Source organism: Solanum verrucosum, unplaced genomic scaffold (assembly GCF_900185275.1).
Source record: "Solanum verrucosum unplaced genomic scaffold, falcon-dt-bn FXZP01000136.1, whole genome shotgun sequence".
Classification (NCBI taxonomy): Eukaryota; Viridiplantae; Streptophyta; class Magnoliopsida; order Solanales; family Solanaceae; genus Solanum; species Solanum verrucosum.
Genome location: NW_026020145.1, coordinates 1,240,246 through 1,312,334, shown reverse-complemented (window position 1 = coordinate 1,312,334; position 72,089 = coordinate 1,240,246). Strand labels below are relative to the sequence as shown.

The 72,089-nt window shown below is 33.8% G+C and overlaps 3 protein-coding genes and 1 pseudogene across 3 annotated transcripts; 2 read left to right on the top strand and 2 right to left on the bottom strand.

Annotated features, from left to right (window-relative positions):
• Nucleotides 1-13,083: 13,083 nt before the first annotated feature.
• LOC125828020 (uncharacterized) lies at nucleotides 13,084-16,074 on the top strand (annotated as a pseudogene).
• Nucleotides 16,075-21,795: 5,721 nt separating this feature from the next.
• Nucleotides 21,796-42,279, top strand: LOC125828000 (uncharacterized). The gene is made up of 7 exons (XM_049507310.1): nucleotides 21,796-21,991; nucleotides 22,083-22,144; nucleotides 22,221-22,304; nucleotides 26,102-26,156; nucleotides 32,176-32,311; nucleotides 41,910-41,960; nucleotides 42,038-42,279. Exons 1-7 carry the CDS (start codon nucleotides 21,880-21,882, stop codon nucleotides 42,135-42,137), a joined length of 600 nt encoding a protein of 199 aa, XP_049363267.1. The 5' UTR covers nucleotides 21,796-21,879; the 3' UTR covers nucleotides 42,138-42,279.
• Nucleotides 42,280-46,334: 4,055 nt separating this feature from the next.
• LOC125828001 (uncharacterized) lies at nucleotides 46,335-47,806 on the bottom strand. Its single transcript, XM_049507311.1, has one exon. It carries the CDS (start codon nucleotides 47,795-47,797, stop codon nucleotides 46,595-46,597), a length of 1,203 nt encoding a protein of 400 aa, XP_049363268.1. The 5' UTR covers nucleotides 47,798-47,806; the 3' UTR covers nucleotides 46,335-46,594.
• A 14,797-nt stretch (nucleotides 47,807-62,603) lies between these two features.
• On the bottom strand, nucleotides 62,604-69,512 carry LOC125828002 (uncharacterized). Its single transcript, XM_049507312.1, has 9 exons — nucleotides 69,388-69,512; nucleotides 69,128-69,312; nucleotides 67,625-67,806; nucleotides 67,139-67,423; nucleotides 66,000-66,058; nucleotides 65,879-65,915; nucleotides 65,700-65,771; nucleotides 63,333-63,657; nucleotides 62,604-63,177 (listed from the first exon to the last, which is right to left on the bottom strand). The coding sequence occupies exons 1-9, from the start codon at nucleotides 69,509-69,511 to the stop codon at nucleotides 62,821-62,823; spliced, it is 1,626 nt and encodes a 541-aa protein (XP_049363269.1). The 5' UTR covers nucleotide 69,512; the 3' UTR covers nucleotides 62,604-62,820.
• Nucleotides 69,513-72,089: the final 2,577 nt, after the last annotated feature.

Below are 72,089 nucleotides of genomic sequence, written 5' to 3'. Positions count from 1 at the left end.
TAGGATATGGGACTAGGGCTCACCCTCTCGGGGTGAACCTCATGTCAACCTACTCCTTAGGCCATTAGTCTAGCGGTCTTGGTTTCGCGACCTCCCTCTCCGGCAAGCTGAAAACACATGGGTGGTTTTGTATTTGCAACTACAAACCATTAAATTAAACCACAACCACTAGGTGAAATCATCTTTAAAATACATCTATCCTATCAGCAAGCAAGACCCAACAACAATATCAGCACATACTTGCTAAATCACACCCCAAGAATGGGCGGTTTTAGCCACACATCAAGAAATAACAAAATACACCTAAAATGATACTAAAATCAAATGGGTATAAGGAATTAAACCTTGATTTAAGCAAAGGAATAAGAATGGAGAAGACCCACTTCCAACTTGGGGAAGATGAAATACTTATTTCTTCAAGTCTCCCAAAAACCCTCTCCAAACTTGAGAGAAAATATCCAAAAAGTACTATTCTATTCTGGAAATTAAAATAAATGTTCGACTCCCACAAATTAATAACAAGTTTAGTATTTATAGACTTCAAAAAATAGTACTGGCGGATCTTTCGGTGAGGTTAGTCGAAATCGCCGATTAACTCAGTGATTCGCCCTTTGGTGTAGTTCGTCGCCGTCTTGCACTAGCCTTCAGCATCGTCGTGCTCTGTGTCATTGCGCGACCTAGTACTGCTTTGCAGAATTATTTGGCAAAACGTCTACTGCTCCTTTCATCGCCTTTTTAATCCTGCTCATTCAAGGCTTCACATACTGGAACAAAGGGCGGAGTGCGTCCCTTAGGTGAATCGCCAAGCGTGCTTGGCGATGCGCAGGCTTCAGCATCTTCATTCTTTTCAGTCTTTTTGTTCCTTTTTACGCCTAAGTGTCCATGCTTCCACTAAAACCTCAAATACCTGAAACTTAAGAGTTTTCATCAGATATTGAGACAAAATAAACATTTGAGGACACTATTCCTATCAAGATAAAGCCCTAAATGAGTCCAATTTGTGGACTCATCATTCATCCAATGACGAGATAATACCAAAAAATAAACCTAATTAATTCAAATAGTTTTTTTCCAAAATAAGTCCTACTTGAAGTAGGACTGACTTATCGGGGGACTTCACGGGAGCCACAACGGTCCGTCAAGAGCCAGACAGCTCGTGAAGCAGTCGTGATCCCACACTTAGACAGTGCGGGACTTCCATTCTAGGTATCATTCACGGGCAATGAGACGACTCGTTGACACCACTACGTCCCATCTAGGGTCCCGTGGTCTTCAATGTAGATATTGTTCCTCGAGGCTTCATCATTTTTTCACCTTCACGAGCTGCAAGACGGTCCGTCAGGGGGACCACGGCCCGTCTGGACCTCCATGGTCCTTACTTGGCCATACCCAGACTTAGCTCCTCAAAGCCTTCACACCAGACCCTTCTCACGGGCTGCAGGACGGACCGTTAGGAGAACCACAACCCGTCTGGGTCTCTGTGGTCGTTACTTGGCCAATTTTCCGTTTGACCTTCCTTCAGTGCTTACTGTCTCATCTCCACGAGCCTCATGACGGCTCGTTATAAAGACCACGGCCCGTCTGGGGCTCTGTGATGTTCCTTCAATGCATTTCTTTCACGATTCTTTTCTAACTTTCCCACGCAAGTGTAAACCTGTCTAAACATCAACAAACACATCAAATATACATAAATACACTCGAGTTCTCATAATATTCCTTAGTTTTGAGTGTCAAATGTGCAAAGATTTCACGGCACATCAATAATAGTTATATCAATTCTTTTTAGGTATACGAATGTAGTCTAATAATATTTGTATTCACTTTTTCTAATGCAATCTTCCCCTGATACATAGATACAATTGGTTGTATATCAATATGAGTCAATTAAAATAAATACAATTTGATAATACGTGTATCAATTTGTCAAATATACAAATATAATTTTTTCCTGATACAAATATTCAATCGGATATATCAATCTAAGAAGATTCAAAAGTGAAGAAGAATATGATACATATTTTCACCCTCGTTATGCAGACATTGAACAATAAATTAAGAAACCCAAATGATAGATGTAAATAAAATAATCTACTATAAAACCTCACTAAATTAATACTCGATAAATTAATAATCTCTTTAAGATAGTATTTTCTTTCAGTCCCGACTTGGGCCAATGGAAAAAATCATGCATTTCGATAAGATAATAGATAATATATTTTCAGAAGACCCCTATATAAATATATGGTCCCATTAATATTATAAATTAATATATTTATATCTCGCTATCTATCTATTCTATACTACCTTAAAAACACAAATTCCCTAACTTGAATGTTAAATTACTATAATACCTACAACTTAAAACACCCAATTTAGTATTTATTATATATTTTATATTATATTTATTTATTTATTTGTATTATAGTAAAAACTGACACCTTTTCACATTGATGGGTGGTAACTTTTCTGAAGGGTTGTGAATTTTTTATAGAGTTGTGAATTTTTCGATGAGTTATGACATTTTCGAAAAGTTGTGATTTTCCTAAAGGGTTGTGACTTATCAAATAAGGCACGATAAGCACTTTTTCATACTATCTTTTGTTGTCTATAAATAGAGAGGTTTTACACACTTTTAAACTATATTTTTTTTTAAGTTTTATATTCTTCTTCTTAAAATAAGGAAGATTGTGAGAGTTGTTCAATTATACAATTACAATATTTTTGTGGGTAAACTAGACAGACCAACAAAAATAGATGCAATAAGGAGAATGGAATAACTTAACTTCAAACGATGAGACTATCTAGATAATTGATATGTACTCATTTTCATAGCCACAAATACACTTATGCAACAACTTCTACTTGACAAGAAGCTGAATGATTTTTTGTTACACAAACTACAACTTGGTGTTCAAGCTATATAAGTCTCAAACTGTTGGAGAAAGAGGATTTAATCAAAAATTTGTTTCAAAATTCCAAACTAGATTTAATAGGTACTCCACCCTTTTCAATTTATTTGTTGTTCTTTATATTTTTATTCAGTTTAATATAAAATGTTCTTTTTTCTTGGGAGTAGGGGGATTCTTTAAGACCACAAAGTTAAAAGACATTTTTATATATTCTACATATTCCTGAATTAAAAGTCTTCTTTATTTTTTGAATTTCATGTCAAATTAACATTAGACAAATCTCTGTCCCTTTGTTGTCTATAAATAGAGAGGTTTTCTCACACTTTTAAACTACGAATTTGGTAAGTTTTTTATTGTTCTTCTTAAATCAAGAAAGATTGTGATAGTTGTTCAATTATGCAATTACGATATTTTTTGTGGGTAAACTTGGCAGATCAACAAAAATAGATGCAACAAGGAGAATGTGATAACTCAAATTTAAACGAGAAGACAATCTAGATAATTAATATGTACTCATTTCATAGCCATTAATATACTTTTGTAGCAACTTCTACTTGATAAGAAGTCTAATGATTTTCTACTGCACAAACTACAACTTGGTGTTCAAGCTGTGTAAGTCTCAAAGTGTTGGAGAAAAGGGATTTGATCAAAAACTTGTTTGAAGAGTCCAGACTAGATTTAATAGGTACTCCTTCATTTCCAATTTATTTGTTGTACTTTAATTTTTATCAGTTTAATATAGAATGTTCTTTTTTCTTGGAGGTGGGGACGCTTCTTTATGACCAAAAAGTTAAAGACAATTTTATATATTCTACATATCCTTAAATTAAAAGACTTCTTTATTTTTTTAAATTCTCATGTCAAATTAAAATCAGACAAATCTATATCTATCTTTCTTTATCTTCTATACTACCTTTAAGGAATGAACTACCTAACTTAAATGTCAAATTATTATAATACCACCAACATAAAGTACCAAATTGAGTATATCTTCTATATTTTGTATTGTACTATAATTATTTATATTATATTATATTATATTATATTAAAAGAAAATACATTTTCACATTGACGGGTTGACATTTCCAAAGAGTTATAACTTTTTCGATGAGTTGAGATCTTTTCGAAGGGTTGTGAGTTTTCTACAGGATTTCTACTTTTTCAAAAAGTTGTGACTTTTCCGAAGGGTTATAACTTTTCCAAAGAGTTTTGACTTTTTCTATTAGTTGTGACCTTTTTGAAGGGTTGTGACTTTTTTTTTGATAAGGCACAATATGCATTTTTTCATTCACTACCCTTTGTTGGCCATAAAAAGAGGGGTTTCCTCAAATTTTTTAACTACAACTTTTTAAAGTTTTTCATTGTTCTTCTTCTTGTTAAAACATCCAATTTAGTATATCTTCTATATTTTATATTTATAATATAATATATTGTATTGTATTGTATTGTATTGTATTATATTATATTATATTATATTATATTATATTATATTATATTATATTAAAAGAAGATACCATTTCACATTGAATGGTTACGATTCTTCAAAGAGTTGTGACTTTTTCGATGTGCATAAGAACCAATATGCACATGCTCATACTACCATTCGTTAACTATAAATGGAGGAGTTTCCTCACATTTTAAAAGTAAGATTTTTTTTTTGTTTTCTATTCTCCTCAAGTTCAGTGAAATTTGAAAACTCCCTAACATGAATGTTAAATTAATATAATACTCCAACTAAAAACATCCAATTTAGTATATCTTATATATTTTATATAATTGTTTATTTTAATCATTATATTATATTAAAAGTAAGAACTCCAACAATGCACTAATAACTAAGTAATGCACTATGGGGCAAGGAGGAGAAAGTAAATTTAAGGGGTGTAACTAAGCGATTTTAAGAGTGATTAATTTTCAGTAGTAATCATAAGAAACTTTCATCCACTATTCGTAGGAACTTATACTTTAACATTTATTTTAGAATTGCTTACTTATTTTTTTTATTTAATAATATTCACATTATTTTTTAAAATAGTGTAGTACATGGTTTGATATTAACGTGTAACTCACGTGCGTTAAAACTAGTAATTCTTTAAAAGTACAAATATATCTACGATAATTTAGTGAAATATGATTCTATTGTATTTTGTTTTTTGTTAAATTTTAGATCTAGTTGAAGCTCATCTTTAATTTTTCTTATTGCATCCAAAACTTCGGTGGTCTTTTTGAACTACACCATAAAATTGTAAAGAGTTCTAGATGTGATAAGTGTTTCCTTCGCATAACTAGTTCCAAAGGTATTGTATCATTTTCAACTATCATCAACATTGTTTTTTCCAATGGTATAACAATTTCTTCTAAGCTTTGGACCTCTAAACATGTTATATCCAACAAGTTGTTGACACCCATTGTATTGTGGTAACTGAGATCGTTAATCATGATCTCAAGTTCATGAATGAATTTATTTTTTATGTGAATTAAATAAATATGATACATAATTTATTAAAATACAATGATTTTAATGTATTCATTATACTGGTGTATAATAAATTCATTTTTTTTATCTGAATTCAATACACATGACACATAAATTAGTAAGATACAATGATTCTGATGTAATTAAAATTAACCTTTATTACATCTCAAAATACTCTTTAAATTAATAAATATTAATGTATCGATTACATAATATTTCTAAAAAGTAATAATATTTCATGATCTCACCTATATTAATTTAGTGAGGTTTTACTGTAGGTAAATTTTAATGGAGTTTTGTATTAATATAAAAAGCAGAGAGAACTGAGAAGAATAAAGATTCATACAATAAATTGTAGAGAAGAAGGAAACAAATATCTCTTATTGACTTAGTCTTGCGAGTTGAAGGCACGCGTTAGAGAGATGGTGAGAAGAAAATGTGTGAGGAGAGAAGAAAGCGAGAGAGGAAGGAGAGTGACTAATGAGAGAGAAAAAAAGAGAAGATATTTGTTATAAAACCTTTTAAGTAGAAAAATGTCAAAGAAATATGCTAGATTATGAACATATACTTGGTTATATTTGCTTAATTACGTAATTTTGTTGTAAAACTTAAGAACAAAAGAACAATATAAAGTTGAAGACAAGAAGAATATAAGACAAGAGGAACAATATGAGATAACTTTCTTTCTTTCAAGTGCTCACCAAATCTTCAAGTCTCTACAATATGAAATTTTATGCCTCTATTTATAGTGTAACATAGAGGCATACAAAAGGTTAGTCATAAACATGACATTAACATGAATATAATGGAGGAGATTATGGAGGTGAAATGTTACAAGAATAATGGTCATAAAGGTGGAGGTTATCTTCATAATGGAGGGAGGTAATGGAGATAATTAGTCATAGTAACTTCTTGGTGTAGAGGACATCCATACCATAATATTTTATAACACTCTCCCTTGGATGTCCAAAGATAATATGTCTCGTTAAAACCTTACTAGGAAAAAACCCTGTGGGAAAAATCCTAATGAAGGAAAAAAAGTACACATATCTTTTAATACGCCTTGAATGTTGCCTCATTAAAACCTTATAAAAAACCCCAATAATTGGGATAAAACCATGGTTAAGAAAAAGAGTACAACACATATTTTTCTCCCCCTGATAAAAATTGTACTTGATATCTCGGAGATGATGCATTTCAATCTTATATCAAAACTTCTCAAATATTTATGGTGGCAATCCTTAGTGAATAAGTTTACAAGATTATCACTTGAACGGGTATTTGAACATCAATCTCACCATTTTGTTGAAGATCACGTATGAAAAAGAATTTTGGTGAAATATTTTATGTGCGATCTCCTTTGATTGTACCATCCCTTCAATTGAGCTATATATTATTTTCGTATATGGTGGCTGGAATATCCTTTTCCAAAGGAAAATCACATATTTTCTGAATATGATAGATCATGATTCCAACCAAACACATTTTCGACTACTTCATAGATCAATATTATTTTTGTATGATTTAAAGAAGTGTTTACTAATGTTTCATAATATTGTTGTGCCTCCATATGTAAGCAAATAGACCATTTGCGATCGAGCTTTATGCAGATCAAATAAATATTATGCATCTACATAATCAAACTATTTCTGACTCGGAGATTAATCATTTCAATTTTATTGAAGCTCGTCTTTTCTTCTCAAATAAAATCACACATCTTCTATGTGTTGAGTCACTTGCTTTGTTTGTTTCTTGGCATAACTTGAATGATAATATGACAATCCCTTCACATAACTTTCGTTGTGTATATCAAATAATATTCGAGTATTTGCATAACCAACAATATGTAAGTGCATCAATTGCACTAATACATGACATTTTAAATCATTTCATGAGGTCGAATAGATTCTTTCTTTGTGTTAAGCAATCTCAGAACCATTGGGTACTCAATGGAATTGTTTTAAGACATTTTAAATCCTTCAAGAATTTTCATATAATCTTCATAGTCTAGTTAGATATGATAATAATTCATTATACATATTCAAGTGTTTCATCTATTGCCAGACTGAAATAAGTCTCATTGCATCCACCACTGGAGAACATATCTCCATTTAATAATGTCAAAACTTTGTGAAAATCCTTTATGCACCGAGGCACAAACTCCACTGACATATATTTTGATCAATGAACTATAAGTTCAAAAACATCACTTTTCTAACTGAAACAAAATATACTGAAATAGTGAATTTTGTTTGGTCAATCATTTATCTGTCCATATTATACAACAGATTTGAATTCAAGATCCTCGTAATCATTTATAGCATTCAGTACTACTTCATATCAAAGATACCGTTGATGTTCATTTTGATATTAATTCCAATACGACATAACTTATTGAGATCTCTTCATTTTTCATCATTTTCAGGTACCTGAACCTCTGCGAAGGTTTTATGAAATGTTATGACATGGTGCTCTTTTAAAGCACTTGCCTCATTATCATGATCATTTTGATAATTTTCTCCTTTCTTTCCTAATGGAGTTTTATGTTTGGAACCGATTGGTCTATCACGCTTTTGATGTACCATAGACTATGTCCTTCAAGGATCATTTATTGGAGCATTTGCAGCTTAATTAAATATTAGGTCAACAAATACATTTGGTAAATTATTTGCAAATGAATTATCTCTTGAACTTCGAGTTCATATATTTTTAACGAGGATCTAGATAATTCACCCACACGTAATTTTCAGCTGCTAATCATATCTCCCCCTAATGTTAGAAAATCTAACATTTACCCCCAACCTCACTTGGGGATCCATCTCTGTGTGTGGTGGAGCAATAAAATCATATGTGCACACATCAAATTTTTAGATGGAAAATTTTTGGTTCGTGACCCTGAACCAATTGTGATGGGAGAACTTTGTTGGCTTGAGCGTACATGTTAAATAAACTCATCTCATACCAAATTTCATTTGGGAGTTCTCATAATGAATGGTCTAGCTATAATTGGAGGCATACAATTTCTGTTAAATGAACCAACATTATCAACATAATTTTATAGTTTGAAACTGTGCTCTTAATTTAACAATTTGAGCAAACAACCTAACAAAAATCAATTTGTAAGTTGATACAAATGCACATGTGACCATACCATAGATGCACCTAGTAAATCATAATAGTAAGTGTTCCACATGGCAGGTGAACGGGCCCATATTCACCTTTTTATATGTTCCAAATAATTTTAGGGGATACAATCCCAACCTTAGTTGGTACAATGATTATTTTATCATGAGAACAAGAAACACAAGAGAATTCTTGAAGAATCTTTTATTTCTTCATACATATAGTCACGTGAATTCTCAATTTCTTTTGCATCACATTTGAACCGGAATAACCAACCGGTTATGCCAACTGATATTTATTCTAGTAAACTTTTGGTTTACTTTTGCATGTGATTCCTTCATCATGCCCATATTTTTATGCAACAAACAAGAGAAAGACGGGCAACCTTTTACGTAAATATTCATAACCGGCTTTGATTGTAGTAATATGAAGATATTTAATCTTTCAATAATTTACAGTCTCAATATAATTTTTTTTTTCTTTTCAATTCCTCCAAGCTTAAAAAGTTTCTTTTGAGACTTACTACAACCCCAATATTATGACCTATTTCATTTTGTGGATAGTAACAAATTAGTCCTTCTGAAACTCTCAGTTAATTTTGTGTACTGCCACAAATTTCATAACATCATTCTTATGACGACCATCTCCTTCAAGGTATAATTATTATTATTGTCATGATTAAAATTATTACATGCAAGACTTATTTCTTGACGGCCAATGACAAATTTGTGTTACCACACAATAATATTTAATTTATGTCATGACCACAACCTTTAAAGGAAAGAATTATTTCTTTCTTTTGTCCTTTAATAGTTCATAATAAAACATACCACAATATTTTTGTAGTTTTCAAAGTATATGATCAAATGATCATTTATATTAAAATATTTCTTTTCAATCTCTCAAACCTCCCGTAGAGGTGAGATGCGACATTTATCCAACCATACATAACATGTCCTTATCCATACGAACACACGACACATTTTCTTCGAGAAATAGACTATAACCATTTATACATGCTTCATAAGTTTTGATTAGAAACTCATTGTCATACTTTATTTAACATATTTATATGAACCACCTCAACATCACCTTGAAAGGTCAAGTGAACTACCACTTTGTATTTCTTTATTTTGATGAAGGGTTTACAAAAGTTTTCAAATTTGGTTGCACCAAAAACAAGCTGCCCAATAATTTTTCATACCACTTTGATGGACAAAAATTATCTTCACATTTGAAGGACCATCTTAAGAAACAATGTGCCCAAAAACCTTTCATACCACTTTGATGGACAAAAAATACCTTCACATTTGAAGGACCATCTTAAGAACCCATAATGTTCTTCCTTTTAATTACCACAATGATGACCATTAACATTTTACCACACCCATATTTCATATTCAACCACTTGTCATTCTCATACATAGCATGCCCCTGCTACCACATTCACATAAGAGAATGGAGAAAATCAATTGGGCGGATTTCATGACTTTTATCAAGAGCGTATCAATTTGCTCAGTCATCATTACATCATCATTATATTATGTTGGGACTTGAACCCAACATCTTACCCATAAGAAGGCATTTTAGGTCATTATTTGTTGAGACCCAACCCAACATTTTATTATCATGATGCACCAGAACTCTCACCCGATGCATTGTACTCTTGATGTTATAGGACTTGAATCCTTCGTCTTACCCTCAATCAATGACATAATAAACCAAATATAATAGGACTCACCATTGAGCCTTAAAAAAAATGTTTCCCTTTGTGATTAACATGCACAAATAAATATAGGACAAAAGAAACACAATAAAAATATTCTCAACAAAGTATGTACTAATATCTTAAACTTGTCAAAACAGAGAGTTACATATAGTATTAATTATATTATGTTTGGTGTAAAATAATTAAGCTAGTGAATTACATTTATAAAATTGCACACTAAGAAAATAATAATTCCAATCACACTAAAATAAAATTGCTTAATACCATCAACCTTTTTCAATTTCCATGTGAACCCAAAATATTTCACACACAAAATAATATAAATTAAAAGCTTATGTTATAACCAGAATAGTGAGCATAATCATAAATAAAATATTACACAGATTTTAATTTACCTTAGCTTGTTCCCAAAAGAAAGATAAACACAATTATTTTTACCTTCGATTCTTTATATTTACTTTGCTTCAATCCTTCAATGGTGGAACAATTGTGCTGATAACGTGTTGTAAAACTTAAGAACAAAAGAGCAATATAAAGATGAAGACAAGAAGAATATAAGACAAGAGGAACAATATGAGATAACTTTCTTTTTTTCAAGTGTTCACCAATTCTTCAAGTCTCTACAATATGAACATTTATGCCTCTATTTACAGTGTAACATAGAGGCATACAAAAGGTTAGTCATAAACATGACATTAACATGAATATAATGGAGGGGGTTATGGAGGTGAAAGGTTACAAGAATAATGGTCGTAAAGGTGGAGGTTATCTTCATAATGGAGGGGGAGGTAATGGAAATAATTAGTCATAGTAACTTCTTGGTGAAGTAGACATTCATACCACAATATTTTATAGAGAAAAGACATAGATTCCACCTTGAACTTGTATCAAAAAGTCACTTACAAGCTTAAACTATCATGATGATCTATTACACACATTTACTATTCAAAAGTGAATTTATTTACCCCTTTAAACTGACGTGACAAAGAAATAAAATGAAAATAAAAACTAAACGCGTTAGTTAGAAATAAAAATAAAAATAAAAATAATAATTAGAATCAACTTTTAACCCCCCACCCTCCTCCACCCCACCCCTACCCCCACACCTCTTCTTCTTCACACCTATTCTTCTTTTTCACATCTTTTTTTTCTTCATTGTTTATACATCACAATCTCAAAGCACAACTTTTATTTTTGATTAGCAATTAGGTTAATTCTCATAGATTTGTTAGTGAATAATTGTATTTCATGATAATTTTTACTAAAGGAAGAATCTAAAAAGAATTCCGGATAAACCTAAATAAATAAATCCTTAAGTTATGTTTAGGTGATTTTGGTTGATTGTTTCTATCTTTTCTATTTTTTGACTTTGTTAAAGAAATTTTGGTTGTTAATCAATTTTTGGGTTTGGTTCAAAATTGTAGCTTTATGGGTATGATGGTTCTAGGGAATGGGTGGAAAAAAAAAGAGGAAAACGAAAGTGGTGAAGAAGATTAATCAATTTTTGAATTTGGTGTAGATGACAACTTTATGAGTGTGGTGGTGCTGGGTAACGATTTGAAAAAAAAGAGTGCAAATTGAAGATGGTGAAGAAGAAAAAACTTATATTAGGAATGGTGATGTGATATTTAGTGGTGGATGGCGAAGAAGAAGAATAATTGAAGGTGATATGACAGTGGTGAAAGACAAAGAATCAATAGTGCCGAATATGATTTCTCCATGAGATAAGAGATGGAGTGGGTGAGATTTTGTGATGAAGAAGGTATACTTATTAGAGAATTTTAATAATTAATTAGTGTAAAATATTGTTAACAAAAGAAAAGTAATTAATAAAGAAAACAAAACAAAACAATTTTTTTTATAAAAAATCATAATTTCTGACATGGCGCCGACGTAGCACTGATGTGGCGGCGAGTATATTACACCACACCTTGTGAGAGTGGTGTTACACGTGTGAGAGTGATATTAAATTCACTTTTGAATAGTAAACTTGTGTTATAGGTCATCATGATAATTTAAGCGTGTAAGTCACTTTTTGGGAGGAGGTGATTAGACAAGAGTTGGCTATGCTTCACATTACCGAGGACATGACTCTAGATAGGAAGGAGTGGAGGTCACGTATTAAGGTTGAAGGTTATTAGGGTTAGCGTGTTGTCTTCCCTTGCAAGGGTATGGGTTGTTAGCGTTTGGAGTAGACCTAGCCTTATGTTGTTTACTGCGTTGCACACATCGCATTACTTTCTTGTTATTATTGTCTCATTTGTTGATTATACGCTATCTTTTGTATTGGCTGTTATGTTTTATAAATATCTCTCCTGTCACTTAGATTTGTTGTTCTTGAGCTGAGGGTCTCCCTGAAACAACCTCTCTACCTCCACGAGGTAGTGGCAAGGTCTGCGTACACTTTACCCTCCCCAGACCCCACCTAGTGAGATTTCACTGGGCATGTTGTTGTTGTTGTTGTAAGTCACTTTTTGATATAAGTTCTGGAGGGAATTTATGTTTTTTCCCTATTTTATAACAAATTTTACTTTTAAATTAATTATTAAATTAAACTAAGTAATATCGATAGTTTTAAGGAAAAATTACATAATTGAAGGTTTTTTATTTAATAATTACCGTTTTTAAGTATACTTTTAATTTATTACCATTTTTGTCAACTTTTAGCAATAGTTACTTAAAACAATTTTAAAGCAAATTTGTTCCTTTTCATGTAATTTTTAAACTAAGCAAAAAAAGCGTTGCCCATTCGCTCATATCCTCTCTCTCTTTTCTTTCTACTCTTCTGTCCGAAAATTTTAGGGTTTTGTTGTTCTTTCTTCCCCATTTTTCAGCACAGAATTCTAATGGAAGAAGAAGGAGGAGCACGAAAATCGCCTAAAAGAAGTCCGCGGATACTTAGTAATGTTGGTACTTCGAATCAGAAAGTTTATAGAAGGAGTCGAATGAGGGGTCAAGTTTCATCTCCTACTGATGAAGTTAATGACTGTCCCAATTTTAGTTTGGGAATCTCACAAGTATCGGGTGAGCAAAACAAGGGTGAGCAGAACAAGGAGCAGAACAAGGAGGAGCAGAACAAGAAGTAGAACAAAGGTAAAAAACGAGTTAAAGAGGTGAACAATGTGAAGAAATCGAAAAAAAGATGCGTTGATTTAGCATCTACATCGAAGAAAATGGTGGACTGTGAAGACGATTTTGAGGTTTTTACCTCCTCAATTTCAGTCAAAAAATTTGAAAAATAAAGATGGGCCGGAGAAGAAGAAGCCAGTGAAGGATCCAAAAACACGAAATCGATTTCCCAACAATGTCATTCTACCAGAGAGTAGATATCCGGTATGTGATAGTATTTTTCCTAGTTAGTTGTTGTTTTAGGAATGATTGTATACTGATTACTGCCTTGATTTTGAGATGTAGTATGTGAAATTCATCTTTAATTCAACTTTAGTATGTAGTACTATAAATTTTTTTTAAACACTCAAATATGAATGTGAGATATAAAGTTAGGATGCATAGTGTTGCAATGCTAGCTAGTTTGAGATTGAGTCCTGCTGTCTTGAATCTATTAGTAGCTTTATATCTCAGGTTTAAGGGATTGTCATATGAAGAAATGGCAGGAAGTGAATAGAGCAGGTTTTGCATTTGTTTGATTAATAGTTTCACCTAAATAAAGGGGAGGGATAAATAGGATTCTGAATGCTGACCCTAACTAGTTTGAGATTGAGTGTCCTAGTGTCTTGAATATATTAGGAGGTTATATATCGGGCTCATAATGTTCTTCTTAAAAAGTGGCAGGAAGCCATATGAGCAAATGTTTCATCATATATTTGAAGGAGGCAGGGTGTGTGGGAATCATGTACATGACTATTTCAATACTCTTCCAATGAAGAGCAGTGTTATAGCAGGAAGCTAGCAGTCACTTTCAATTTGACATTTATGTTTTACTTAATTGCAAAATATCTCCTCTTTGTCCATTGTTTTGTCTAGAATTAGTGGGAGCTTGTCAAATAGCTGGTAACACTTGTTCGTGTTAATTTGGAAAACAGATGGAAAAGATGTGTAAATGAGAGGACACATCATATATTTTGGAGTAACATTGTTTCATGTTCTATCTGATCTTTTCTCTCGCACTCGAATGTTTTGTTCCAATGAATAAAGTGAAAATGTAGGTTTAAATTGCTTTGGAAGTTGGTTTTTCGATATAAAATAGATCTTTAAGTGTATGACAACTAGATCATTGTTTAGGCTGCTTGTGTTGAAGTTGATAAGTTCTGGGTCTGAATTTTGGAACCAAAAGTGATCATCGGTGTAATTCATCTTTAATTCATCTTTAATTCAACTGATTACTACCTTCCTTTGATACATAGTATGTGAAATTCATCTTTAATTCAACTTTAGTATGTAGTAACACATTTTTAATTCATGTTTAATACATATGCAGAATCGTAAATTCTGGAAACATCCGGATGTTGTGTATATTTCGAGTAGGTGGTCATCTTACACTAATCATAGTGTCATCGACCAAATCAAACTGTCTTTATCTGATAAACAACTTGAGTTGTTCAGGAATACATGTTTTGGTTACTTTCTTGACCTTCCAAAAGCAAGCACACAACTACAAGTTATTCATTGCCTTATAAATAGAGAGTTAAAACACACACCGGATGATGTGTTTGCTATTGAAATAAATAACAAAAAGTTGTTTTTTGGTCTTAGAGAATTTGGAATAGTTACCGGCTTAAATTGTGTTAGTGATGGCACTCCTATCAATGTTCCTGATTCTAAATGTAGTTTGTTGAGTAGTTATTTTCCGGAAAAAATCATTGTTGCAAAGAGTCATCTACGTGCGTTGTTTCTAGCTAAAAAATTCCTAGATGATGACTCAGCTGTTTCATTGGTTGTTCTCTTCTTCATTAATGATTTTTTATTTTCATATGAGGACAACGAATACCAAATTAGTAATAGAGATTTTTACCTTGTGGAAAGTGGACAATTCAATTCATATCCGTGGGGTTTAGATGTCTACAAAAAGTTGTCTGATTCTGTGAGACATGAGCTTAAGTCAACCCATAAATACTATAGATTGGGTGGCTTGCCTCTTGCTCTTCAAATTTGGATTTTTGAGTGTTGTTCAAAAGTTGATGAAGATATAGCCATTCGGGTTGCTAACTCAATTCCAAGAATCTTGAATTGGAAGACAATTGCCGAAAGTCCATGGCAAAATTATATTGAGAAATGTCTCTTCATGCCTACAAAAAATAAGGTATTTGTACAAAGTTAATACATTTTATGGCATTGTTTAATTCTACTCAAGTTACTATATCTATTTTTATTTTGTTTATTTGGTTTTTCAGTTTGAGAACATAGTGGCTAGTGAAGATGAAGTATCTAAATGCAGGCTTCCTAACCTCGTGATTACAATGCTGAAATTTTGAAATTGGAGCCTAAAGGATCAAGTCATGGTCTAGACATGTTGACCAATGAAGTTATTGAATTGAGAAAAGAACTTGTAAAGGTATATACAAACTTGACTTTAGGCTCTTTTTTTCCAGAACTTTTATATTTTAATTTTTGTGTTATGGTTTAATATCTACTAGGTGAATGAAAATAACAAAGCACTTGAAGAGAAGATTGATTTAGGATTTAATCAAATCAAAGAATTTGTGGTGAATTCTAACAAACAATTATTGGAGGATATTTCTTTGTTGTTTGCTAAGAATGGTGGCAGCAGCTCTGTTATCAGAGAAGTCAGGGAACCATCTAAGAAGCAGGCTGGCGAGAATTTGAATTGGAGGAGACCTTTCATCAATTTTATATCTGATTTCAACTTTACTTGTTGATGTGTCTATTGACAATTGAGTAGCAATTATAGAAACGAGGGTGGCAAAGTTTGATTCCGTATTTATCAACACACCATCTGCCAAGTAATTAGTATATTTGTTGCTAGGATCCCATCTTCCATTGAAGTAAAGCAGCACAGCCAGATTAGTCATATTTTTTTTTTGCACATTATTAAAAAGTGTGCAGATTAGTCTATTTTTCATTGCTTATGTAATGAATTCTCAGGTTAGCCTTTACAACTGTATCTAATTCAATTATTGTTCAGTTCAGCAAATGTACAATGTCAATGTTTCTGGGAGATATTAATACTATTATATAAAAGTCTATGGGGGAGTATATACATCCTTCCACACACAAAACTCAAACTGGTGTGATAAGCAAAAAGAAAATGGAAGCCACAAAGATGAGTAGCAAGAAAACAAAAGATAAGTTAACAGTTAAAGTGCCAGAAGCCAAACTCATACCACATATGTCACGCCCCGAGCTACCCCCAAGACGCGGACACGGGACCTAGGACCGCAAGTGATCCCAAGCTAACCCTGCTGGCATGATCATGAGCATACTAAAGAAAATAAACTGATGCGGAAGCTAATTCATAATTAAATCTGAAAAGATGGGGAATACCCATATACTGTAACTGAATATATGAAATCTGAGAGTTTAATACAAAAGAAATATCAAACTCAAAACACTAAGCTGAATCTAACTATGTCTGAAATAAGCCTCTAAACTGACTAGAAATGCTGGGACAGGCCCCAGCTAAGTCTAGCAAAACTGAAACTAAAGGACTAAAATACTGAAAGAAACTCATGACTATTGTCCCCGAAGAATGAGGACTCACCAACTGATTCTGCTGAACTGAAGATCGGGAATCGATCTAAGCGTGATCTGGATGCTGAGAACCTGAACCTACATCACGAGAAGATGTAGCGCACGTATGCGTCAGTACTTGAAAGGTACTGAGCATGCAGGATAGAGTAAAGCTGAAAGAACATATAACTGAACAAAGCATACTGAGCAATGATATAATCTGAACATGATATAGATACTGAAATACTGAATACTGAGCTAACTGAATGCAATGACCAAATTTATAACATGCTGAGACTGAATACTGACTGTACTGAAATATGGTCAATGCAATAGAGTCTGACTAAACTGTGGGAGCTACTAATAACCGACATAAAACCACATGAGCTAAATGTGGAGTCCGATGTATACGCCCCATCGAGAGGACCCAATATACCCTGCCAGAGGTATAAAGGCATGCTGGCGTGATCACTAAACTGATGTTGCCCACAGAGGGGACTTACACCTACGTGGCTCGTAGTTCTGGGACTATATGGGTACGCTGAAACCCTAGTCCAACTCGGTATTATGCTACTCCCAATGAATTAAGTAGTTAACTGGTTATGACTGAATTTCTGTAAATACTGGATAGCTCGAAACTGAACATGCAAACTGAGAATGCAACAATTAATCTGATAATGATGCATTCATAAACTGAGGCATGTAAAACTGAATACTGAAATATCTGACCTAGCATGTGTAATTCAAGAACTAAAGAAATACATAGCTAGGGTTCTGAAATTCATGCGATAAACTGAGCAATAACATGATAATCTGATTTGGAACATTTAAATAACTAATTCATGATGATCTGCTATAATTCTAGAAACCCTAGGCCTGTTCATAATAAGGGAATCAAGAATCTGACTGAATTCTAGGGACCTAATGGGCGAAAGGAACCCACTAGTGAAATCCCACATACCTGGTGACGAATTCCACGGAGAAATCTTTCGATTTCAGGGCTGGAACTGAAGGAAACTTGCTGCGTTCTTGAACTAGGGTTCTTGACCTTTTTCTCCCTTCTTGCTTCTAATTTTCTAAGTTTTGATTAATGAATTTGACTTAGGTAAGTTCTAGTTATGTTTCTAGGCTTAAACTAATTAAAACCTCATGATTTAGGGTCTAAACGACGTATCTTAGGGGTTAAACGAAATAGGAAAAGACCAAAAGACCCCTGAATTAACTGCTGTCGGAGTGACCGACGGTTTGGACCTACGGGCCGTAGGTCAATCTACGGTCCGTAGATTGGGTCCGTAGTTCAAGTCTGCCCGACAGGTCTTCACTAAAATGGGCATAACTTTTTACTCGGAGGTCGGAATTTAGCAAACTCGGTGGAGTTGGAAAGATAATTCAATTATCTATCTAACCATAGGTTATGGGACACATAATTCATTTTGTGCTAAAAGTTATGACCATCTGAAGTTGACCCATCAGAATTTTCAGCTAACTGGCTGCTAATCTTCGATCTACGGTCAGACCTACGGACCGTGGATCGAACGACGGTCCGTGCTGGTCAACCGTAGTTCGGGACTGAAGCTGGGCTTTTGGGGCATCGATCCACGGACACGAACTACGGTCCGTGACCTGACTTACGAACCGTAAGTCCGGCCGTGGGTCAACACTTAGCCAAATTTTCTGACTGAGTTCTGGGGAAGTTTTCTGTCACGAATCACGGACCTGCAGGACGGACCGTGCGTCCATCTACGGTCCGTGGATGGTGTCCGTGAGTGCCACCTGTAACACCAGAAATCTGAAATCTCCATTTTCGGATACGGGGTGTTACAACATAGAACAGATGACTAGAGATGCCAGACTCAACAACTCCCCTGCCAGTGCCTGTTGATATCCAAATTGTAGTGCAAGCACAAGCACCAAAATGGCAAAGGAATAGTGTGCACAAGGGAAGGACAGGGGAGTGTTCTTGTATTAAAAGTGTATTACACTGTATTAAAATTGAATTAGAAGAGTGATTTAAGAAAGAATTTAAACAAATAACTAAGGAAACGACGAGAGAGTGTTCTATAGATTGAATTAAACTTGAATCTATTATGAATTAACCAAGAAAAGCAATCAGAAGAGTGAATTAAGATATAATTTAAACAAGTCGTCAAATCATAAAATATCAACCAACAAACTGCAAAAATGAATTAAATTTGTATTAAAAGTGTATTACAATGTATTAAACTTGAATCTATTATGAATTAACCAAGAAAACCAATCAGAAGAGTGAATTAAGAAAGAATTTAAACAAGTCGTCAAATCATAACAAATCAACCAACAAACTGCAAAAATAAATTAAACTTGTATTACAATGTATTAAAGTTGAATTAGAAGAGTGAATTAAGAAAAAAATTTAAACAAATAACTAAGGAAACGACGAGAGGGTGTTTTATATATTGAATTAAACTTGAATCTATTATGAATTAACCAAGAAAAGCAATCAGAAGAGTGAATTAAGAAAGAATTTAAACAAGTCGTCAAATCATAACAAATCAACCAACAAACTGCAAAAATGAATTAAACTTGTATTAAAAGTCTATTAAAGTTGAATTAGAAGAGTGAATTAAGAAAAAAATTTAAACAAATAACTAAGGAAACGACGAGAGAGTGTTCTATAGATTGAATTTAACTTGAATCTATTATGAATTAACCAAGAAAATCAATCAGAAGAGTGAATCAAGAAAGAATTTAAACAAGTCGTCAAATCATAACAAATCAACCAACAAACTGCAAAAATGAATTAAACTTGTATTAAAAGTGTATTACAATGTATTAAAGTTGAATTAGAAGAGTGAATTAAGAACAAAATTTAAACAAATAACTAAGGAAACGACGAGAGAGTGTTCTATATATTGAATTAAACTTGAATCTATTATGAATTAACCAAGAAAATCAATAAGAAGAGTGAATTAAGAAAGAATTTAAACAAGTCGTCAAATCATAACAAATCAACCAACAAACTGCAAAAATGAATTAAACTTGTATTAAAAGTGTATTAAAGTTGAATTAGAAGAGTGAATTAAGCTTCAATTAAGCAAGTAACTAATGACATGCAATCGAATTTAAACCTTCTAACCTTTCAAACTTCAAAAAATTTCAAACTCAACTCTTTGTCCGAACTTGATTCATCTCGAAATTGATCACTGAATACACATCGTTGAAGGTTAGTATAGCCGAGAAAGAGAATTAATCTTGAATTAAGCAAGTAACTAATGACATGCAATCGAATTTAAACCTTCTAACCTTTCAAACTTCAAAAAATTTCAAACTCAACTCTCTGCCCGAGCTTGATTCATCTCGAAATTGATCACTGAATACATCGTTGAAGGTTAGTATAGCCGAGAAAGAGAATTAATCTTGAATTAAGCAAGTAACTAATGACATGCAATCGAATTTAAACCTTCTAACCTTTCAAACTTCAAAAAAATTCAAACTCAACTCTCTGCCCGAACTTGATTCATCTCGAAATTGATCACTGAATACACATCGCTGAAGGTTAGTATAGCCGAGATACAGAATTAAGCATGAATTAAACAAGTAACTAAGACATGCAATCAAATTTAAAGCTTCTAACCTTTCAAACTTCAAAAAACTTCAAATTCAACTCTCTGCTCGACTTGATTTGTCTGAAAACTGATCACTGAATACACATCTCTGAAGGTAGTATAGCCGTATTTGTGAAGAAAATTGTGAGTAAGAAGTGGCGAGAGAAAATTGGGAGCAAAAGATGGAAAGGACGAAGTGAATTTAATTTAATTCAACCAAATTGTCATATATGGTTAAAAAAATAATGTTGACAAATATAGTAAATATTTTTTAATAAGTATACAGGTAAGTGATTTCCCCTAGTTTTAACTGGTAGCCTGTAGAGAGAAAATGATCAAAATGGTCCTTCATGTATTTGAGTTGAATTATTTTGATCCTTAACATATATCACTTGATAGAAATAGTCCTTAATGTATGCAAAATGGGTATCACTTTGATCCAAACCCCTAAATTTAACAATTCTCTGTTAAAACTAACGATCCACCTCCCAAGTGCAATTCTCTTCTCTTTGCTTGGCCCGCCCTCTTCCTAGTTCTTTTCTTCAGTATATGTTCTTACTCAATAAGAGGATCATAGTCCACCCTATCTATATGAAGCTTATTCAAAGTACTAATTCATAGTTTTTGCAACCAAAACAAATATTTTTTTCTTCTTCTCTTAAACAACTTCGAGCTTGTGGGTCAAATTGAAAATACACGAATTCAGTAAAAGGGCGCAAACCTGCTAATTTCATGTTTCATAGAATTAACTAACTAGCCTCAGTCAACCCAAAAACCATCTAATTCATTCAAAAGAGATTATAAGTTAATAATAATAACAAAATAATGGATAATTTTTTGTGGGTGTATCAGGTATGCCATCCTTGAGCTTGGATCTAATACTGCTCTGTGTCATTATATTACCAATTTTATCCTATGAATCATCCTCAAATCGATAACTCTCTCTTTTTTTTAATTGAATCAAAGTTTCTAAAAAATAGTCATTCATACCATTATCAGAAAACATAAATCATTACGAGAAAACGAAACATTCTGCTCAAATAAGTACCACTGAATTTCTCATCCAAGTATTCCAATGAGTGTTGAATTTAAATCTATTTTTGGAAGATGATGCAATTAAGAGATAAATAGAAATGGGGCAGAACAAAGGAATGAACTGTTAGTTTTTAACAGAGAACAATTAATTTTAGGGTTGAGGACCAAAACAATACTCATTTTACATATATTAGTGACTATTTCTATCAGGTGGTATATTTAAGGACCAAAATAATTCAATCCCCGTACATGAAGGATCATTTTGATCATTTTCTCGCCCGTAGATGATACAATACTCCACTGCTTAAACGGCGTCGCCCGGCAGGAAAAGCTTTGCTCAAAGTCCTAAAAAGTCGAAGACATAAGGAGGGGATAATGCAGAAGCTCACCAGAAAATGGAGAAAATCTCCACGAGAATCTCATTTCGACGAGGACGATAAATTCTCTTTGCCAACTCGCGACGAAAATCGTCCCATTGATTCCCAAGGTCATCCATGGCTTCTTTAATCTTTGTTAGTAAAAATCCTCAATCTCTAATTAATTAGGATTTTTTTTATCTGTTTATGTTTGATTTGCAGAACAAGAAGAATTGGTTCGATCTCTCGAGAATGTTCAAACCCAGCAATCTCTTCTCTGGAGGGTACATCTAAAATTTTACAAATTTGGAATTATTTGCCTTTTAGCTTGTCTTATTAACCTGTTTTCATGTCACGCAGGGTGTGTTCTCAGGGCTACTCTCGTGTTATGTGGCTTTTCTCCTATACTCAGTCTATCAACAGGCCTATTATCCCTGGGAATTGGTATTCCTCTGCTCCTTATACAGATGTATTTCACCTTGTATCTTGTCAATTGTATGCAAGAAGCAAACAAAAACCAAGAGTTAGTGGGACAAACGGGAAGGTAACAAGCAGTGGCGTAGGCAAGATTAATGGACAAATGAATAAATCATTGTACTGATGTCATAATAAAACACATTTTAGATCATACTAATATAACATTATTCATGTGTTTGTATGGTATAAAGCATGTGGCAGGTGATAAGTATATTAAGTGGATTCTGAGGTATGAGAATGCTGATTTGGCCATAGAAAGTGATGTGTCGTAACCAATTGTGAGAAAATAATTTTAGTATGGAAATGTATTCACTGGAAAATATATTCCTCCATACCAAACAAGGAGCCTTTTTCAGTGAAATGAAGATGATTTGAATAGGAAGAGTGCTCAAGTATGAGTGCCGTATGACAGACTCATGAATTATAACAGTTCCTTGGTCATTACCAATCATTATCTGGCCCATTCATGTAGCTGGTGCCCTGAAATCAAGCCTGTAGAGCATGGATTCATGTGAGCAACTAAATCAAGCTTGGAGAACAGGAACATTATGAACCCTGAGGGAAACTGAGGCTTCAGTAGAAATTATTTTTTAATCAAGAGGCTTCACTGGAAATATATCCAGTTTAACTGAGAAATACCATGTACACAGAAGAAATGTCTACATAGTTTTTGTTTTGATAGAGAGTTTTTGGTTTAGTTGTTTTCCATTATTTATTTTTGATAACCAAGAAATACTCAAGGGCCAGTGTTACACGGTTCAAAACTTGATGAATAATGGACCCATCCCTATGCCTTACTTAAATACCAAGCTTCGTACATGTTGTACTCTTACTAATAGATCAAATCCATGGGCATTAATGAGTAACACCATTCATGTTTATGAATATGTCAAGGATTTTTGAGACTCTTCTACTGAAATGATTTGCAATATAGTTCATTGGGGGAAGCCGAAGAGCTTTGAGCTCATCTTTGTTCTACCAGTGGGATTTGCTTGCAAAGCATTCCTTTTAAAAGGTTTAGTGTTATCATTTAGCTTTAATGCGAGTTCAGAGAATGATGAGAGGAGAAATATTATTATTTTGAACTTTTGTATTGCTTAACTATTTATTTCTTTTTTTTCCTGATAAGGTTCTTTGCCTAGTGGTCAATGAAGTCTGTTGAGAACCATGAGGTTTTTTTTTGTTTGATAAAGGTAACATTTGCATATCAATCATCAGCTCAAAGCTGGTATCCAAAAATTTACATTATATCCTACCTCCACTCTTGTCTGTCTGGCATAAACAAAAGATAAAGAAAAGAAAGAAGAAAAAAGAAACTATCCCTAGATCCTCCTTCATCTTTATAAGGACCCTAGAATGTCTACAATAGCCACAAGGTCATCTATATACTCTGAACATGAGGTTTCAAGTTAAAATCCCAACAAAGACAAGATATTAGGTGATTTCTTCTATCTTCCCTATCCTTGTAGAGATTTACCAAGTACTTATTGCTAGTGAGAGGTGACAAGTATCTCATGGAATTAGCCGAGGTGCGTACAAGCTGGCCCCGACACCACGGCTATATAAAAAAGGTTCTTTACTTCTTCACTATTCCCAATTACTAGACTTTCCATATTGAATCATTGATTATGGTCATAGGTCTAAAGTAATAAGTCTTGTTTTAACTCATTAATTTTCAATAGCACTTTTGTTAGCTTATTCAGTTTTCTTCATTTTCATCTCTCCCACTAGCCCGAGTGAAAACGTAAGGGTGGACCTCAGGACTGGAAACAGAGAACTGAAACTACAAACTTGACTTATAATAAACTAAGAATCCTTCAAGTAGTTTGGGTAATCTGAATGCAGCCATCCAAGAAATAGATGAACAAGTAGTCTAGAAGCAGGAGTACAAGCACTAGAAACTTAAAACAAAATCTTAAAACCTATGATGGATTTTTATTATAATAGTTCTAATACAACTCTCTCTCTCCACTAAGGCAGCCACCATTCACACCACCGGAGACCATCAGAATTGGTCTTCTAACGTCTCTTTCTTTCTCTCTATGTGCTAAAGCATCAATTGCTCACCATCGGTGACCACCTCTTTCACCGGTTACAATAGATAATCTCTTCATACTTCTCTCTTCTCAACCGACCCCTCCCCTCCTTCTCGATGTGGGTAAGATCCGACCGGTTTCTGGCGACTAATTTCAGCAATAGATTTAGCCGGAATCCATCAAATCGACCAACAAAACCAACCAATACCCAATCCCAGTGATTTCTATCCCTTAATCTTTCTTTTCTCCCCCCCATTTGGTATATGCGTTGTTACTTGTTTTGATTATCTTGCTTTTGCTTTGTCTAATTTCGTTTTCACTCTTGCTCATAGATTGGAATTTGTTTCAGTTGTGTCTTTAGGTTTACTAAATTAATTGTCTCTTTTGATTATTTTGTTAGAATTTGTTTCAGTTTGTTTGTGCCTTTAGATTCTTACTTGCGTTCCCTTTGAATTCCTTCCTTATCGATCTTGGCCTTTAGGTTCTTGCTTGTTCTTTACTATTGATTCCTGCGTGTTTAGTGTAAACCCTTGACTAGTTTTTATTTGCTTTAGGGAACGATTGTAGACTAGGGTCATGTTCTCGGTTGGGGATGGAGGCGAGGGTTAGGGGTGGTAAGTGGATTAAGGGAGCTTCTAGATTGAGAGTAAGTTCTTGGAACATAGTGACCTTAACAGGGAAGTCCATAGAGTTAGAGTTTCATAAATTATGAACTTATAGAGTTGTCCTCACTTCTAGCAACTACCTCATCACATGTTTCATTTATAAGAAAAAAGGAAAATTTAGCAGATTCTTAGTTTTGGCCATGGTTGATTTGAAGACCAAGCACTGTTCTTGTTACGGGAGCTGGTGGCTGATTCAATAAATTTCCATTTTGGCCTTTTGGGCTTTCTTGATTTACTTGCAGTCGTTCACTCCCCCTCCTCTTTTTTGTATTTTCTTAGTGTTTTCAGTTGAGTATTCATAAAGATTGTGTTTGGTTGTGGGTTTCTCTTTTTTTTTGGAAGTAAGAAGGGTTTGACTAAATTTATTATGTTATATTTATTTTCTGAAAATTTTAAATGATTTTTCCTCTTCCACTCTACCTTCAAGAGGTAGGAGTAAGGTTTGTGTATACTTTACCCTCCCCAGAACCGACCCCACCTGTGGGATTACATTGGTTATATTGTTGATTTTTCTTCTTCCATTAGTTTTGGTTTAAGATAGGTGGCTGGGTGGTTCTCGACTTGGGGAAGCTGATGGCATTGCAGGTGTTGTTGGGAAACGAAATTCGGGTGTGATGGATTCTTTTGGTGTAGTGTTGCAGGAGAGGGTAATTTGATGGGGTTTATGGTGGAATCAAATTATGGAAGCAAGAATTATTGGGAGGGGGTAAAATTGGGTAAGGGTAGTGAGGTGGCACGCATGTGGCGTCAACCTCACACAAATGCTAGGCCACATAGGATTCAATAGTTGGGTCCTTGCCATGATAAACCTCCATTAAAAGTAGGGGCATATGTGATAAATATAGTAAAATTAGGAGTGTATTTGTTCGAAAAGTATAAAATGTATAAGACGTTCACTTTTTCCCTTAATAAAAGCCTTGGGCTAATTGTATGACAGCACTTACTTTCAACTGAAGAGGTGATTGTAAATTCTAAAGAGTACAAAGTATTGTCAAGTATCTACTACATACAATATCGTCCTCATTAATGCTTGCTAATTTCTGAATTTTTATATGATTACCAGCGATATCATGCTTACTTCATGTATGAAGTTGACGCTTGGACCATCATTGCTGCAGGTTTTCTCTTTTACTATTTCCCTCTTTTCTTTGGCATTGCAGCTTATTCATTGCCTAAAAGATCACTTTGAACATAGCACCTGTTTCTGATCATAGCCTTGTGTTATCAAAAGCAGAAAGGGCAAAAAAGCTCTAGGTTTCTTAGGGCTTTAAGCGCAAAGAACAAATAAAGAGTGGGCTTTAATGAAAAAAGGCGCAAAGGGAGAAAAACAAATATAAATATGTATGTTTAATCCAAGACTAATTCTTATAAGCCAAATCCAAATATATGAATAAAGGAATTGATTTTTCTTTTTAATGATAAAATGAAATAACAATTGCTTAGTGTTGCCTCTTCAGAAGAGGCTCATTAGCAAGGAAAATTATGCCTTAAAACCTTGATGACAACACTAAAGTGCACATTACGCGAGATGAAGCGCTCAACATGTTTTGAGCTTTGCTTCAGGGCATGAGAGCGTCTTTGACAACACTGTCATGCCTACTGTAAATTTCCTGCAATTTTATTCCTTTCTTTCTAGGAAGACAAGCCTTGTGATACATTGGGCTTTATTATGACAATGGTAAAATTATAGAGGGTTATGGTGGATACAACATGATGTGGCCCATAGTATTAAGGTTGAATACAATAGACACATAGATACCCTTTGAGTTATTTTCATCTCATTGTTCACTTGCTTATTAACTCAATGGTTCAGTTAAATCACTTCAGTAATTTATGAAGAAATGGTACTCCTCGTTCCAAATTATATGACTCTTTCTATTGCAGGACTTCCCAAAATGTTAGATACTATTCTTGTGAGAAATATAATTGAAAAATATTATGTATTGTGTATCTACATCATTACACTATGCCTACTTATAGGCACTACATTACAAACCTTATCCAAGTAGGATTCTCCATACTATTCCTATTCTAACACTTCCCCTCAAGTTGGTGCATGATAACGTTCAACTACACATTTAAAATCAATGCGTAGACAATCATTTGCAATATATAACCCAACTAAGTGTTGGAGTCAATTCCACTGGGAATGGTTGAATATAATTCGCCTTACAATGTGTTTTGTCTCACTAGAAGTTTGTACATTTATACAATTTATGCATGAAAGTAAGGGGAGGGGGAGGGGGAGGTTTGAGTAACAATTTGAATGCAAAATCTGAATGATTACTTAATCACTACAAGTTAACAACCGCAATCTTAGAATAGGGTTTTATCACAAGTGTGTGGAGACTCTTAGGAGTGTGCTAGCATGAACTATAATCTTGCAACTTGGGTATTGATAATTGCTAGAATTAGTTGAATGTCATCAAGTAAGCTAGATTATAGATAATGATAGCTATTTGTCAATCAACTATCACAAATCATATGGGTTTCATCAAACCCCAACATGTAATCCATTAAAACCAAACTAACACTCTAATTCAACTAAACTATTTCAAGTTACAACTGTCAAACGAATTCAATCGAGTCATTATCAACTATCTTTTCTCACTCTAATGTCCTTTCGCTTGCAACATGAGAGATCTAAAATAAATTAGAGTTTGCAACCTCAAATTCTATATGAGAACATAAAGAGACAACTGAACCCAAATCAGTTCAACATTTAATAAGCAATTAAACAGCACAAAAGTGTAGATTAGTCATTCATACATTGCACACCCCTAAGACTAAGGAATTTTAGCTGTTCATGGCATGGATTAAAGATGATATACCGTAGTTATCTGCCATAATAACTACTTGTGCTGAATTCCTAAATAGTTGAATCTTCAAAACCTTCAATCAAAAGAAGGTTCCTCAAAATCTCCCAATACAAGCTTCTTCCTAATGGTAAGGTTTTTTTTGCAGAAAAGGTACTCAAAAATTTAGAATGTAAAAGTTGGTTTTCTCTCACTTCAAAAATCTATTTATATATTCAAGAGATTCTTCAAGAAATTGCTCTTCAAGTCCAATCGGTGAACTCGAGCTAGCTTGCCTAACTGTTCGGCGATGCGCCAAATGGTCATCTTCCTCGCCAATCTGACTTGAAAACTTGATTCTTCCTTTAGGCTACTATGCAATTCAGCGATGTTTCAGTCCTTCGCCGAATTGGTTTGGCGATGCACCGACTGCTCTTTGTCGCCAAATTGAGATGAACTTAGGGATATGAACTATTACTTTCGGCGATCTAATTTCCACTCGGTGATGCGCCGTGTTACATTGGCGATGCTCAACGTAATTTTTGCCTACTTCCATCTTTTTGGCTTCTTTTTTATCTCTTTCCACTCCATAATCTCCCATAGATGAAAAATAATCACATTATGATCAGAAAAGGATATAAATGGGCATCAAGGACATTACTTTTGATGAAATAGCTATTTTAAATGAGTCGTAAATCTTCGACTCATCAACACCCCAACTTTAACCTTTACTTGTCCTCAAGTAAAACATCATATCAATTAGCTCAACAAAGATGTCTACAAAAAGTGCTACTTTAGAGTTAGCATGCAAGTGTTATCCGAATGACCTCAAGGATCATTGGATTAGCTCTAAAGCTCACAACTTCCAATTATGCATTATTGCATTATAAGCTTCAAGCATTGACTAACCATTATCAATTAAAGCAAATGCTCACAATAGCTCACTAAGATGCAAAATTATGCTCGACAAATGTACTTGAGTGTCTTCACACAAAAAATGATCCCCTGCTCTCACAAACAACGTGCATTTTATCATCCAAGGATCACAACAAACACTCGTACTCACAAAGAGAATAACATGCATGTGTTAACCCATAAACTTGCTCATATTTTCCAAACGATCAATGAACTAGTTCTCGCGGGATCAGAAGGTCTTTCATTGGCTTGTAATGAGGTTATTGGGCAAGGTAGGAATTTTTTTTGATTAAAGTGACACTACCTTCTTGAAGCATTATCACGACTCTTATTATTTCACTACTTTTTAAACACAACATCATTCAAACCTTCTTTGATTTTTCATGGCCTCAGTGATGGGAACCCTTCCATTAAATAACAAAACTGTCTATGCAACGGGCTCAGTCTGGTGCTCGACACCCAACTCTTCCTCATCAGTCTTAGAGGCATCTACATCCTTTATCACTCAAGGCTGTACAACACTAGTCACAGTAGCCAGAGGTACCTCCATATGTGTATCCTCGAGGATACTATTATCAGTCCACAAATACAAGATATTGGTGGATTTCAACTCATCCACATCCTTTTGCAATTAAGTAATATCATCCTTAAGGCCGACCAATCAACACCTATACCAATGCTATGTTGCTGCTTACGCTCATCAACCCTAGAAGCTAACCTATCAATGTGCTCTTCGTATGTGTGCTAAGTCTTCATATAACCCTGTATCTCCTCCCAGAGAGGTGCAAGGGTACTCAATCGCTCTATTAATCATGATGGGTACCTGAGCCTTCAAACAGGAAGCTCGCACATCTGTTGAATGTGCTATGTGAGCCATCTTCAGGTTGGCTGCGTGAGTCAACATTGGCCATAAAAGGAACACTTGCTTTTTGGCACAACTCAATAATGAGGCATGGGAATGGAGAGAAGTCTGATTTTGTTGTGCACGCATTGCGATCGCCGAAGCAATAATCATCCCCAAATTAAGTTGCTCCCGCTCTATGATCGAACCCAACAAGTGGCGAATAATAGACTCATTTTGAGATGACATCAATGAGCTATAGATGAATCCTAGCCAATATCGCACAACCACAATTATGTCCCTCTTCTCAATCACCATACCCTCTGCAATCCATGGAGGAGTGGCATCACTCAACAATGGGGCAAGCCACCCCCTCAACTCATCCAAATTGATTTTGTTTTTCAACACTAAAACTCTTGAATATAGAAAATACTTTAGAATGATCTTTCAGAAAATCCAATTACATCTTGAATAATCATTATTGAAACTAACAATAACAAAATCACAAGGTTGAACTAACTCTACTAGGACCCCAAATATCAAAACTAATGAAAAAACTTTGAATGACTATGTGGAAAGGTAGAGTGGGTGTGTTTCCCAAGTTGATACAACTCATAATCTAATGTGGATAGACTAGACAAACTCGACACCATCATCTATAGCTTGGATACACTCGGATGGCCCATACATTTGTGAATTAGGTTTGAAGGATTTGTAATGGAGCATTTTGTGGAGGAATTTGGAGAGGTAAGGTCGTAGAGGCCTTGTGATTCATGCCCTCAGCCCTCCGCTAATTGTTTGTCTCGTACTGCGGTCATACCTGTGGAAAAAATCATCAAATAATGTTATGGCACAATGTAGGCATGCGTCACATGACTAACAGATGCACAATTAAAAGGACAATCAGGGACATAAAGAACATAGTTTAAAGTGATAGAGGACAAGGGTTTAGCTTGTCAACTCCTTTTGGTTTTGTCTAGATCCCATTGGCTAAAGTATTTGTAGGAAGAGATTGTGAATAAACAATATTGGACAAAAGTGATTTGTTACCAAAAATACGATCAAAAGCACACCCAAATACACGACCCATGGTCCAAAATTAGTAGACTGTGAAACATAAGCAAGCAAACGAGGCTGCTTGTGGGGATGTTAGCTTACTTGCTCAATAGTGAAGGAACTCATTATATTCTGTTTGAGGCTTTGAGGAATATGAGCATTATAAGGTGGTCGAGAAGGCTGAGCAACCGAGGTTACTTGTGGAGATGTTCGCTTACTTTCTCGATACTAAAGGAACTCATCATGAAGAGTATAACATATGTCACAAGTGTGTCCAAGCCTATGACAATAACTACAGTTAGGTCGAGATCTTCCAAAGCGACCTCCTCCTTGTTGACTCTCCATAGCTTGAGATGTTCGATTTTCTATGGTTTGAGATCTGAGAAAAAAGGAGTTAATGATGGATGACGAAACCACTTTGTGATGGGATCGTAGAACTAGAAACAACATCGCTCTGTGCTCCTGTTGTTTTTTCACATTCATAGTGACTAACATCAACCTTTCAAATCCCTGTGACTGCCTGCACCTAGCCCAAGTAAGTAGACATATTGGATTATTGTTTCTTTAAGTTGGTCATTTGAGATATCACTCATAAAAACGAGATATGTCATTAGTGTATAAAACATAAGCCTTTTCCCAAATTGAATAACATGTCTGGAATGGATGAAACAAGGACATCAACTTGGAATCAATAGATCGTCGTAGGAGACTACATAATTAAGCATCAACCTTCTCCCATTGTGCTTTGGCCTTTCCATCTTCCTCAATAGCCTTTGTCTTTTCATCTACCACACTATCATTGTTTGTTAAGTGATCTTGGGCACGTTGACCCTTGCATCGCAACTCAATCGATGAAGCCCATGCTAAATAGTTCTAACTTCCCATTAATGGTTCTGAAGTGATCATAATATCAACTCCAAAAGACATCTTGTGAAATCAGAACTTTGTAAACTAAATTCTAGAAATCTTTTGCTAGAGTCTGGAAAAAGGGTGTTGGTATAAGCTTACTTAACAAGTAATCTCTTGCATGGTTGTAACCCCCTCCTTCATTTGGAGGGGCACAAGCTTTAAATTATTTCTAGCACTACTGGAAACTTCTGTTGACCATGTTTTACCCTCTGAAAAGTAGATAAATGGAAAATAAAACCAAAAAACAAAATCAATGAACAAGGGAACTGACTTGGTGACCTCAGATAAGGTACTGGTAATTATTAAAATTATTTCTTGGTTAGGGGTGAAAAAGCTTTTAAGCAGGCTAGCATTTGATTATTTCTTCCGTTGAAAGACAATTGTTCCTATTTCATAAAGAGCATGTCCTGCAGATGATTATTTTGGCAATAATCTTAGAGGATCATTATTTTTAGTCTTAAATTTGCTGAAAATATATTCTATCATTAGTAAATGAGAAAGCAGTTTTTAATATTTCATGGCCTACCGTGTGCACCTGAAGGGTAGCAGCTGCAGGTTCCCTTGTCACTAAAAGAAATATTTCACAGCCTAATTGTTGGCATTCACTGGAAAAATTCTCAGATTGGGCAGCTATTATGACGTGCTTAATGACCATAAAGGGCTTATTGCATGAATCAAAACATCATAGGAGGTGGCTATGGTCTTCATGCTGCATTGGCATGATAGTGGCAGTGTTTTGGTTGCATCATATGCTAAGGTGAGCTGCTAATCACAATAAAGTTTTTATTTACTTCTAATTATGGTTGTTTAACAGCCACTTTTGGGAATTGAAACTACCTAAACAACTGAAATTAAAGGAGTAACCAAATGGAGACTTTAATTTTGCCTATTGCATTCCTACAAATAAGCTACCACCACCCCCTTGCCCACCACATTTGTAATAGTTCCAGTTTCTTTTTCTTCTAATCATCATTCCTTTTTTTTTTTTCTTTTTTTTTTATGACAAGGAAACCTGCCACCGCTACCCTTTGGGTGCGCACAGGGTAAAACTCCCGCTCCTATGCAATAGCTCGCAAACCGCATAGGAGAGGTAACCTGCACTAGGCAAGGCCGGTGCGACGAGCTCAACCTAGAAGGCAAACCCTTTGCTTTCGCAAGCAAGGGTTTCGAACTTGAGACCTCCAACATGGAAGTCCCAAGCCCAAACCACTCACAACTAGTCTTTGGCCATGTGTTTTGTGCTTGTACCGTATATCAATGAGTATACAATTTAAAAATATCACATGCATTTAATTGAACATTATGTTGAGTTATGAAAATGATCCTTTATTTTTGGCAAATAATTGGACGATTTTATTCACAAAGTAACAGTTGAACAGCTCAAAGAAGGAGAAAAACACAAAACAAATCAAAACTGCAACTAAGCAACAAGTTCCAGTCCTTACTAACTAACTACCCTGCTACATCAGCTAAGGGTAAAAATTCAAACTATCTAACTTTTGTTTACTCTCAGTCGTGTTGCACCTTGAACATGCACTTCGTGTACAATCTGCTTGATCACTGCTTCTATACTCCTCTGCTTCTGTTGAAAGATCCCGGTATTCCTTTTCCTTCCAAATCTGATATGTAGCACAGGCCAGGCACATTCTGTATACTTCTGCAGCTGCACTATTGCCTTTATAGAATGAGATAGTCCCTTGCAACTCTTCATACCACTCCATGGGATGCCTTGTTATTCCTTGCCAGCCTAGTACCTTTCTCCAAATTGTTGAGGAGACCACACACTTCAAAAACAAATATGCCACACTTTCATCAGCTTGCTCAAGGTATGGGAAGAGGAAAGTAATAAACAAAGGTGTCTATACTATTACTGTTCAATTAGCTTCAGTTCAACTAAATTGTCGCTGGTACCCCACAACTTTATATGAAGCTATGGTGGAAAATTGCAGCAACTAGCAGAGTATGTGCAGGACATTTGGTGGTGTGTGAATATCATAATATTACATGGTATTGTACAGAAAGAAGAAACAACAACAGGCTCACAAGGGATATGCTCGGATTTTCAGATTTCATTGACGACTTGGAGCTCATAGATCCTCCCCTCAGTGGAGGATCCCGCTCTGACCCACCATCCTGGTAGGAATTGCCAGATTTACAGTTCATGAATTCTTGTAATACTAGTTCTTTCCTCTGACGATGGCTACGAACTGAACTGTCAAGATTTACAGTTTACCTGGACAAAAGGGGATAATCAACAGATCTCTTCAGGATTCGATATGTTCTTATTCTCAACAAAGTGGGACGAGACATTCAAAAATATTAGACAAGCTGTGTTGCCCAGGCTTTTTCTGATCATACTCCCATTCATTACAGTGTGGGGAATGGGGAGATTCAAAATCATATTTCAAGTTTGAAAACTGGTGGTTGGGGGTTGAAGGGTTCACTGATAAAGTGAAGTCTTGGTGGTCTTCTTTGAAGTTTATGGTAGACTGATTTCATCCTTGCAAGCTGAAGCACTTAAATGGAAACTAAAGGAATGGAATTCTACTAATTTTGACAGCTTGAGGAAGAATAAAACTAAGCTCTTGGATCAAATGTCAGAACTGGATAGCATTCAAGAACTTAGAATTGTAAGTGGAGGAATTGATACCCAAGGTTAGCTTATTCATGGAGATACAGGAGAATGCAATAATGAAGAGATAGCTGGGAGACAGAAGTCAAGGTTTCTATGGCTAAAGTAGGATGATAGAAACACAATTTTTTCCCCAACAAATGGCAAATGTTCACAGCTTGTAGTAAGTTGTGAACCTGTAGAAGATCAAGTGGCTATCAAAAGGGAGGTAGTGTCCTTTTATCAAAAGTTATATGATGAAATTGAAGATTGGAGACCCAATTCACCTGTCTGAAATGCCCTAAAATCAATGTGGAAGAGTAGTAGTGTCTACAACGGCCATTTGAAAAGAACAGGAGATATTAGACTGTATCAAGAATTCAAGATGTGTGCTTAATAAGACACCAGGGTTCATCAAGAGTGACCTTATAATGACACTTGGAAAATTTCCACTCAAGAGAAATTTTTGAGAGAAGTTTTAATTCGACATGTGGCTCTAATTCCTAAAGAGAATGGGCTACGGAGCTAAGTCATTTTTGACCTATCAGCCTAATAGGAAGTGTATACAATATTATCTCCAACTTGCCTATAGAAACTCCAAGAGACTTAAGAAGGTGATACACAAGCTGGTGGATAGCCATCAAATGGCATTCCTTAAAGGTGGACAGATAATAGATGCAACATTAGTAGCTAATGAGTGTGTGGACACCCGAATGAAAGAGAGGAATCCAAGAGCTTTGTGCAAACTAGATATCAGAAAGGCTTATGATCATGTAAATTGGGCCTTTCTGATTAAGAGGTTTAAGGATATGGGTTTTGGTAACAAATGGGTCAACTGGGTCTTCTTCTGTATCATACTGCACGATTCTTAATTTTGTTAGATGGAGCACCTTAAGGGTCTTTTTCCTCCCGAAGAGGATTGGGATAAGGGGATCCCCTCTCACTTTCTCTTCATTATTGTAATGGAAGGGCTAAAAAACATGATAAAATTTGCTAAACCAAAACAATTGGTTAAGAGGTTTCAATGAAAAAAGCAACATGGAAGTTTCACACTTTTTGTATACGGATGATTCCTTGGGTTCTTGACTAAGTGGAGTAACTTGGGCATTTGAGACTCATTTTAGCAGTGTTTGAAGCGATGTCTGGGCTACAGGTGAATTGGAGGAAGATCTTGCTTTTTCCAATAAATGGCGCAACAGGAATTCAGGCTCGCTGTCTTGCTACTGTCTATTTAGGCATGCCCCTGGGATTAAAAACAAATCGCAGGAGATGTGCGATGGAGTTCTTGAAAGGGTTGGAAAAATGATTGGCTCGGTGGAACTGCCAATATCTATCTCTGGATGGTAGGATGATACCGGTAAACACAGTTCCGTACTCATTACCCACTTACATGATGTCATTATTCCTTTTGACTACAAAAATTGAGAATAGACTTGATTCTTTGAGGAAGAAACATCATTTGGCAAGCTAATAGAGATAAGAGGTGCTTTATTTTAGTCTAGTGGAAAACTCTCACCATTAGCAAGATGGATGGGGGCTCAGGCATAAGAAATTTGAGAATGCACAATATTTTTGTGAAATGGTCAAGTGGAAAACTCTCACCATTAGCATGATGGATGGGGCTTAGGCATAAGAATTTGAGAATTCACAATAAATGTTTATTTATGAAATTGTTGTGGAGATTTAGTTTGGAAGAGCAAGCATTGTGAAGGAGAGTTTTCAGAGAAAAATATGGAGAAGAGGTTAAGTGGTGCTCAAGAAAGGTAATTCTGCTTATGGTGTCGGTGTATGGAGGTCTATTAGAATTTTCTGGCCTTATCTTGTCAATAATGTTAGGATAAAAGTGGGCAATGGGAGAAACACTTCTTATTTGGAATGACAATTGGATTGGGCCCAATGGACCACTAAAAGGTCTTTTCCTCTACGTTTTTCAGCTTGAATCAACAGTCCGAGGCAACTAAGTCTGGGAACAGGGGTAGAATTTAAGCTTTTGAAGTCTGTTTGATGACTGGAAATGAGTAGAATAGCTGAGTTCTTCAAAAAATTGGATGATTTTCCCAAGTACAACAGCTAATGAGGACATATTAATATGGTAGAGGCATGGAAAGGTGATTGCACAGCACAGTCAAGTCAGCATACATATTTCTGAACCAAACTGGACAGCAGGGGGATTAATTGGCCTTGAAAACACATTTGGAGAGCAAAGATTCCTTATAAGGTGGCATGTTTTTCATGGTTGGTTGCAAAAGAAGCATGTTTGAGTCACAAGACAATTTGATGAAAAGGGGGTTTCAGTTGTGTTCAAAATGATTTGTCTGGGAAGGACTCATAAAGCAAAAGCATAAACCCTTTTTTTTTTCTTTCTAAAAAAAAGAGAGCATAAATCCTCTCTTTTTACAATGCAGAGTTACTGATCTGATGTGGCAACTATTTCTGAACATGGAAGGAATCAAGTGCACTATGCCAAAGTCTACTAAAGAGCTGCTGAAATGTTGGAATAACACTATTGGAAATGTCAAACAAAGACAATGGTGGCAAACAATACCTGCCTGCCTGTGATGGACTGTGTGGTAGGAAAGAAACACAAGGTTCTGAAGGAACCCACAACTCGGTACAAATTATTAGGATGAACTATTTGCTCTAATTTTACTTTTGGTGTACTGAAGAACTCCTAGATGATGCTGAATCCTTAAGGGCCTGTTTGGAAAGCCACCCTGATAATTGGATTTGGTGTAATTGGGTGTAATTACACTGTCTTTCCTGTTTGGTTGGACATGTAATTACTTGGTCAGCAGGTAATGGTGTAATTGGCAGGGGGTAGTGCCGGCAAAATGAGCTCATATTTTGGTGACCCGCCCATATTTTAATGGGTTGGGTGAGTGACTTTTTACATGGATAAAATATGGGTTGATACACATATTCAACCCACAAAAATATGGGTAAAATATGGATTAGCCAAATGGGTTAAGCTTCTAACTTTTATTCACTCAAAATTCATGATATCACAAAAGAAATTTGTAACTTCTCTTCCATTTTATGTTCTTCTATAGAACTAATTATTTTTCTCTATAATTGAAAAGGTAAAGTCTTTGGCCCTCCAAAAATATATATTTTAAATGTACATTTCTTTTGTTAATTATAATTATATATTTTTATTTGTTTAATTTTATATTGGATAATAAAGAATAGTGTAAAATAAGCAAATCATGTATTAGTATTGAGTATTGACAGTGCTTAAAGTGCATTAAGCATGTTTTAGTCTTAAAATGCAACTATTCATTTACTTTGAAATCAAAAATATTTTCCCCTTGTTATTACATAAATTTATTTTATATTGAAAAGTTAGGATTTTTTTAAATTTTTTTTTTACTTTTATGATACAATAAAACTAAATGAAACATTTTCAACATTTTTCATCTAAGAAAAGACTAAAATATTTTCTCCATGTTGAATTCTTAAGTAGAGTACTATTTAATCATGAAAATATGGGTAAATTACCCAACCCATTTGTTACCCAATCAATTTTTACCCATATCAAATATGGGCGGGTTGAAATTGAACCATTTTCAACCCACCCAAATTTGGCCCAACCCGCCCATTTGCCACCATTAGCAGGGGTAATTACACTCTCCAATTCACAAGGAGAGGCTGTGAATTGTTGTTTGTTCTTTTTATTTCTATTTTTATTTTTTTGTTTAATGTTTTTATTTCTATTATTTTAAGTTCTTTTTTATTTTTATTATTCTAAAAATTTCTAAGTTTATTTTTTATTTTATATTATTATATTTCATTTTCTTCTCATTCTCAACCTTCACGTGATTCTATGCAAAAAAATTTCGTATTGTCTATTCTTTATGCCATGCTTATTTTCTCATTAGCATAATTTTATTAGTATTCTAATTTTTAAATTAAAATAGAATTTATTGTTAAGTAAGGTTATAGACTTACGTTTTTTTTTTAAAAAAAAAACAAATCATATTTATGTATGCTATGTTGAAATTTGCAATAAGAGTATTATGTTAAATTTTCTGTTTTGAATTTATAACTTATGTTATATTTTCAGTTTCATTTGTTTTTGTAATATTTTTTTTGAGAAAGGTAACTTGTATTATAAACAAAAGAATACATAAGGAGTATTCTAGTAATATTTACATCCAAAAGTTGCAAAAATCAAAGAACTCCTATGGAGGTCATAAGAACTCTAAAATACTAGGAATATTGTCTGCATCTTGAGGATATTCATGTTTACACCAAAAAAAAGAAAAGAACCAGGCAATTCAGCTTCAAATTCTGCATAGAGCAACTCTTGTTTTTAAAACATCTCTGGTTCCTCTCCATCCATATAGACCACCAAATGCAGGCGGGGACGATCCTCCATCTCTCCCTGTGTCCTGACTGATTCCCATCTCTGTTCCAGCAAGCTAGAGCTTCTTTGATGTTTCTTGGCATAGTCCAACTGATGCCCCTTAAGTTGATGAAAATTTGCCACAACTTCGCAGTCTCTCTACAATGTAGAAAGAGATGATTTATTGTCTCGACCTCACATTCACAATACCAACACCTAGAACAAATTTGCATGCCTCTTTTCATGAGGTTGTGTTGAGTGAGTGCAGCCTGATTGGCTAACAGCCAAGTGAAACATGATATCTTGACTTTCCAAATCATCTTCCAAGGCCATCCACCTATATGAGTACCAGGTCTTTGTGAGCTTCTATAAGCCGAGCTAACTGAAAATCTGCCTTGCTCATCTGGATTCCAAAATAGATTGTCCTCATTTGTGTTTAGATCTTTGCACTGCCCTAGAATGTTAAGTAGCTCAACTATTTTATTGACCTCCCATTCATTTAAGATGTCTTCTAAACCTTAGATCCACCCTTGATTATCTCTCATTTCTCTGATTGTAGCCTCTTTTTGAAGGCTAATGTTGAACAAAATAGGGAACCTATTTCTCAAAGTCACCTGATCTACCCATTTGTCTTCCCCGAACAAAGTCCTTCCACCATTCCCTACCTTGATTTTGCATTTGTTAAAGAATTTGATCCATAAATTTCTAATAGATCTCCATACTCCAGATCCATAGGTTGTGTGGACAGGTTGGTGATCCACAAATTCTCCATACCAAACCTAGCCTTTATTGTTTCCTTCCAGAGAGCTTGTTCTTGGAGGCAAATCTCCATAACCACTTCATAAGTAAGCTTTGATTCTGGATTTTCAGATTCCTAATCCCCAAACCTCCTTCCTTTTTGCTGAGAATGACTTGGTCCCACTTCACTAGATGGAATTTATGATTATTAGGATCACAATTTTCTTGCCACAAAAAATTCCTCCTAATTGCATCCATTCTGTCAATCACATTTGCAGGCATATGGAAAACAGACATCATATATGTGGGTAGAGCATCTAGCACACTGTTGATGAGTATGACTCTTCCTCCCATGGACAAATATTGACTTTTCCAGTTCATCAGCTTCTTCTCACATTTTTCTAGAATGTTGTTCCAAATACCTTTTGACTTGCTCTTGTCACCCAAAGGCTTGCCAAGGTATGTTGTGGGGAGATCTCCTACCTTCGCCCCTAGTATATTTGCAAGCATGTTTATCCTAGGCACCTCATTGACAGGAAAGATGAAGCTCTTACCCCAATTGATGTGTAGGCCTAAGATGGCTTCAAAAAGGATCAGAATTACTCTCAAGTACTTTAGTTGAGAGCTGTCTGCATCACAAAATATCAATGTGTCATCAGCATAGTGTAAGTGGGAGATGGCCAGACCTTAGTCTGTCATTCATATTAGCATTGAATCTTCTTATCCATCCTCTTGTTTGGGCTGTTCTGAGCATGTCATTTAGGCCCTCCATCGCCAGGATAAAAAGGAAAGGAGATAAAGGATCTCATTGTCTCAGTCCTCTCTCTCATGAGAAAAAACCAGAGGGGGCACCATTTATCAAAATAGAGAACTTCACTGTTGCAGTGCAAAACTTAATCCATTTTAGCCATTTTCCTCCAAATCCCATGTTTTCCAAGGACTTCTAGAGGAAGCCCCAATGCAAGTGGTCATAGGCTTTTTCAATATCCAATTTCCATAAAATGCCCGGCACCTTACTGTTCTTTCTCTCCTCCACACATTCATTTGCAATCAAAATTGCATCCATGATCTGCCTACCTTTTATGAAGGCCATTTGTTGGGCATCCACCAGATTATAGACCACTTTAATATCGAATTCACATTGCAAGTCATTTTTTAATTAGACTTGATAGATTATCTTTTTGTCAAATTTTAATAATTTATGACATTTTATTTATATATTAATCTTTTTATCAAACATGCATTTAACGATGTTCGTAGAAACTTCATACTTTTAGTTTTTATGATCAATTCAATTGAAATATTATAAATCAATTATTTTTTCATAATATTAGTTAAGAACATATGTTTATTAATTAATGTATTTTCAAAAAATAATATATATCTTACATATTTAATTTAATATCATTTATAAAGTTTCTTATTTGTCTAGTATAAATTTTAAATAATTAATTTTATTTTTAAAATTTAATTTAATATAATTTTATGATTGCAATTGTGCATCCAAACAAAACATGTGTAATTATACTGTGGCATCCAAACAGGACATGTGTAATTACTACAAGCATGTTAGTGTAATTACTAGGCTGGTAATTACTACCCTAGTAATTACACCAATTTCAATTACCAGGTGGCTTTCCAAACAGACCCTAAGAGAAATTAATCTAATATTGGTAAGAAGAGCAAGGAGTTCTTTTCTCTTTCTTTTGGAATGTAAATATGATCTGCACATCCTTTGTGGAGCTGATATATGTATAAGGGAAATTTTCATTAACATTCCTAGAAATAAATTGAAATGCCATGTAAAAATCATCAGAAAATCTAAGAAGAATCAATAAGGTTAAGTAAAGAATTCTACAAAGAGAAAAAAGAAACTCATTTTAGTAGCAAAATCTAATAGATCATATCCAGTAAAAACCGCAATTTTGTTACTCCTTTCCCTCAACAGTTTCAAAAAATTGGTATGCGAAAGGCAACACAGAATTAAATACAACTCTGATTAAGGTGCAACAAAGAAGGAAAGATGTTTTTGTCTTTTCTAGTACTCTGCCGTTTCACCATTGACAACCTCCTTGAAAATTTTAATTGCAAGGAAAAATAGATGTTTCCATTACAATGGTTTGATTAAGAGAAGATGGAAGTAATTCTAAGGCTTTGGAAGGCTGCAGTAATGCAATTTATCAAGGAGTTGAAAGGGTGCAGCCATGAATCAATGCAACTTTATCATTTACTTGGTCAACTTTAGCTATCTTCCCGCAATTGCCTTTTCATTTACCAGGAATTGATTGTAGTATAAAGTTGTAAGTTTATTTATCATTTATTAGAAGATCAAATTTACTTTTGGTACAAATATTTTAGAAGAGTTCAAAAGAAGTGTAGCATGGTCGTCCCAATTTTATTGTAATTTTGGTGATTCAACTTTAGTTTTAGAGATTTTTTACTTTTATACTATGATATGATGCTGAATCCTACTTATCTGTTAAAAATTGCCATCATATTTCCTATTATCGTTGATATGCCTGTGTTGTATCACTTCCGGCATATCCATGCAATAAATAATTGAATGCCTATGCACCTATGTCATACACTTGTCGTTGCCTGCATTCTTCAATTTGGATCCGTGGGCCCTACAAAGCTGTTGTTTTTACCTACATTTTGCAGGTTGGCAAAGTTTAGATGGGATGTTGTATGGCTACCATTAGGTCCCATTAGGTAAGCCTGCTTGACTATTTCCACATTCTTAATTACTCCTTTTGTTGAAAAACTTGCATTGATCTTTGAAATTGCAGTGGAGCTGGAGTGTGCATTTACGTAGAGTATTTACTAAATGTGTCATCTGAAGAAGTGAGGAAACTTAGAGGATATATGTATGCATATAAAGCCAGGTAAGAGTGCAGATGATGTATGTATGGGCCCTTAATGCCAGTTAAGAGCTTTCCCTAATCGAATTTTAATACTCGTCTAGTTCCATGATATGATTGCCCCCCTTGCTAATTTTCTTGGTGTACGATGGGAAGGGGCTGAAACTAGTGGCCAGAGCTCTCCTTTCCCCCCACAAGGGGCTTATATATGTTACGTTTGATATATTTCACTGTAAATCTTCGTTCCTGGCACTCAGAAATATATAGTCTTTGGTGGAGATTTTTTGTTCTTTTGGCTGTTTGAAAATGTTAAGAATGCATGTAAATGTTTGATTGGGAGGAACGTTTTATTTCTCTATTATGGACAAGTGCTTTTGTTGGGACCCTCCTTGTCAGCACTCCTTCTCCCCTACGTTCCCCTTTTGCATTTTTTTCTGTTTTCTTTTTTCTTTTTTCTTTTTTTACAGACACTCTATTGTAACACAATTCACTCACTTTTTTTTTGTTTGGTTTTCCATTCGGTGTTTAGTACCCGTATTGGAGTCCAACTAATTTAGTTTCACGCTAGATAGGGTTCTATTTTGAGGTAGCTACCCCTACCAAGGGTTTTTTCACACTCATGACTCGAATCCGAGACCTCTGGTTCCACTGCGCCATATCATTTGGTGATCAGTTCTCTCTCACTTGTTTTCCATAGCTCTTTTTTAAAAATCACATCTTCCATTGTATAAAATAATGGATTGAAAATTTGTTTCACTTGTTTTTCCATAGATCTTTCACTACTTGTTCCTAGGAGTGTTTAATTATGGCACGGTTCGGATTATATTACTCTTAAAAGTTTTGGTTTGAAAATTTTGATTTTCAAAAATATTATATCATTATTACACCAAAATCTTTTTGGGTCTTATTATCGCATCAAATTACATTAGTATTGTTCAATATTTTAAACTTAAATTTTGGTAAAGTGCCATATATATATATATATATAGAGAGAGAGAGAGAATAAAAGTGTGTCATGTGGATATGCCCACATTTGTCGTGTGAGTGCTTACTTTATCCCTATCCTCTAAAGAGGAAAAAACTGATAAGCACGCGTCAAAGTCTGTGTCAATAAGTGACAATAATGCATGTGACGATGCGGCCCAAATGTGTACCTGACGTGTATTATTTGATCTTATCTTCAAAAGTGTCGGCCTCAAATGTGGGCATACCCACATGGCACACTTTTATTCCTACTTTATTTTATTGTCTTTGCCTTGTTTTGTCTTGTTCGTCTTCAGGTGTCCGTTCGTCTTCAGGTATCAAGGTTGTGCAGAGCTATGTAATCAAAACTCATTTCGGAATCATCATCTTCATTAGGATCTTGAGCATCTTGATAATATGAATGTTCTCCATAGTCTTCTTCTCCGGAACTTAGGGATCTGGTTATGTTATTACCCAAAGTGTCTCTCCTTGTGCTTGTATTAGTTCTGTCGCGTTCTGTATTTATACGTTCTGTATCTAGTACCAGTCTATATCCACTTGGATTTGGATTTTGCGTAGTAATTACGTGTTTGTCCTGTCCTTGTTGGAAATTTTTTTCTAAATTCCTTTTTATTATGCTATCTATTTTATCATTTTTTTTTCTTTTTATGAAGCATAGTTTTCTTTGTTATTGTCTCTACTTGAGTAAATGATCTGGGTAACCTTCGTCTTGATGAAGAACCTTCATCTTCACTTTTTGGCAAAGTGACAGTCATAAACGGGTTTGAGGTGTCTTTAGCGGCTACCGTTTGAACCGGACTAGCTGTATCATATGGCTATCACTTTGCCAAAAAGTGAAGATGAAGGTTCTTCATCAAGACGAAGGTTACCCAGATCATTTACTCAGGTAGAGACAATAACAAAGAAAACTATGCTCCATAAAAATAAAATAAAATGATAAAATAGAGAGCATAATAAAAAAGACTTTAAAAAAGTTTTTCCAACAAGGACAGGACAAACACGTAATTACTACGCAAAATCTAGATCCAAGTGGAAATAGACTGGTACCAGATACAGAACGCGACAGAACTAATACAAGCTCAAGGAGAGACACTTTGGGTAATAACATAACTAGATCCCTAAGTTCCGGGAAGAAGACTATGGAGAACATTCATATTATCAAGATCCTAATGAAGATGATGATTCCGGCATGAGTTTTGATTCCATAGCTCTGCACAACCTTGAAACCTGAAGACGAACAAGGCAAAGACAATAATTTTGGTAGAAATAAAAGTGTGTCATGTGAGTATGCCCACATTTGTCGTGTGAGTGATTACTTTATCACTATCCTCTAAAGAGAAAAAAACTGATAAGCACGCGTCAAAGTCAGTGACGATGGGGCCCCAATGTGTACCCGACGTGTATTATTTGATCTTATCTTCAAAAGTGTCGGCCAACTCTAGCCCACTACTTTTTATCCCACTTTTACCTTAGTGTGTCTGCCATGTTAGGCCATTAGTATTTGTGTTTTTCCTCTATAAAAGACACCACTCCACGCAAAATGAAGGCAAGAAGAAAAAAAAAACAAAAGAAGAAAAAAAAGCACACAACATATTCTCCTTGCCAATGTTCCACAAAATCCTCTCCACTACCCAAACCAAAGGCCTCTAAAAAACCTCTTGTAATATTCAGTTTGTACAAAAAGTTGGTTTTTTAGTGTGTAAGGGTCAGTCGGATTCCCGAAAGGGAAACCTCTCTCCTTCTAAATCATGTAAGTCGCTTATGTTTTCCTGCATTTTTCCCTAAAAATAATTATGTAAATTATGTTTGTATTCACGTTATGTTTGTATTCAAGTTATAAATTATGTTACGAACTATCCTTAATATATGGTTAAGCTTTTAACTTCTTGATAACAACGATGGATTAACCTATAAATTCCTAGGATGTTTTAAAGGCCTTAAAAAGTCCGCAGAAATTACAGGACATCTTGTTGGCCATCTCCGGGGTGGGGTTAAAGAAGAAGTTGCTAAGAATATAGGTTAAAAGAAAGAGATGAACGGGGTAGTAAATTAAAAAAAAAGAAGGGAAAAAGCAGGTTAAACTCTCTGAGATAAACATGATAGGACACCGAGTGAGAGGGAGTACTGAGTAGGATTTACAAAAATCAGAATTTCTGTTATTTCTATTTCTGCTATTTTGGATTTTCGATCTTTTGCTATTTGCGATAAAATTTTGGTAATTTTGGTGCGGTGAATGTGCTATTTCTGCTATTTTGGATTTTCGATCTTTTTGCTATTTGCGATAAAATTTGGTAATTTTGCTCTATTTGCTCTATAAAAATTTGGTAATTTTGATAATTTTGGTAATGAATTTTTAAATAAGAACTACTCAGTTACATCATATTAACACTTCACTCATACATACATATTCAGGGAAAATAAAAGTAATTTCCAAGATGGCATTAAGTAAGATTCGTTTTGTGCTATTTTATAATTTTAGTTTATAAATATATGTTAAGTCTAATAAACAAAGGTTGCCTTGTCATAATTGATAATGTTATTGTCATGTGCCAGAGGCTACTAGTTTGAGTTTTGACGTAATTCATAGTGTTGTTGTCATGTGCCAGAGGCTACTAGTTTGAGTTGTGAAAATAACCTTCTGAAGAAATAACATGATGAATAATAATATATTTTAAATTCAAAAGTCTAGCTGTATGTACATCTTATTTTTATTTGATGATTCCAAACAAAATTTTTAAGAATATACACACTTAAATATATCATTGTAAGTACAAAGTATGTTAATAATTAATTATATCAAGGGTACTTTAGTTGATATACCCATGAATATTTAGTTTGTTTTAATTTTTCAAGTTTTCATTGATATTTAAAATAGTAGGATAATTCTGTAAAATATGGGTTCTTCATTTAGTGAGTTAGCAAAGCATGATCAATAATTAAGCGTTTATCATTTTTTAGGAACTTTTAATTTATGTCTATTAGTTATATTTTATTATCCAGGCATAATTAATTTTTATTATTATATATTTAGGTGGCGCTTAAAAATTTAATGTTTATTGATACAAGGCAAAACATAAAGTAATAAAGACAATATTTGAGTGTAAATGTTTGATTATGATTATTTGATGGTATTCATGTATGTATATGTGACATTGAAATTGCAATTAAAATATAGGGATAATACATACGCATGACCCTTAACTTGACTTCAACGAACAATTATGCTCTCCAACTTTGAATATGCATAAGTAGGCACTTAAACTTGTATAAAATTGAACAATTAGACATAAGTGTCCTACATGGCACAATACACGTAGGACGCCATGTAGGACTCAAAATTGTCATGTAAGGTGCCATATAGGACGAATGTGTTCATTTGTTCAATTTTATACAAGTTTAAGTGTTTACTTGTGCACATCCAAAGTTAAAGGTCAAAGTTGCCAACTGACGTCAAGTTAAGGGTCATGTTTAAGCATTGTGCCTAGAATATATGGTAGGTAGCTAGGACAATGTTAAACCAGAGGAGAATGTGACTCCAGCCAGGTTTGAGCCTTTCATGTTGCAGTCAGGTAACTGAAGGCAGGCCCAATGATTGTTGTTGTTGTTATAGCTTAACCAAATAGTTTCCCATGTACCCTCAAGATTTGTCATCAAAATTGCCCTTGTTATGCCTTGTGTTTTTTGCATACACCCCATCATAGCACCATATGGTTTACTTATTTTATGAATCAACTCATTTGGTGCTGTTGATGCAAATTCCCAATACCTCCCATTATTTCTGCTCAAACCCCATAACTCTATTCTCTTTATCTTTCTTTTATTACTATTATTATTGACTTTGTCTGATCTAATAGTCATCATATTCCCATCACCATAGACGTGTAATAGATCTATGGAATCCCCCCAACTAAATCCAACGGCTAATCGATGATCTTCGGCATGCTGCTCATTGAATGTTGGTCTGATGACTAGCGGAGTAGTAGTGATAGTAGTGTTGCATTCATAAGATCGCACAACGCCTATGATAACACTTCCACTTCTTCCATTAGATGCACTTAAGAATATAAATTCATCATCCAAATAGTAGTCTTGCCTAACAACCTCATGATCTGATGTTCCCCAACTATATTCCCATGTTTCAACTCTTGAATTATACTCAAATAAAGTTGGACGATTTTGATGGTATTCAGCAAACAAGAATCTAAAATGGTTACAATTAGAATTAGGGCAAGATAATAATTTCATACCGGATCTTCGCCATGAGGATGTACCACGTGGACCTAAAGGACTTGGAGGGATGTTTTTGACAATCCTAGTCATAATATCAACTGACATGAGTTGTTGTGTATTATTCAAAGCGAAGAGGAATATATTAGCATTAGCTGTCAAAAAGTAGACATCTTCACCTGGTGGTACCACTTGTTTCAACATATCACATATCAATATATTGAACCAACGATTGGAAGAATCAGCAAAACCATAGAGAAGGGCTTCACGACGCCAACGTTTTTTATAAAGGAACAGCCACGTGGCGGAGCTTGATTGATGATTGTAGTTACGAATGAAGTCTCCATCAGAAATAATAGAGAAAATGGACTTATTTACAGATTTGAGTTGGATAATCTCTGGCAATGAAAGTTGAAGGATTATATATTGGATAAGTTCAGATGGAAGTAAGCAAAAACTGATGTCCTTTGTAGGCATGACTTTCCATCAACATTCAACTACTTTTTTTTCTTCTTTGATTGTTTGCAATGGCAGTGAAATTAAATTATAATGTCATTTGTTGAAAAGTAATGATTAGTGGACAGGACAAATGAAGGTTAGGGGCCAGGGCATCCTATGTGGAATTGCCGTCAAATGAATGGTGGAGAAACATTAATGTCATTTATAAATATTTATTTTCTTAAGTAGGTAACATAGTGACTAATAATGCAAATATTTAAAATGATTTTCAAATTCTATAAACTTTGTCCTAGGCGTGCCTTCATTAGTCATATAGAGATAGGGGCATAATATGGACATAACCCAATTTTTAAACAAGTATTATTGGCTGGGAGGAAAATATACTTAATAGAATAATACTTCACACCTCAATCATGCCGTCTTATATAGGTAAGTCTCAAACTTATATTATTATTATTATTATTATTATTATTATTATTATTATTATTATTATTATATTATAGGTAATAATCATTGGCATTATCTTTCTATTTTTCTCACTCTTTTTTTTTTAATAATTTCGTTGGATTATATATTGATTCTTTGAAGGGGTGTGCATCGGTCGGTTCAGTTCGGTTTTATATACTATTGGTCCGATTTATTATTTTTGGTTTTAAATAGGTTAAATCAATAAGATATTTTTTATCTGTTTTGTTCTTTAACGATTCGATTCTCGGTTTAACCAATAAGAAAATACTTACAAAACAAATATATGACTTCTCTAATAATTTTGGTGTGACAACACAATAATGTAACTTTACATGTAGAGAACTACACAAGTGTAAGTCAAAGAGAATTAAGAGGAATAGAGTTCTTATTTTAGATTTAGACGTTTTGTTTAATGTGAAGTGGTTAATTGAAGGTCAAAGGACAAAGATAGTAACTAGTAAGATATTGAGATTAATATATAATATTTCTGTACAAGTAAAAATAATAAATTACTAGTCTTAGTGGGTTATTGGTTTACTCAATAACCCAATATTAAAAAATCAATACCGAACTGATAACCCGATTTTTTTATAAAACTATTAAAAATCATTAACTCAATAACCCAATAAAATAAATTAATAACACTTTTTCGATTCGATTCATCGATCGATTAGATTTCCGCACACCCCTACTTTGACATTAAAACTCTAGCACAGGGGTGGAGGCAGCATAAAATGAGGGGTTCATCCGAATTCCTCGGCGAAAAATATTACTAATTTATACATGGTTAAAATTATTTTTTAGGTATGTATAATAGATGTCGAATCCCCTTGCACTAATTCGTGTACTTACTTCTCAGATTTTGAACCCCTTTATTAAAATTTTTGGCTCTGCCACTGCTCTAACATGTTTATCAAAACTAGACAACTAGTAAAACGCTTCCCACTCTATAAAACAAATTCATTCGCTTTATTAAAGAAAATGTTTTGATTTATTTCTCACCTTAAACATATTGGTTCTCACCATTTAAATATACCTAAGTAATTATTAGCCATGTATTGTTGAATAAATTGAAATATAAGGTCATTAGGAAGAAGAGCTTCGCATACCCCTCCTAAGTTGAATTTTGTTTTTACATAGTTTTTGGGTCAAAATGTACAAGTTTTCTTGAAGGATGTTCTCCTTGTGTTTGAAATAAATAAAAATTAATTAAATTATACTTGAAGGGTGAAATTTTAATATGTATAAAATATTAAAACGAACACTTGTTTTTTACTTTTTGTGGGTGGTTGTATCTTTTTTATTATTTTATATAAATAAATAGTGGTGTTATTGTAGGATAAGAGCTTTCTTTATAATAGTTGTCACATCTCTATTTTTGACGAGTGTTTTGTAGGTTCCCTTGTCAAGCAGTCTCCTTCACAATTCATTTCGTCAAACTCTCCTACCTTCTACTTGAGTGTTCTTTTATATAATTCCTTCGTTTCGATTTATATGTTGTGATTGCTAAAAATAAATAATTTTTAATATTTTTTATTTTATAAAATTAATGCATAAATAATAAAAAAATTGATTAAAAATATTCCTTAACTTTCAGTTATTAGTTGACTTCACCAATTAAAATAAAGTTATTCTTATCTCACTTTTACTATACTTGTCATTTATACCCCTCATCATCTCCAATCCACCTCTATTTTACTCTCCATTATCTATATTTGGAGAGTAAAATAGAGAATGGACACTCTAACCCACCTCCATATCACTCTCTATTCTTCATATTTAGAGAGGTTAATAGTAGTTCTCCAAATTTGGAAAACTATTATTCACACTCTCTATTGCACTTTTTGATTATTTTATTATTATTTCTATAACTTTCTAATTAACATATTATTTTACATATAATGTCATTAATTAAATATCAAATATTCACAATTCTTTTTAAACGTAATATGATATTTTAAAAAATATATTATTTTATATATACTACTTTCATCCCGAATTAATAGTATTTTATTTTTTTTCTAATTTTTGTCAATAATATAATTTGATTTTATTATTAATTTTCACTATAAAGAATACACAAAATTAAAAAGATTAGATGAAAATTTTAATTTGAAAATACAATATATAATACGATAATTTAAATACAAGATAAAATACAATACAATACAATACATAACATAATAATTAATTCGCGATGAAACAAGAATCATGCTGAAAAGATGTTGAACGTGCATTCACAGTTTTGCAATCACGTTTTGCAATTATTGCAGGACTGTCACGTTTTTGGAGAAAGAAAGTGTTACATGATATAATGATTACATGAATTATACTGCACATGATAATTAAGGATGAACGTGATCTTTATCCACCAATTCAAGATGTCGTAAAGGTTCCAACCCCAACGACAAAAATGGTGGTAGATGAAAATCTCCGATTTGAATAATTTTTAGCTAGACATATAAAAAAAGTAAGGACAAAAATACTCATTTTGAACTCCTTAATGCATTAATAGAGCATTTATGGGAGCAATGTGATACTTTCAAAAATTGAGTGTTTATGTAATTGTATTTCACTTTTATTTGAATTTGTCCATTAATTTGTATATTATATAATATTTTCTTGCAATTTATGTTATTTAAAAATTTAGAATAAAATAAAATTTTATATTAAATAAAAAATTTCATAATTTATATAAAGTAATTATTGGGAAAAAATAAAGGATTTATATTATGAAATAAGAAAATAAGAATGAAATAGAAATAATAATATAATATTAAGGAGAGAGAATTTTTTTTATTTTTTTTAGAGAATGAAATAAAAAATTGGATTGAAGTTGGTTGTTTGAAAAAATAGAAAATTCTATATTTGAAGATGAAAATAGAGTGTAGGGTTGGAGATGTGCTCAATTGGATGAAAAATCCAAATCAACTATACTTATCCAATTTCAATTAAAATTACCCAATTTTTCTTTTTATCCGAATCTAACCTGCTAAATTAAATAAATTCATATCAAATTAAAATCTCAAATCCATCTCTTTTATCTCCATCTCCTTTGTCATTGAAATAGAATGTCAAAGTTTTGAGGGATATTGAATTCGTATTTATTTTCTTATTTTTCCTTGTAAATGGGTATCTGCAGAATTGTGTGGTTGAGTCAAGATCGCATCCTCATTGATGTGACGATGATGAAACCAACAAAGAACTCCATCAACAAATGTACCACTATAACATCTCTCCTAAACTTTCGTGTTGATTTTTGGTTCTCACCACAAGATCTCAGCATTTCACGCTTTCTCTTCTCCAATAGTCTCCCTCCTATATATTAATAGAGACTGATGCAATGAAGGAAGGCAACCATGTTACAGTGGCAGATGTTTCCATCTTCCTGCCTTTGAATTTTTGGAAAAATATATTAGGCAAATTACGGTTGTCAAGTGGGTAAATTGACTATAGTAATGGTGTTCGTTACTTATTTTTCGTAAACCATGATTTATGTAGAGATGGACATAAGGAGTTGATGAAGATTCAAAAGTGTTCCAATAGAGAAAGAAGATTAAAGAAATGAGTTTGGAGATTTAGTTTGGTATGAATTCATTTGGTTTAGTGAGTTAGGTTTGGATAAAAAAAGAAAATTAGGTAATTTTAGTGGATTTGAAGTAGAATGGTGAAGGAGATGAAGAAGATTAGAGAGATGGGTTTGGAGTTTTAAATTGGTATGAATTCATTTGGTTTTAAGTGGGTCGGTTTGGATTAAAATAGGAAATCGAGTTATTTTAATTGAAATTGTGTAATTTTAGTTGATTTGGAGTTTTTCATTCAATTGAGGGGTACGGGTGACAAGTAGGGGTGTACATAGGTTGGTTTGGTTTGATTTTTCATTAAAAAAAATCTAAACCAATTATGTCGGTTTATTAAATCTAAAAACTAAATCAAACCATATAAAGTCGGTTTTTTTCGGTTTTGGATTTAGTCGGTTCTTTCGGTTTTTCAGTTTTTTCGATTTTTTACAATTATGCGATATTTGAAAAAGAGATCAAATATGTTTTCACTTACCTATGTGATAAGCTAAACTTGAAAAATGTTAAATGAATAGAAATTTTAGAAAAGACGGTAAAATTCATTTGAGTACAAAATATTTTTTTTAAAATATCAACGTTCATTATGTTAAATTAATAAAATTAACGGCTACATGCAAACTGAATACAAAACAAAATATTTACAAAGTAAATTGTTAACTTTGAATTTGAAAAACTATAACAATATAATTGTAACTTCGGATCTTAATACAAAATAAAATATTTACAAATTTTACAAGCCCAAATTTGAAATAAAATATATAAACATTGAAAACTATAAACTAACTAAAAATATATTAACAAAGTAGATTATAAATAATATTTTTTATCTATAAATAATATATATATATATTATGTCGGTTTGGTTTGGGTTCGGTTTAACTTTTTTTCTTTTAATACCAAACCAAACCAAGAGTGGTCGGTTTTTTTCAACCGCCAAACCAACCAAACCAAACCACAAATCGGTTTTTTTTTTCCGATCTGATTTGATTCGTCGGTTCGGTTTGACTTTACGGTTTGACTTGTACACCCCTAGTGACAAGTATAGTAAACGGCGAGGGTAAGAACAACTTCATTTTAACTTTAAGGGTAAAGTCAACTAATAAATGAAAGTTGAGGGGTATTTTTCACCCTTTTCCCTAAAGAATATTATTCTTCTTATTTTATCCTCGAGAGTTATTAATTTTAAAAGTATGAATTTGACCAACATAGAAAAACTAAAGGGTCGTTTGATACAAAGATTCATAATACATTGTTTAGTAATGGAGAGATTAGTTTTTATCAAGTGTTAAATTCATTTTTTCAAACTAATATTGTGCTTGGTTTAAAACTCTATAAAAACTTCTTTCCTATTATACCCTTGAGTTATTATGGAGTTTTCTATTGCATTTAACTAGTCAAGTTAAATACTAAAATATAAAAAAAATTATTATTAATTTTGAGGTGTAATATGCCACTACGGAGATCCTTGATAGCACAGTGTATTTCTAATTTTTTGTTGGTCAAACATATCTTAAACTTAACATAGATTTAAGGCTACTTAAATTATTCACATACACGAAGTTTATTAAAAAAAAATTCAAGTGGTCAATCGGCAAACTACATTTAAAAAATAAAAAACTGTAAAAACCAATCAACCCAACATAGCAAATCAAACATGGAGAAAAAATATATTAGTTTGTGAAATCATCAAATTACACTGAATGAATTTGGAAAATTAAAAAGAACATTTACAACTATTCCAATATAAATAAAAAAAGACATTAAATTATAAAAGAAATTTAAGAAAAAAGATTGGGGATAGTTTAGTCATTTAAGGGTCTTATCCAAAGATTGTTAAACATTGACTAGTTATTCAACAAAAACATTTTTTATGGATAAAATTGGGGAAACTAAGCAAATACCCCATTAAAGCAAAATAATTACAAACATATACCCCTTTACATTCATACCCCACTAAGTAAGTATACTATATATCGCCCCCCCCCCTCCAACTAATTTCTCTTAACTGTTACTAAATAAGTATCATATACTGTATTGGGATCAATAAGACTGATAGTTTCGCTTAATTGATACTAAATCAATATATTTATGTAAGATAAAATAATTTAATACACATCAAGATCTTGAACACGATAATCTTACATAGAGATCGTTAGGGGAACGTACCTGATGCGGAAGACATCATCGCACAGAGAAGCAGAAGCGTTAATCGTAAATTGATTTCTATTTCCTTGCCCTAAACCTTACGTTACCACAACCGTCAGCGATGAAATTATTGTGGAGAATATGTGGTGACCCTAATGGGTGGAGGGAGGACCAATTTATAGAGGTTATGACTTAATCTGGTACGTCTATTAAGTAACCAATATACGGACGAGATCTAATCTTCATTAAATATTATTTATGGTATTACTTGGGTCACAAGTAAACTTGAGCCATAAGTAAGAAATTATTCTTACATTCTCCCACTTGGTCCAATAACCATATAACATTAATATTTCATAAACATTAGTTGCACATCAATAAATCTCTTCTATAATGTCCATCATACATACCACAATATAACAAACTACTCATGCAAGTTATGACGATTGTACATAAATTTTAGGCTTAAGTCATCGACAGCCCCTCAAAGTTGTCCGCATATTTCATTTAGGCACCTTAATTAAGACTATTACCTATTGAACACTTTTATCTATACAAAACTTGTTCCTATTTGACATTTTTCGATAATCAACTAAAAAATGTAAGGTGTGTGAGATACACTCTCGATGACATGGCAAAATGATTGATGAAAAAATGACATGTGGCAAGTGGGTCCCAAAAATTATAGAAGAATAATTTTTAAATTAAAAAATAAAATTTATTTCAAATACATTTTCTACCCAACCCCCTACCCCGCCCCTTTCTTCTTCATCTTCTTCCCTGCACCATTTCTTTTCCCAAATCACAAAACTCAACATCTTAGTAACTTAATTACATATTTAGTTTTTTCAAATATAAATAAATTTCATACCTGATACGTGAGAGAAAGATATAGAGAGAGACTCGTACTAGAGTGATGAAGAAGCGGAGATTGTTAACAGATAATCATTTCAAAATCGACCGTAAAAAAGAAATCAAGAAGACCCAATTTAATTCTATCAAATTTTTGAATATTATTTTTTATATGTTAAATGGGTTTACATTTTAATTTGAGTGGTGATGTTTGTTTAGAGATGCTCGGAAATGGAGTTGACGTCGGCTAAAGTTTTTGGTTGAATGTCCAAAAATCTTTCATCTTCTTTCTTTTTGCAGATTCAATTAGTTGATTTTAAAATTATAAAAAAAAATTGCCACAAGATGCAGGTGAAGAAGACGACGACTGAGAGAGCAGTGGGAGGCTTTTTTTTTTAAATAAAAAAATTATTTTTATTGAAAATTAAAATAAAATATGATTTCACATTGCATCACGTGCGAATGGAAAGTGTAGTACACTTTTTTTGCCATGTTAGCATTTTGTGTTTAATAGGCACATATTTTAAACAATTTAAGTGTTCAATAGGTATTAGCCCTAATTAAGGCGTCTAAATGAAATATGCAGACAACTGTAAGGGGCTGGAGATGACTTAAGCCTAAATTTTAAGCTACATACTTCCTTCCATATACTGCTACATTAGCAACTTATCATACTAGGTTCATAAGTTATAAAACATATAACATTACGGTCCACAATAATATCTCATAGAGACTTATCTTGTAATATCTCAAAACAAAATGTATACACCATTATGAGAAACAAGAAATTCATTAATGTATATTAGAAACACATAATTGAGTCCAGAGTGTAAAAACATCATAAATGTATCAATCATAAGTACAACCAAGACTCGTTCTTTGAACGTGTTCTCTAAATGTCTTTGGTTGTAAGCCCTTTGTTAACGAATCTCCAATCATAAAACCAGTTCTAATATTTTCAAGTAACACTCTTTGTTTCTGAACTTCTTCCTTGATGGTAAAGTACTTTATTTCCATATGTTTGACATATTTGGAGTACTTATTGTTCTTGGAGAAGAATATTGTTGCAGTATTATCACAATAAATTTTCAGCGGCTTGGTAATGGTATCAACAATCCCAAGTCCTGAAATGAAGTTCCGTAGTCATATGCATGAACAGTGGCTTCATAACTTGCCACAAACTTTCTTTGCAGTTTTCCAGTGATCATTTCTAGGGTTACTTTGATATCTTCCTAGCATTCCAACTACAAAACTAATATCCGGTCTTGTTTAAGTTTGAACATACATTAAACTTCCAACAAATAGAAGATAAGAAATTGTTTCCATTTCTTTTCATTCTACATCATTCTTTGGGCATTGCATCAGATTAATTTTTTCCCCTTTTTGAATAGGAACTATACTTGTTGAACAATTGTTCATGTTAAATCTCTCTAGAACTCTTTAGATATAGCCTTTTTGAGACGGTCCCAATAATCCTTGTGATTTATCACTGAATATTTCTATCCCTATCACATAGGATGCTTCACCTATATCTTTCATTTCAAAGTTCATAGAGAGAAAGTCTTTCGTCTCACGCAATATGCCTAAATCATTAGCAGCAAGTAAAATGTCATCAACATACCAGACTAAAAATGTAAACTTACTCTCACTGATCTTTTGGTATATACACCGATCAACGATAATATCCTTAAATCCGAAAGATGTTATGGTATCATTAAACTTTATATACCATTGTTGTGAGAATTGTTTGAGTCCATATATTGACTTCTTTAACTTACACACCATTTGATCTTTTCCTTTAATTTCGAAACCCTCTAGTTGGTCCATATAAACATCCTCTTCTAGGTTTCCATTAAGAAATACAGTTTTCACATCTATTTGATGTAACTCTAAATCATAATGAGCTACCAAAGCCAAAACAACTTTTAACGAGTCTTTCTTTGAGACGGGTGAAAAGGTTTCTTTATAACCTTTTTAGTGTATCTCTTGGCAACAAGTATGGCTTTATACCGTTCAATATTATCATTAGACTCATGTTTCTAGAACTTTCTAGTAATTGAACGAGATCCCAAACTTTGTTGTATTCCATGAATTTTAACTCTTCATTCATGGCATCAATCCATTTATCTGACTCAGTACTTTCTATGGCTTGTGAAAATGAAATCGAATCTTTATTAATTTCAATGTCAAAATCTGACTCTTGCAAATAAATCACATAATCATCTGAAATGACCGATCTTCTTTCTCTTTGAGATATTCTTAATGATACTGTTTAGGGTTCATTTGCGTCAGATACTTGTGAGTTAGTTCTTTCTTGAAGTGTTTCACTTAAATGTTGTCAACACTGTTAAAATGTTCTTCAACAAGAGGAACAACATTTGTTATTGGTGTGGAAGTAGGTACATTCATGGGAAATGAAATATCTACCCTTACCTCATTAATTTTCACACTTTGTCGTTCAACACTCCCACTAGCTTCACCATTCTCAATGAATTTTGCATTATCGGTTTCAACAATTCTCAAACTATGATTTGGACAGTAAAACATATACCCTTTAGATTTCTCTAGATAACCAATAAAGTAACCACTTGATGTTCGAGAGTCTAATTTATTTTCATGTGGATTATAAACTCTAGCTTCTGTTGGACAACCTCAAACATGTAGGTGTGTTAAACTAGGCTTCCTTTCAATCCACAGTTCAAAAGGGGTTTTTGGAACTTCCTTACTAGGAATCATGTTCAATAAATATACATCGATTTTAAGAGCATACACCCACAATGATTTGGGTAATTAGGAATTACTCATCATACTCCTAACCATATCCATAAGTGTTCGATTACACCTTTCTGTAACACCATTTTGTTGAGGTGTTCCTGACATAGTATATTGTGCACATATTCCATGTTCTTCAAGGAATTTTGCAAATGTACCAGGACATTGTCCTGATTCGTTATACTTTCCATAATATTCACCACCTCTATTTGACCTAATGATTTTCACCTTTCTATCTAATTGTCTTTCAACCTCATTAACGTACATTTTGAGAGTGTCCGCTGCTTGAGATTTTTCTTTCTACAAATAGAAAAAATCATAACATGAAAAATCATCGATCAAGGTAATAAAATATGTTTCTTCACCAAAAGATGGAACATCAAAGGGTTAGCAAATATCAGGGTGTATAATTTCAAGAAGTTGAGTGCTCCTTGTGGCACCTTTCTTGGTATGTTTGGTTTGCTTTCCTTTAATATAATTCAAACATATATCAAGATCAATAAAATTCAGATTCGGAAGAATCCCTTTCTTTACTAATCTTTTTAATCTTTCTTTGGATACATGACCTAAACGTTTATACCACACATAAGTAGAATTTTCATTTAGTGAACTACGTTTAATTCAATATTTTGATGAATAGTAAGAAGGGATTCAGAAAAATTATTATCGAGTTTCAATCTATATAAACCATCAATAAGAACACCAGAAGCATAAAATGGTATTCTTATATAAATTGAAACATTCATGTCCAAACTTAAAATTAAATCCAGAAACATCAAGTCTTGAAAGAGAAATCAAATTCCTAAAAACTGAAAGAACATAAAGAGTCTGTAATAGATCAAGGTGATGTCCAGTCTCCAAGATCAACTGATAAGTCCCTATGCCTTCAAGTTTTGCCTTCATGCGATTTTCCATGAACAAGAAATCCTTACTTGGATTTGTAGTTTGGATCGTAGTGAATCCCTGCAACATAATGGATACGTGAGTAGTTGTACTAGAATCAAGACATCAAGTATTATTAGAAACTTCAACTAAATTTGATTTGAAACATACAAAAGCACTAAATGTACCTTTCTTTTCAAACCAAGCTTTACGTTTCTGGCAATCTTTCTCATATTATCCTTCCTTTTTACAAAAACGACACACATCAGCCTTGAGTTTCTTCTGTGCATCCTATGGAACTTTAGCAGGTGCTTTCTTTTTCTTAAACTTGTTGGCCTTCAAATCCTTTACCAGCTCCTTGACCCATGAGGTTAATGGAATGACCTCCTTGTTTCTTAAGTCTGGACTCCTCTTGAGTAAGCATACTGGACAATTCACTAACATCCCACTTATCATTAATAGTGTTATAGTTAATTGAAATGGTCCATACTCACGAGACAACGAGTTCAGAATAAACTGAACCAAGAAGGTGTCATCCACTTTCATCCCCAAGGTCCGAAGTCTTGCTGCAATGTTAGTCATATCGATGATATGATTTTTCATACTACGCGATCCATCAAACTTCATGGTCGTGAGTTCAACCATTAGTGTACCAGCGAGAGACTTACCAGCCGAACGAAAATGTTCTTCCACAAACTTCATGTATTCCCTGGCACTTTTTGTTTGTGGAATAGTACTCTTAATGTTGGTAGCAACAATCATTCACATGAACATAAGACTCAATATGTTAGAGAGCTCCCGTAATTTATGAAAAGACTTCTCATCCTCACTGCTCTTATAAGTAATGACAATAAGTTTGTCATTCAGTAGAGTCAAGTCAAGATCCATCACACTTAAGTGGAATTAGACTTGTTCATGACATTTAGAGAAGTTCAATCCATTGAACACATTAACAAACAAAGCATGTGAATGAAGAGGAATGACTGCAAATAGATATACATGCTCACAAATTAGAAAATAATGTGAATTTAATAAAACGATAAAAATACATCGTAATTCTCCTTTGGGTAGATACTACGACACACTATCATAATTTAAACGCCATTTTTAAAATATTTGATAGGCAATTAAATATTTTTAACCAAACATATACGACATCTTTGGATATACAATATATGTTTGATTGAAAATATTAATTTACCTCATAATATTCACTATTCGTAGAACGATTAATTCACCTTTGGGTAAATTCTTAAGTTCTAGCAATAGTGAAAGTCAATTTATCTATTTATTTTCAATATAGGTATTTCATTAACTTTCATAGATAATTAATGACAATTTTATGAATACATATTTTTCTTAACCATACTAGTTTGGCCACTTTGGTGACTAACAAACTATATAAATGCAAATGCACACATAATATCATAAAATTTTGTGCATGTGAATAATTTTAATTTATACATTTTAGTTTGACCACTTTAGTGACTAACAAACTATAGAAACATAATACATGCATCAAGTGATCATAAATATTTGACGTTAATTTTTCTAGTTTGACCACTTTGGTGACTAACAAACTATATAAATACAAAGCACACATAATATAATAAAATTTTGTGATTGTGAATAATTTTATACATTTTAGTTTGGCCACTTTGGTGACTTACAAACTATAGAAACATAAAACATGCATCAAGTGATCATAAATATTATATGTGTACACGTTAATTTCTCTAGTTTGACCACTTCGGTGACTAAAAAACTATTTTGCACTAAGTACACACATATTATTTATTACTTAATATAGTGATCACTTTAATTTATTACATAATGTAAAATAAAACATAATTATTACATTATAGGAAAAATTATTCTATGGTATACAAATTCACATATTTTTACACAGTATCTCATCAAAGATCATATTCTGCAGATTTATAAAGTGAGAAATCTAGAATTTATGCGGAGTATGCTAATTTGCGTGCACACATTGTTCAAAAACAAGGAGAAAGAATTGGAAGGAAATTCTTCAGTAGAATGGTGCACTTAACACCTTACTGATGATAGGCACAATGTAGGAGAAACAAGATAAGTAACTCGGCGAGACATACTACATTAACGAAGAAAATAATTTCTCATAATTAATATGCAAACAAATCGAGGGATTTTGCTGACAAGGGATGAGTACAAAAGTGTAGCAGAAGTGGTTCAAGAATTGCAATGTTTTTGTGTGGATGAATACATAATTTTTATTTATTTTATATACGAAGATTATATGTTCAAACAATCCAAGCTCTAATGCACAGGTAAGATTAAATACTTTAATACACATCAGGATATTGAACACAATAATCTTACATAGAGATCGTTAGGGGAACATACCTGAAGACATCATCACAGAGAGAAGCAGAAGCGTTAATTGTAAATTGGTTTCTACCTCCTTGTCCTAAGCTTTACGTTACCACAATTGTCAGCGATGAAATTATTGTAGAGAATATGTGGTGACCCTAATGGGTGGAGGGAGGACCAATTTATAGAGGTTATGACTTAATCTGGTACGTCCATCAAGTAACCAATGTATGGACGAGATCTAATCTTTATTAAATATTATTTATGGTATTACTTGGGTCACAAGTAAACTTGGGCAATAAGTAAGAAATTATTCTTACAATTTATACTCGATTTGTTCAGAAATTACTCATTATTCAACCTTAATGATACCAATATAATATATGATACTGATTTAGTATCAGTTAAGCGAAAATTATCAGCCTTAATGAAGGGGGTATGAGCTGTAATTATTTATGAGAGAATATGTATTTCTTGAATTACTTTAGATTCGGGTATGGACATATAATTATTTGGGAGAAGGCATAGATTCCCTCCTAAACTTGTCCCGAAAAGTCAGTTACACGCGTAAACTATCACGATGACCTATTATTACTACTCAAAAGTGAATTTATTACCATCCTGAGATGTGTAACACCACTCTCACATTGTGTGGTGTATTACACACGCTGTCATATCAACGCTACATCACCGCCATGTCATAAATTATAATTTTTTTGTTTTCTTTTATTAATTTATTAACTTTCTTTTGTTAACTATATTTTACTATAATTAATTCCTAATTAATTATTTTAATTCTCTAATAATTACATCTCTTCATCACTAAATCTCACTCATTTAAATACTCATTTTATCGGAAAAAATCATATCCAACCACTTTCACTATTGATTTTGTTCTATATCACCTTCAATTCTTCTTTTTCTTTGTCACCCAACACCAAATATCACCACCACCATTATTAATATCGATTCTTTCTTCATCATCTTCAATTACCTCTTTTAATTTTTGTACCCGCCACCCATCATCACCAAACCCATAAAGCATCTATCACCACCAAATCCAAAAATTGATTAACAACCAAAAATTCTTTAACAAAGTAAAAAAAAATGTAAATGATAGAAATAATCAACCGAAACTTTTCTAGATCTATAAGAATTAACCTAACTGCGAATCAAAGAAAAATTGTGCTTTAAGATTGTGATAAATTTTTTTTAAAGAAGTGTGATGAGAATAAAGAATGAAGAAGAGGAGGACAGTGGGTGGGGTGTGAAGAAGAAGTGTGGGGTGTGGGGGTGGAAAAGAGGATTCTAACTTCTTCTTTTTTACTTTAATATCAAACTGTCGCACCTATTTTTTATTTTTGTTTTATTTTTTTTGCCACGTTAGTTTTAGTGGGTAAGAAAATTCACTTTTGAGTAGTATAGGTGTGTAATAGGTCATTATGATAGTTTAAGTGTGTAACCGACTTTTTGAGACAAATTCAAGGGGGAATTTTAATCCATTTCCCTATTCGGGTAGTGTTTGTACTTTGTTGTAAGAGTTTGGCTTGTTAACCTTTGCAGGCTCGGTGACATTGCTAGTTCTGTATTGACTTAACTATTTTGAAGAATGACAACAATACTTGCCAAATGCCAATGATATCAGCTTACAATGATTACGTGATTTAGTAAGGTGTATATATATTTTAGTAATTAATCATTAGGTGTTCATGTGCAAACATATGTCATTCATCAATTTATTTGGTACACACTGAGTGACGGTAAGTTTTTACACATCCCATAGATGGCATAATAACATCAAGATAAAACTGATACCATCTGTACAGTACATAATGTAGTTCAACCCCGAGGAATGGAACCTAATAATACAATATAACTATAAGCTCTATCAACAGGCATCACTCATCAGTATATACAGAAAACTTGATACACAACAACACACCTCTAGCTAGCATTACAAATAGCAAAGCAGACTACTCGTAAATCGCTTTACCCTTCAGCTGGTTTGGGCATGTGTTCTTTTGTATACACGCGGTGTCGCCTTTCTCTCCCATATATGACCCAGAATGTAAGGGAAAGCAATACTGCTAAACCAACCATCACCAGTCCAATGTAAACCCATTTGCTATAACGCTGAAGTCCGGGGCAGTATATGCTATATATATCTCCAAATGTTTGTCTAACAAAATCACAATCTTCTAGATCAACCAGGAAAGGACCATAATGGTACAATCCAAAGCTCACATTTACAGCAGCTGCCATCTGGCCGTAGATGACCGGAGTCAGACGGCCAGTTGTGGAACAAATGCCACTAGGGGAAACTTGACAGACATAATTATCCCATACCTGCATGATAGAAAAACTTTAAAAGGTTGTAATAACTCTCTATTTTAGCAAAGGAATTTGAGGCAACTCCTTCAAAAGTATTACATGTGGGGGATAGAGAGAAATATGTTTTGAAGTAATTTCAACTTTTCAGGAAGAAGTTTTCATATATGTACCTTTGTAGCATTGCTCAAGTCCACTTCACCAGGGCTACAGGATCTATCAGTCAAATCCGAGTAAAACGGATTGCAAAGGATTGGCAGTTTTGGTCCAGACTGATTGTAGTACAAAGGACGAAAGCTGGGGGAGAAGTTGTTATTGGAAATATTAGTAATGACCTGGTTAACAACATCGACCAGCTTAGAAGTGACTTCTTTGCTTTTTGTAAGGGTCTCTTGTGCAGTGGCATTGTCCACACACGGCAAGATATCATCTAAAGCAGTATGAGCAAGAGGGTGTTGGACCCATTGATTCATTGCTACACAAGAGTCTGCAGTCACACTGACATATCAAACACAAAACAATTAGACATGTTTCACAAACTACATTTATAAATCAAGACTGACATTAATAAGGAACGGACAAAGATGTGACTTAGAGGCTCCCAGTAAACAGGGAAGACACAAATTCCCAACAGATAAGAGAGTTTCAAATCTCTACACATGTTGATCACTCAATAATGAGACTCCCAGCAGTCAATGCTCGACAATTTTAGTACTCCATCTGTTTCAAAAAGAATGACCTACTTTCCTTTTTAGTCTGTTTAAAAAAGAATGACCTCTTTTATTTTTTGGTAACATTTTAATTTTAGCTTTCCACGTGGCATGTTTAAGGCTACAAGATTAAAGGGTAATTTTGTACATTTGACATAACTTTAATTTAGGACCACAAGATTCAAAGGTCTTCTTTATTTTTTTAAACTTCGTGCCAAGTCAAATTAGGCAACTCTTTTTGAAACGGAGGGAGTACTATTTTAGTAATTATGACCAGAGTGGGTATCAAGAAGCACCAGCTAGAAGTATAACCAAAACAGGCATCTAAAATGATTCAATCAAAGGAAAAATACATAAGTTGCACCTTGTAGTTGTCCAGAAAAAGTCATTTACACACTTTTAACTTTACGGGCTACCTTTTTTACTCCCACCCACCCACCCCACAATTCTTGTTTGAAGTGGAATTAATATCTCCCTAAAATGACACAACCAGATTTTGTCCTAGACTTGTATACACACACGATATGTGTCATTTGAACCTTTTTCATATTTTCTCTTTTTGTTAGTCAAACCCTCCCTAGTTCTGTTACCTCCTCTCCTCTCCTCTCCTCTCTCCTCTTTTTTCTCCATTCTCTCCCCAATCTTCATAGGAAATCCCAGGTTTTTCGACCAACAGGTAAAAAAACTGATCAGAACACCTAATACATGCTACACCACACAGAATAAGCCACCTAATTCTAAGAATGGAAAGCATAAGAAAGTTCATCTTATTCCATTAAATCATTTTAGCCAATAATACATCACATCTATAATAATTCAGAAAACTCATGCACACCCTTAAGGAAATAGATTAAAATACAAGACAATGGCAGATTTAAAGTACAAACATAATAGGTTTCATTCATCAAATTTGTTTTTGGGCCCATTTCGGTACTTAATTACTAAGTAAATCACAATTTTCAATTTCAACAGGCAATAGATATTTCCAACCAGAAAATCCAGCATATGATAGAAATTAACAGCTGTAGCAGATTCTAAGTTGTTGGCTCTCGAATCAGTGTATTTTACTGGAGTAATTCCCGGATGGAAGTTGTAAAAACTGGTGTTGGATTGTTTTCTCTATTGGCTTTACTTCTATGAGTATTTCATACCTTTCAGGATGGTGAGCTTCTCTGCCTAAAAAAACAGAAATGGTGGCACTAGCCGTGGTGGAAGTTTGGTGGTTCTGATGAAAACAAAAAAGAAAAATAGACCCAAAAAAAAAGGGAAATACAAAAAACATAGTACAGATAAAATTGATTCTTGCTAGTTCTGTGGCTTCTCAGCATGAAAATGGACATGGTGGACATGGTGGAAATTTGGTGGGTCTAACAGAACAAAGAAGTGAAAGAGAACAGAAGGAAAACAAAGAAGAAAGTGAAAAAGAAAACCAATTGAAGATTGGCACCTCAACAATTTAATCAGCTTTCAGCACTTTTTATGTCTCTCAAGCTCTTTCAAGAATTTGAACACACTTTCTCGGCCACATCATCATTCATGAGGATATTAATTCAACTTCAAACAATAATATCTAAAGCCTAGCTGGCTAGCCTCAGCTGAGACCAGCAGTTTTATGTTGATGATGGCTGCAGAAATGCAGAACTAAGCTGAATCTAACATCACATTGAAGATAACTTTGGATATACTTTCAGGGATAAAACAGCAGAACCAATCACTTGAAGCTGAACCCACAATGAGAAGATTTTCCATACACAAGAAAAAACGTGTCTAGTTCTTACTAACTTAGAACAACAGCACATGGTGAGAAGTAAAATACAGAACAGGACTTACTTGTGGAGAACAAGAAATATGCCACACAAAATTAAAGTCCCGGTGACAAGAATCCATCCAAATATCACCAAGCTGCACAAAATAGAACAAGAGAACATACGTTTAAACAGAAGAGCAGAGCCAAGGGAACAAAGTACAAGAAAGAAAGAACATCCTAGTAATATAAAATGTTCACTTACATATAAACGAAAGCCTGCATCCCGAAAATTGAAAGTACTGGAAGGAGAAAAGAAAACAGAGAAAATTTATTAGTACAAATTAATTATTACACTCAGAATTCTAATGCAATGGTCACCTTACCAAATCCCAGAAATGTCAAAAGAAGCATGATGGCTGATAGAATAATAAGAGCCAATCTCCTGCATAATTATTACCACTGGCATTTTAGAATACAAAACAGCAAAGGAATATGTGTGTTTGGTGGATTGAAGTGCAACTAGATAAGCAAGAACATAGCAAAGTATCTCTCAGATTGCTGAGTTAGAACTATTCAAATGGAAAGAACAAAGATGAAACACAAAAGAAGTTGACAAGCTAAAACTATCATACACAAGATTTAAAGACAACAACAAACCCGGTGAAATCCCACAAGTAGGGTTTGGGGAGGGAGGTGTGCACAGCCTTACGTCTCCCTTGTGAAGGTAGAGAGGTTGTTTCCAATAAACCCTCAGCTCAAGTAAAGCATCACAAACAACAAGTATGTAAAGTAAAAACAATGAAGAAGAGAATTATACCAACAACCAATAATACGATTACTGAAGCAAAGGAAAATGTAATATTAAAATCGAAGAATACGCTAGTAGGAGAGTAATACTAATAACATTTAAAAGGCACGCTCAACTACCTACTAACCTTCTACCCTAATACTCGACATTCATATATTCCTATCTAGGGTCATGTTCTCAATAAGTTGTAGAAGTGCCATGTCTTGTTTAATCATCTCTCCTCAAAACTTCTTCGGCCTACCTCTACCTCTTCTTATATCCACTATAGCCAACCTCTTATAGCTCCCCACTGGGACATCTATGCATCTTCTACTCACATGCCCAAACCTTCTCAATGTAGCCTCCCTCATCTTGTCCACCATGAAGGTCACTCCTACCTTGTCCCAGAAACAAGCTTTCTGATCCTATCTCTCCTACATCCATCTCAACATTCTTATTTCTGCTACTTGCATCTTCTTGACGTGTGAGTTCTTGATCGGACAACACTCCACCTCATACATCATAGTTGGTCTAACCACCACTTTATAACCTTACTTTAAAGACATGACCCGCAAAATAAATGCTTTGAATAGATGAACTTAAATAGTTTTGAATAGAAGAAAGGACAAAGTTGATCCATAAGGCAGACCCATAGAAGTACGAGAACTCGATTCAATTGTGTAAGTTCTACAGATATAAATTGCAAAGAACAAGCTTGTAATGACATTCACTTACACAGACTCTACCAAACCAGCTATGTCATCTTTATTGTCTTCTGTTTTACTGGCAAGGGTATTAGCAGAAGAATTAATTTTGGTTTGGATGCGGTCTATGTCTGTTTGGACTGATCCAGGAAGCAAAACTTGATCCACAGCAATAAGTTTGGCTGCAGCTAGATAACCTGAGACGTTTCTGAGACTGTCAGCGGTGGTATTTGCCTGATGAACCACATAATCCAACGTGTTAACTGTACTGCTGTGAAACTTTCCCTGTCCAATGTACAAAATGATACATCCAACACTGCACAAGGAACAAAATATGCAAGTTACAAAATGGACACATCAGAATAGAGAGAACGGGAATGTGACGTGTATATTTGCGAGTGAGCAGTTGAGCAAAGTGGCAGTATCCGTAATGCAAGAGCAGATATCAATTTTGTGTACACAGCCATAAGAATTTGTATATGCTAGGTGGAGAGAGAAAGAGAGAGAGAAAGAATACACTGCAGTAATGGTAAAAAGTATGAGGAGTATGAGGGACAGAGCATAAGCTGTTCGGGAATAGCCATAAGGAACTCTTCTACAGCAACAGTAGCAGAGACAGATGAACAACAAGCACAGCGCGAAGATCACAAACCAGATCAGCGCAACGACAAAGAATGGAGCTGCAGTGAAAGACACAGACTGCACATAAACAAATATAACATAAGAAACAATTGAACCCATAGATTGTATGCAAATAATTTTTTTAAGGAGGACAACCGAGTATATACTTCATTGCCTAAAGGAATAATGAGAACGCACAGACAAGTATAGATTGTCTGACAACTTTTTTAAAGTACATATACAAGATTTTATTTGTCGAAAGTAAAGATTGGAATCCCATTTATAAAAGGTGATGAAACATTTGCAATACGAAAATTTGCTCTCTGCATGAATTTTGTTGACACAAATGCAATTTTAAGTTGTCACATAACACCTTATATAGCATCATTGAGCATGGACTAAATCTTTAATCATACTGAATACTGATAAGCAAAACTAAAGTTCAAGTCACTGAAGAGCATCTCTTTTCGGAGATGCAACTACATACTTCTCTCTGATCAATCAAATGATAATGACTTTAATCGTTGAAATGTATCAGGACGAGAATGATACTAGATAGCAATCTCTCTGCTGCTGGTTTATAGAATCTTGTGACATATATCAAATTACTGTCCAATTTCAGGTAAAGTATCTGCATTCTGGAGACCAAATGAGAACCTCCATTACAAGTCATGTAGTCCATCATAGAAAATTATGGTGGTAATATAACTCATGACACTCGTCAGAGTAGTGGAAAGAAAATTTTCCAAAGACAATTGCCTGGACCATTTTACCATTCCCAAATTAGGCAAAATCTTAGTCATGACTAGAGTAACGAAGACCCTGCGACTTGAAATGGTCTGCAATTTGGCTCCAAAAGCAAAAAAATTCATGTCTGACTCCATATATTTGGCAAACATGATAAGATGGAAGAAAAATACACAAAGTCAATCAAAGGGTCAGGGTTAATGGAGCAGTTAGTATTTTTTTTTCTTAGACCTTAGTTTGGTTGGAGCAGTATAGACGAAATGAGAATCTTATTGTTCTGAAATCATATTTGAATACAGAAGTGTAGAATTTTTACATTTTTTTTTCTTTTTCCCTTTTCTCTTATCTATACAACCCAAGAAAAGAGGTGTAAAACTTTTCAAACTAGCCTTCCATGATTTGTAAATAAGTTTGAAACAAAGATTTGATATCACTAAATTAATACTAGTATATTTTTCCTGTAGAGAAAGAAAAATTTGAACTTAAGTTTACATTCCAAGGGCAGAGTAGGTGGAGATTTTATGTGTGAATTCCAAAATTAGAGCAATTAATGCTGTCTTCACAGCAACAGAGATGTTACTACTAGTTGCAAGGTTGTGTTCCTTAAATTGGGTTAGAAAAGAGATTTAGAAATAAAAGGTTGAATACTTACAGCCCAGTAATGGCGGTTACTGATATTCCAGCCTCCAGTATATCTATTGAAATTGTTAAGAGGATCTTTTCTATATGTTCTCTTAGCAGCCAAGATAAGTGATGAGTTCAATGGAGGTTCATCTTCAGTAAGCAACCTTTTTGTCCCCCATGAAACCAACACATCATTTTCATTCCTAATTTCACCTTAAAAGGAAACAACCCATTTATCAGCACAAACAGAAAAAAGAAATAAAGAAGGAAAGTGCAATCTTAGAATACCTGAAATGGATGTAGTTTGAAAGGAAGGAAAATCAAAGTCAGATCCTGCCAGGGCAAGGGTGACACAAGACAAAATGAAGAAAGCAGTTACAAGACAAAATGGCAATGACGTTTTACACAACATTGTAATTCCAATTGTTTTCTGGGGAAAAGCTAATGTTAATATCAACCAAATCTGATAGAGGAAGAGGAAAGTAACTGTTTCAATCAACAAACATAGATATTAGATAGAGAGCGAATGTCGTAATACAAAGTTGATATTGAAGCAAAGCCTAAAGCAAGGAAATGTATGTACGAGATATTTAATGCCCAAAAACTTGCATTTCATTCTCTTTCTAATTTTATTTCCTCATTTCCCTTTTTTTTTGCTTCACCCTACTACTATACTTGGGTGCGGACCAACCAGTCCATTATGAGTCCATTTGTTTTTTTTTTAAAAAAAAAAGGTTTAAGAATGGATCTGAAAAGATTTGAATGAATTCAATTTGTAGGAAATTCTTAACGATACTTAGATTTATTTAGTACATTATAAAAATCACGTCGCCTATCATTCCCCTCTTTGCACGGCTTGCTCTCTCTCTACAAATTTCTTTTTCTTTTTTCTCAACCAAATATCATTTTTTTTCCTCTTGAATTGATAAGTTTTCATAATCTTTATAAGTATTTTTTTATATTAACTCAAAAAAAAAAAGATTGGTATAATATTTTTTGTCAAAAACTCTTGTTGCAATAGTATTTTTGGGCGTATTGATGTATATCAAGAAATTCAAGGTTTTTGAGTGAAAATAGTATTACTGATTAAAAAACAACAATTATGTATACATATTTGAGGTCTCTTACAAAATTTTTGTTTTAGGCCATTAATTTTATCGAGACACTTTGATCATCAAACCGTTTGTGAGATTACCTAGATTTATTATTGTGATTACACTATTCTGATGCCTAGTAATGAGTGAGACGTGTACATAAAGGTTAGTATTATTAAATAATTTTTTTTATTTTACTACAAAAAAAGGTTTGATGTTCCTATTTAAAATATCCAAAAGCAAAGACATTGAACACTTCACCTCTACCTTTTTTCAGATTTGTGTACAAAACTTTTTGAAGTTTCTACTACAATAAGAGTTCATGGTTGGAGTCCAAGTTGTACCTATCCCGTCCTGGTATCTCTTCTCTATCTACTAATAATTCTTTATCTCAATCTTCAGTTGCAACTGAAAGAAAAGTTTTGGAGAAAAAAATAAAATATCTTCGTCTCAATTGGAAATTGATGAGAAGATGAGTATTGTTTTGGAGTTATTGATTAAAAAATAGTACACCTAATTTTGAAGAACGTAAAAAAATAATTAGATGAACTTGGATGGGAAGAACCGTTATACAATATAGTTGTTAGTATATTTTGTGAAAGTGACAGCTACAAAAAAATCATGAATGATCCTAGAGGTTAACAAGTTAGAGAATTGAATTAAAATCATCGAAAAAAAACTATCAGATATTTAATTTTTCTAATTATCTAGAAAATATGTCACACATTGATGATGTAAAACTTTCCTTATTATTTTTCGAATTGAATCTATCATACTTGTTGAACTTTTTGATATTATATTTGTCACGACTCGATTTCTCGAGTGACAATCAACCCAGGTCGCCCAGCCAGACAATCCACTTCCAGGGGCGTAATCCTCCCAACTAGCATGAGTGATACGAGGGAGTGTCAATTCTAAGAGAATTTCAGATATCCAGGCCGCCTAGCAAGCCAGTCAACTCCCAAGGGCATCCGCCCATCTAGTAAGAGTGTCTGATTGCTTATCGACTCTGAAAAGGATCTCAGGTAGGCTCCAAGCCACCGTGGATCGACGTCCACTCTCAAAGACATCACAAAAGGCTACAAGCCTGAAGTGCTCCAATCCCGAGAAAGCACACAACCTCCAGAACACATTGAAGTCATAGAAGTAGGGGAGCAAGACAGAAGGACCAACAAGCCGCGCAAATGCCTAAACTAAGCCTCATACTATCAGACTCAATTTTTCTATTCCAGTCTACAAGGACCTAGTCCATCCAAATGATGTCGGAGACATACCGAAGTCACAAAGTTCACAAGTCTAAGGCCACACTAGTCTATCCTTGACTAAGGCCAAATATGCTTCAAGAAACACATAATAAAACAAGTAGATCACATAACATGCAACAACACACGTACAACCCTAGCTAATTATGGTACTACCCTCAGAATAGTAGTGATCATCGTAAATCGTGTTTTATAAGAGAAAACTAAGAATAACTAGGTACCTGCCATCAATTCACACTAATCATCATGAATTTATATATTCATACTCAATCTAATTAGAAAAGAAGTCGTAGCGTACCTATAGGTCGAACACTCGCATTCTAAATCATAAGGCCAGAGCCTTTCCTTTCCGAACAACCTCTATGTTGTCACGCTATCAAGAATATGATCGCAACGTCAATACGGTCATAGAGAAACTAAAATCATCCAAAACAAAGACGAACTAATTTTTAAAGTCAAACAGGAATCGTGGGATCTGTGTTGAAAATTTAGGATTTTTCTTCGTCAAAAAGTCCTGAACTATTCCTTGAACTTGTGTCCCAAAATAGGATACAATTTGTTGCCTAAAACAGCGTAAACAACAACACACAACGAAAACCAAATTTAAAAGAGAAGGAGAACAACTTTTGCGCCA

What these genes read in the sequence shown, in the direction of transcription:
- LOC125828001 (XM_049507311.1), bottom strand. Translation starts at nt 47,797, where the DNA reads ATGCCTACAAAGGACATCAGTTTTTGCTTACTTCCATCTGAACTTATC.
- LOC125828000 (XM_049507310.1), top strand. Translation starts at nt 21,880, where the DNA reads ATGCAGAAGCTCACCAGAAAATGGAGAAAATCTCCACGAGAATCTCAT. An exon ending in TCGTCCCATTGATTCCCAAG is followed by an intron (nt 21,992 to 22,082) that starts GTCATCCATGGC and finishes TTTGATTTGCAG; the next exon opens with AACAAGAAGAATTGGTTCGA. An exon ending in AGCAATCTCTTCTCTGGAGG is followed by an intron (nt 22,145 to 22,220) that starts GTACATCTAAAA and finishes CATGTCACGCAG; the next exon opens with GGTGTGTTCTCAGGGCTACT.
- LOC125828002 (XM_049507312.1), bottom strand. Translation starts at nt 69,511, where the DNA reads ATGTTGTGTAAAACGTCATTGCCATTTTGTCTTGTAACTGCTTTCTTC. An exon ending in GCTGGTTTGGTAGAGTCTGT is followed by an intron (nt 66,059 to 67,138) that starts GTAAGTGAATGT and finishes ATAATTATGCAG; the next exon opens with GAGATTGGCTCTTATTATTC. An exon ending in TTTGACATTTCTGGGATTTG is followed by an intron (nt 65,916 to 65,999) that starts GTAAGGTGACCA and finishes TTCTCCTTCCAG; the next exon opens with TACTTTCAATTTTCGGGATG.